The sequence below is a fragment of the Sphaerodactylus townsendi genome, linkage group LG09, assembly GCF_021028975.2.
Source record: "Sphaerodactylus townsendi isolate TG3544 linkage group LG09, MPM_Stown_v2.3, whole genome shotgun sequence".
NCBI lineage: Eukaryota > Metazoa > Chordata > Lepidosauria > Squamata > Sphaerodactylidae > Sphaerodactylus > Sphaerodactylus townsendi.
Genome location: NC_059433.1, coordinates 59742883 through 59812187, shown reverse-complemented (window position 1 = coordinate 59812187; position 69305 = coordinate 59742883). Strand labels below are relative to the sequence as shown.

Sequence of the window (69305 nt, the reverse complement as noted above, 5' to 3'; positions counted from 1 at the left end):
TAAGTAGCTACCATGGTATTTTTCTTGCATTTTTGCGTGTGCAAAGGCTGTAGGGCAAGAGTTTGGATGGTGCTGGAAGGGACTAATGCTCTGATGAAGAGGTTTTTGACAGTACCAGCCACTGGAATAACAAGAAACTAAACAACATAGTGTCCCCAATGGCAGAAAGGGAAAAAAATTATGCATATAGGGCAGGGGTAGGGAACCTGCGGCTCGAGAGCCGCATGCGGCTCTTCTGCCCTTGCACTGTGGCTCCACGAGCCGAGCTGCCGACCCCATCCTTGCCCGCCCTGCAGGCAGCAGAGCGGGCGCACCAACTGCCCACGGTCGGCTGAGCCGCGCCGCGGGCTTCCCCTCTCGCCCGCCCCGCAGGCAGCAGGGCGGGCGCATCCATGTGCTTCTCAGAATGAGCGGAGTAAAAGGTAAAAAAAAAACCCTATATATATAGTGTTATCTTTATTTTAAATGTCAAAAATTATTTGCGGCTCCAAGTGTTTTCTTTTCCCGTGGAAAACGGGTCCAAATGGCTCTTTGAGTGTTAAAGGTTCCCTACCCCTGATATAGGGGAAAGGAGGCATAGGTTTGAATCCCAGAAAGGGATCATTTACAGGAAAGCAAATCTCACCTTTCGGTCATCAATAAGGCTAACAGCAGCAACAGAGGAGGAAGTAGGAGAATTAGAATTCACATTTCACACACAGTAGACCAATCCTGTAAGCATACATTTTAGTAAGTACATTTGAGTGAGGAAAAAGCGCATACCTCATGGGTCATTTGGAATCCTATTTGGCACTAATGTCAAAAACAGTGATAAATAAAAGGGGAGGGGAACCCTACAAAAAGGTTGAACTGCTATAAAGCATCACAGTTTTAGTACATCTAAGATCCCTACGTCAAACTCTGATTGTAGTTAGCTACCTGGAGGGAATCTCAGTCACTGCATAGATTTTTCACAGTTAAGAGTTAGTCACTGGGGATTGTCTGCTTGTGCTGATTGATTGCCTCGGGGTCTAATCATTTTGCTTTGTATTTTCCCACATACAACTCATCTTTCTGTTGGATTCATTAAGTTAATGACTGCTGCCTGCTTCTGTCCATCCTAGGAACCCTTCCTTGCTATTTTCCCTTCCCATTATACAGGCTGTATGGTTTCTGACACTAGTAGTGATCAGGGCATTGTAAACCTAGAAGAGCTTTCTTCTGCCCCTGGCCAGAGCACAACTATGCAGATCCTGGAGGACCTTCCTTCTGCCGGTGTGAGTGCACTGCTAAAAACAGTTAAGATCAGTAACATACAAAACAGATCCTGGTTTACCAAACTACTGTATAGAGTTTGCTCAACAACAGCAAGTTTTCAAAGCAGGTCTCAACAATGGAGAAAGAAGGTCTTTTGGTTTGTGCAAAATTATTTTCCTCTCATCAAAGTGCTCAAAATTATTTCACAAAATTATTTTCCTGTCATCAGAGTTCCCAATGTATGATCTTTTGCTTGTGATTCATTTTGAACAAATAGGTTAATTGAAACTACCCACATAACATTTACAGAATCAGAACTGGCTAGCAACGTAAGGCACATTATTTTGTACACATTATTGATCATGGTAGTGCTAACACATGCTTTAATAAAATAATTAACATTTTAATTTATTTGTGATGGGACAGTGCTTTTTTGGGACCTCTGTAAAACCCCACATTGGGGATTGCCTATCGCAGTGGTGGCACTCAGAGCCCTCTCTGTGGGCACTCGGGCACAGAGTTCGTCATGTGTTCACAAAAACACATCTAGGCTGACCTGGGTCCCTGGGCATGACAGGCGCGCACCATGGCAAACAGGGAGGACTCGGTTGGCGGGCCTGGTGCCTGTACTCTGGGTGGCTGCTGCCCGAGGGGGGGGCAGAGACAGAGGAGGTGGAGATGCTAGAGAGGCACAGAGCAAGGGGTTGAACAAACAAAACATGTGCCTTTCCAAACACCGGGGAAACACTCAGACCCAAGTTTTTTGCCGATTGCCTGGGCAGATCAAGCCTAGGGAGGAGGAACCAAGATGAATTTAGGAATTTTTAAAAAAGCACACCAAGGTTTTTGCTAGAACTGCTTTTATTTTTCTGTTCCGGTTGCATTTTTGTGGGAAGTCAAGTGCTATGATGACATGTGAAGGAAAAACTGCAGATCAGATGGCTGCTCCACCAATTTAGCTTTCCTGAAGTTATCCCACCCCTGGCACAGCATTCTTGCTCAGGATTGCCTTCCTTGACTGCCTTTTTACTTCTATTTTGTGGTTTATTGGGTTTCGGAAAGTGAAAGTTTTACTTCCCTCTCTCCCCACATCCCTTCCTCTTCCCCCACCAGACCCCAGTATGATAATAGTGTAATTATTTCAGGGAGATTATTAGAATTAAACCTAAGACCTAGTTTTGGGGAAGCAGTGTAGGTAACCCTGTTAAGTGCTGTTAAACCCCACTAATTTTCATGGGAAGAACTAAAGTGTGATCCTTTACCTGGGAGTAAGCTTGGTTGCTGGCAATGGGTCTTTTTCTGAGTAAACGCTCCTTGGGTCGTGATTCACCCATTTGAAACGTTGCACGGTTGCCTCAAAGCCAAGCCACTGACTACCACCAAGCTTACTCCTGAGTAACGCGCACCTTGAAGCCAACCATTTTTTCTAAACTGAAACCTCAGAAACTGAAAACTCAGTATGCCGTGTTGGCACTTTGCGATAAATAAGTGGGTTTGGGGTTGCAGTTTGGGCACTCGGTCTCAAAAAGGTTCGCCATCACTGACCTATTGGATTATCAACTATGAAGCATTCTAGAATTTATCTCAAGAGACTATACTTCTTTTTGGATAGAGACATTTCCCACCCTCCTCCTTCAGTGGGGTATGTGTGCCATGCTCTTGATTGCATAATCTTTTGCCAAGACTTCTCAGCAGATAGCAGTCCTAACAAATTGTTTCCCCTAAAACTTCCTGTCAAGATTCTGTGTGATTTTTTTAATTGATGTGGATACTGTCTTAATCTCACCCTGTTTATCTAGAAAGCTTATCCAGAAGCTGATTGTGTGACTCACAGGGGGACTATTTATGGCCTCTGATCTTTAAGCCCTTGAAAGGGGCAAAGTCCTCCCTTCCTGTTCTGTGCTCCAAGGACTCAAAGAACGCTGTCCAAGAAAAGTATTTGGTTTACGGATAAAATTGTCATATAGTGGCCAGCCATGCATGAATTGTTTGAGAGAAGGATATAATCTGGCCAACTGAACAATCAGCCAATAATTTGCCTCCAAGTGGACAAAGGACTGAGCCGAGTTATATATGACTGGGGATCCATGCTTCTATTTATGTATTCACCCATTAATGTGTCAAGTGTGTCTTTTAAAAAAATAATCACATTCTATATGGAGAAGATTCCATGTTGTACACTTATTGTCTCATGTCCAGCCCTTCCTTGGACAACTTGAGGACTTTTTGCCTGTTTTTTTTAATGACACTATAGCAATGTAGCTGCCACTGATTTTTTTTTTAAAAAGCTGGCTGGTGGTATTGGTGAAGAAACAGCAGCTGCAAGGGGAACTGGTGCTAAGGCGATCAGGAGATGTGGAAATCTGCATCTTCCTGTCCATATGGTGGGCAAATACACTTTAAAAACACCTGGATTCAAATCCCCATTCAGCCATAAAACACAATGAAGCCAGTCATATTTTCTTAGTCCGCTTTGCAAAGTTATTATAAGAATAAAATGGAGGGGGCAATGCTCCTGAGTGGGATAAGATTGAAATGGGATAGACAGATAAACACACACACGAGCCCATCTGCAGCTTTGCACCTTCTGGTCTTCTTCAGAACCCCGAGGCAGCTGTAATATGCCTAGACAGATTAAGACCTGAAAGGGCAGAGTGAGGCTTTCACATCAAGGGCTACCTTGAAACCCATGTTTATATAGCCAGTGGTTTCCAAGACAAGGATAAGCACAGTAGCTGTCAAAAAAGAAGCCACCATTGTGAATCACCATGCCCATCACCAAGGCCATGACCATCAGTTCAGAATGCAGCAGACAAAGCTGTTCTGGAGAAAATAGTAAGACCTGATTCAAGTTTCCAGAACTCTTGGGAATGAGAGGGTTGCTGAAGGAACCAGAATAAAAGTTCTCATTGCAGGCAACAGCTACCTATGATTGAAAGTGTTATTTTCTCTCACAAAAATCAAGGTGCTGAATTGTTTCAGATCTGAAGAATGATGATTCATTTTAACGTGCAGAAATAATTGCTAATGATTTTAATTGTAGATATAACCTTTAAAAATGACTTGAACACTGAAGTATTTGTCCCTTGAAGGGATTTCAAGCAAATGGAGCCTCTCTACCCACAGGTTTTCTCCATTCATTTCAGTGCAGAGAAATGGTACACTAAAATTGATCTTTTATAATTTCACTATAGGAATTCACAATATGTGAAGTAATTCTTAGGAAAAGGATATGATTGAAATTCTCTGAATTTCCTTAGTATTATAGAAAAGGTGTACACCTAGCAATCTAATCAAACAGCAAACTAAACAAGTCCTGTATGTGAAAACAAGTCCTGTGGTATTGTTAGCAAATATAAGTGTGTCTATCTATAGCTACATCTATATATACAGAAACAACCCAAGTATTTCTCCTGGCATTTCCCCAAGGGACTGTTAATGTTTCAACAATTGATAACTCTGTATTAGTTGATTATGTGACCATGGTGAAATAGCTTGATATAATTAACACTTTCATCTTATTTGTCTTACACTTCATTTTGGAAGTACCTATTTTGAACATGAACTCTGCTTTGCTGATAACTGACTTCTTCACTCATTTCAGTGCAATAAAGGCATTACACTGAACAGATTTTGTGATAAGAGGCTTAATTCTGTATAGAAATTTTGTAACATAATATACAGCATTCTCAAGCCTTAACCAGAGGAACACAGAGTAGAAATATTGTAAAAAAAATGGGGAGGGGGATTATCACTCTTTCTCAACAACAGTTCAGTTAAAGGTACTATTTTCTTACTGTCCATCAGCCTCACTGTGTGTGAACTGTCATTACAATAGACCCTTCAACTCGATAGTCATCTCTGAATACTTGATGCCTTTTTCAAATACTTTGTTTGAGGACCCTTGTGGACTTACAAGAATTGATCTGGTAGGGCCCTCTCTCACAATGGTCATCTCAAAATTCAAGCATTCCACAACATGCCTTGGAACTGGAAGTTTATGTGTAAATGCATGTAATATTTCTCTGATTAAAAACAAAATACCTGAAACAGTCTCACAGGATTATGTTACAATGAAAGAATGGCATGAGGGGAGGGAGGAGCTGTTGACTTCCCCCTGTTTTTCTGTTCAAAATCACAAACTGCCTTCCACAGGAAAATATGCAGGTAGCCATGACAATTGTCTGTGTCATCCTGTCAAGCCATGAAGAGACTTTTGTTACCCTTTGTGTACAGATCTGTGTGGTAAAAATGGTTGTCTGAATCCATCTACAGTTGTGCGTATGGTTGTCTGAATCCATCTACAGTTGTACAGTTGGAACCGAACACAATTTGCTGTTGAAATTATGCTGATTGGCAGGAAGACTCTGAGGTAGCTCTTGACATCTTTAACTATGAGAAGACACTAGAAGGAATTAAGAGGGTTTCTCCACCATAGTTCTCTTCTGTACACTACCATAAGACAACAGCAGGTTGCTACAGCTAAAACAGCTACTGATCAGTGAACAAAGGAAGTGTATCTTTCCCCACAAAACAGCATATACTACTGAGAAAACTTTTGCCCGTCCCCCACACTTTTAATTATTGCTACTGCAAATGCCCGATTATTTCACTCAGACCAAAAGATACTGGGAGCCTAGGCAGCTTTCAGTTCCTTGCCTTATGCTGAAGGGAAAAGAGAGGACACAGGATGAAGAGTGTCAAACTGTCCCACAACTGGGCACCTCCAACATAGTGGGGCCAAATTAAAATCTGATTGGCATCTACTTCTGGCTATGACTAGGCGGGTGGCACTGGCTTGAAGTTCTTACTGACAACTGTTTGGCTGGCAAAGGGAAAGCTTTCACTTCAGCTGAAAAAAGTGAGGTATCAAAGATATAACATTTACCTCAAATCACTTTATTTTAAGAGTCACACGCTTACTAACCACTAAGATTTCTGTAATCCTTAGAATCATAGAATAATAGAGTTGGAAATGGACATATAGGCCATCTAATCTAAACTGGGCCATAAAGTAGATGGGATATCAATAGAACTTTTATAGGCCACAGAAACTGAGTTCATCAAAATCTTAATAAGATTATGCTAAGAAATACAGGAATAAAACTATGGCCCATACTGGAAATGCTTAATTTACACTCTAACTCTGATGAAAGGAAATGTCAATGCAGCAACTATCAGACCACTGCATTAATTTCTCACATGAAGAAAGAGAAGCTCAAAATCTTACAAAGTGTGCTACTATCTATGGTATGAGGAATGGCAGATGTTCAAGGTAAATTCAGAAAAGGAAAAGGCACTAGAGATCATATTGCAAATTTGGTTACTGGAACATACAAGTAAATTTTAGAAGGAAGTCAGGCTTATGGTTGATGAAGGAGGCCGAGGTTTACTCCCAGTATTTCCAGTTAAAGGATCTCAGGTAGCAGGTGTTGCAGTGACCTTCTGGAAAGCTGCTGTCAATCAGAGGAGACAACTAAACTGATTTGGTGTAAGGCAGCTTCAAGTATTCCAAGATAAACAAAGTAAATAATGATTATTTACAGGAGCAAAGCAGTAGGAAAAACAGATTCAATACTCACAAAAAACAACCTTTTTAAAGCATTTGCTTTTCATCATATAGTTTGCTTAAACTAAAGTAACTTTGTGCAATTAAAAAGATTGTTAAATATCCAAATAATATTTTATTGCAATATCGCAAGAATATGCCTACATTACTAGTCTACCTAAAGTTTTACTAGCCTACCTTCAATGCAGACCAACATAAATCATCTGTGATATAGCAACAACCTGTGGGTAAAAGGAAAAAAACCTAATCTCCCCCAAACCCCCAGAACCTAATCTCCCCCAAACCCCCAGAAAGGCCTCCAGTACAAAATCTACTCATTTGAAGGCAATATGTATTTACCATATATGAGTGCAAAGGACCACCTCAAAAATGGCTATTTTCCTACACAGACAGCAAACTATTCACCTGCAAACTGTCATATGAAACCATCAGACTGTTTTAGTGCATATGTGCACATTGGGAAGCCATGTATAGCACTGGCACTAAAGCCTAAACATTAAATTATGTGGGTGATCCACAACTGAATCAACTAACATTTTTAAATATTAAAAAGGTCCACAGAAGGTAGATCAGGATCATTGTAAGAAGGGAATGTATTTTATTGAATAAAATTTAAACCCCACCTTTCCACCTCATAAGGGCCACCAAGCAGCTAACAAACTAAAAACATACCCATACAAATTAAATATCTTGCACCATTATGCTAGTAGGAAGTTCTTCACCCCAGACATTAATACTAGGAAGGAAAAAAGGTTAAAGGTAATATAGGTACACAGTGTGTGTCCAATAAAGGCCTAGGAGAGTGATGAATAATACTAATGAATAATCTACCTGTTGTAAACTTCGTTCCTGGCTTCATGAAAATCCTCTTATTCCTATTCTTTGCCTTATATAGCTTTGAAGAAAAAGGTTTTGTTTTTCAACAAATGGGTTTCTGTTCTTCCAGACTGCAGGTAGCTACATTGGTCCAAATCAAAATCCAAAACCAGAAGCCACACAATAACATATATTAGGATCAACCAAATGACAGAAAACTGTGTGCAAGCTTATGAGTTCTCCAGAATTCATTCAGGCTGGATGTTTTTAAAAAGGGGAGGGGGAGAAAAAATAGGGATTTTCCAGGTCCAGGTCTTAAGGCCCTGTCTTGACAGCATCCTTGTGTGAAATATTGAGCAGATATCCAGATTTTAAATAGTTTTGGTGTCTAGTTCATCCCTGGTCTTCTCGAAGCAAAATATGGAGATCTGCCCTAGATCCCCTCCCCCAAATAACAACAAAAATAATGTTCAAATGTCCTTATATCACCAGGCAGAATACACAGCTTCCTTTTAACGTTGAGAGCAGTGGGGAAAAAAACCCATAGCAGTCAATTAATTAATGCTGGAGATTAATTTTAGGTGGTGAGCAACAGAGAAGGAGAAAAGTCTACTGTGACCATAGTATGCACTATGAGTATTGTTGCACTCGTGGAATGGAACTATCCGACAACCCCTCCTAATTGCAGCCTACTGAGCTCCCTAAAATCCAGGGATCCTTGTGAATAAGGCAGACGATCTATAGAGGACCAGAAGAGGTAGAAGGGAATAAGTGAAATTCTCATCCAAGGCAGCAAGCAGCACAATATATAGGATCCAGCCCAAGGGATTATTTGCTTCAGGTAGCAAATTAATTGTTGTCTCATGCCCTCCTCAATGTGGTGTAGTGGTTATGAGCAGGTGCATTCTAATCTGGAGAACCAGTTTTGATTCCCCACTTTGCCACTTGATCTGTGGAGGCTTATCTGGTGAACCAGATTAGCTTGTGCATTCCAACACATGCCAGTTGGGTGACCTTGGGCTAGTCACAGTTCTTCGGAGCTCTCTCGGCCCCACCCACTTGACAGGGTGTTTGTTGTGTGGGGTGGGGGAGGGAAAGGATATTGTAAGCCCCTTTGAGTCTCCTTACAGGAGAAAAAGCGGGAATATAAATCCAACTCTTCTTCTTCTTTCCCTTTATATCCCCACTAAATGTTACAGATTATCTCCATCTATATTTTTACAAAATTGCAGATGGATTGCAGTAGGTTTTCCCAGCTATATATGAATAGAAATCAAAATACAGACTAGAAGAAAAAATGGATTTTAATACAATCACATTGCAATATATTAGTATTCCAAATACAAGTTAATTTCTTCTTTTACAAATGCAGTAGTTTTTCTATCATCTGTTTCTTTGGGGGAAATAATCATTTAGCTTCTTCTACAAGAAGAGAAAAGTTATAGTCATTATGAGATGAGTCATTATGAATAAGTCTTTAAGGCTCATTTGTTCTAACCCAGAGAGCACATTTCTATGCTTTATAATTGGAATTAATCAAAGTACTTCAATAGAAAAGTGCTGATGGCTTTAATTCTGGGCACAGCACGATTGGCCTTAAAGTGAATAGTTTCATACAGAAACAAAACAAAACAAAAATTAAAGGAAAGTGTTGGCAGTGAATCAACTTGCCTTAAAAAACAAACACAATTGTACTGCGTAAATGTATCTTTTTAAAACAAGTGATATACAAAAACAATTGCATAGAAACATTTCAAGCACAGAGTCACATAGTTGGTTAACCAAGGCATTTAAATGTGCTGAAGTGTGCTGCTTTTAAAGACAGCCAGTTCTGGAGATGTTAATGTTGTAAACTGGAGGAAAAACAGTCACAAACTGGAGAAAAAACAGTCAGTGTCTTGCTTTGAAAGAGTCTCTCCTTTAGGAACAGCTAACAAAAGCTATTTGTTCTCTAAAAAGTATTTCATGTGGCAGCTGTAACAGTCTATAGAAAGTAGTTCAAAATGCCCAGTTTCTCAAATTACAGCAGATAATGTTTGTTCATAAGCATCACGTCAACATAGGCACATATTTTAGGATCTGTTCACAATCCAGACATTTTGGTCCATTTAAGATGTGATGTATTAATTGGCTCCACAAAACTTAGTGAAATAAGTCTTCTGAAGGTGGGGCATAAGAAAATCCAATGAATGCATCATCTGCTTCCAACACACTGGCATTGATGATATTATAGTCAGAAGAAATACAGACTGAATAGGGCACCATCTCTTCTGTAAATGCCAAGTCAAAATTCCTAATATCATCTGGACCAGCCTAGGAAAATAATAAAAGAGTATATATACATTATAAATATAAAAAATGTTGATCTTTATCCTATTTCTAATTCTGGGGTTCCTTTATTTGGTCGAACTTGAAAAGATCTGTCCTTCCGGCAAAACAAATGAATATCTTTGGTCATTACTACTACTATTTAATTTTACTTTATTAGTAGCTCTGTATGAAACCCTTCTAGAGTCCCTCCAATGTCCTTTCTGTAGTTTTCCTTCTTGATGTATCACTTTCATATCCTGTAGTATCCTCAAACTATGAATAAATAAAATGTCATTTTTGCATTCTGCAGTTTTAAAACAATGGGCAGCCCCATCTGGGGGGGAGAACTGAATCCCCCTCTGGAACTGGTGTGCCCCTGTTGGTGGAAGTACCTGTTCTGCTGACACAAGGGCAAATGTGCTGGTGGAAGGGGCAGGTACTTGGGTGGGTGGGCGTTGCGCAGCTGCACAGCAGCCACCCTAAAGCAGTATCCGTTGCTCAGTCCCGCAGGTGCAAAACACTCTGTCAGCCTGGCCAAAAGCAGCATCTACACAGGAGGCAGTGCTTGGAGGTGCGTGAGGCTGACCGTAGATCCCACCTCCAGGGCCCTGTTCAAGTCTCTCGCTCTGCCTACGGATGACCCCAGCCAGCTCAAGATCTGCCATGATTTTGGCAGCATATCTCTATTCTGTGCTATGGGGGAGTGTGAGGCGAGTCCTCTCTCTCTCTTTTTAAACTGTTCAGACTTCCTGTGTTGCGGGAAAGCCCTTTGGAGCGGGCAGAGCGGCACCGAAGCTGCACCACCCCTGTCTGCCCAACAGTTCTGGATGGGGCTGCTGAGCTTAATTTTTTTGGAAAAATGATTGTAATACAATTTCTGAAGATGCTATGAAGTATTATACCTACCACATTAGGGTTAAATGGTGGTGAGATCTTTTTCTGAAGGAGGTCAGTCCAGCCGAGAGATTCAAAGAAGGGATGCCTTTGAATTTCAAGCTGAAATATAAAATAAACATTTATCGGTCATTTTATATGTACTGTATACCGTTGTCTGCAAAGCATCAGAAAGTTGTTTCACTGTCCACTGGAACTGAAAACTTTAACTTGTTTCAGAGGGCAAAGGTCTGAGAGGCTCAAATTCATAGTCTGAGTACACTTTTTTATAAAAGCATTGTAGTCTGTGTTGCAATACTTAACTACACTCTCTTTCACATATAGATGATAACAGAGTTGTATAGTTCTCTGCCACATGCCGGACCTTCTTTCTTGAAGAATGATCCGCCTGGGCCCTAGTGCCTATACCTAGCCCTGCTCCCCCCCTCCATTTGAAAGGAAAAATACATTTGTCATTCAGTTTAATTATACAACATTAAACAATACTAGAACCCAGTTACACACCTTTACTCCTGGCTGGCCTTCCTTGTGCGTCATGCTGATGGTGCCCGCCCGCAGTGAGATAGTCTCTCTGCTGGTGCCGGCTGGCCACCTGCAAGTGGGCTGCAAGCCTTCCTTACCCAGATCTGGTTTGCCGGCCATGAGCAGCTGCCAGACAGACCCATGACCCATCAGCCTCAGAAAAGGAGGCCTGCCTGTCTGCCCACCAGCATGTGTAGAGGTTAAGAGCAGGTGTACTCTAATCTGGGGAACCGGGTTTGATTCCCCGCTCTGCCACTTGAGCTGTGGAGCTTATCTGGTGAACTAGATTAGCCTGTGCACTCCAACACATGTCACTGGGTGACCTTGGGCTAGTCACAGTTCTTCGGAGCTCTCTCAGCCCCACCTACTTCACAGGATGTTTGTTGTGAGGGAGAGAGGGAAAGAAAATTGTAAGACCCTTTGAGTCTCCTTACAGAAGAGAAAGGGGGACTATAAATTCAAACTCTTCTCTTCCTTCTTTGTGGTGATTGCAGAATAGCCCAGGAAAAGGCATAAAAAGTAACATACAAAGTAATGCTGCCCTTTGTGACTGGATTTAAAATAACAGTGAGGAGATTTCTCTCCAGAAGCAGACATGCCTGCTTCCGCTCTGTCAGCCATTTTGCCAAGAAAAAGTATGATGCAGTTTGCAAAAGGCAAGTATTAGTCATCATCATTCAATGAACTATAAATGCTCTTGTATCAAAGTACCAAGTTCACTGATGCACAAAATAATGGTTTTGACAAAGGCAGCACATAAAAATGAATTATAATTCTCATATTCATTCAGGACTATATTCTAATACCATTTTCTTAACCGCTGCACCTCAACTGACCATACTAACATCTTAATGTGAATCAGAGTATACCTGTAGTGGCATGAAAACACAAGAAATATTGACCCCACTTGATCAATTTTTATTGACGTCAAGTTATAGCTGACTTATGGTGACCCCATAGAACAGTGGTGGAGAACCTATGGCACTCCAGTTGTTCATGGACTACAATTCCCATCAGCCCCTCCCAGCATGGCCAATTGGCCATGCTGGCTGGGGCTGATAGGAATTGTAGTCCATGAACATCTGGAGTGCCATAGGTTCACCACAACGGCCATAGGATTTTTAAGGCAAAACACATTCAGAGGCTGTTTGCCACTGTCTACCTCTGCATCACGCCTCTGGTATTCCTTTGAGGTCTCTTAACCAAATACTTGCCAGGGTGAAAGGCTGTGAGTGTGTGACTGGCCCAAGGTCATCCAGCAAGTTCTCATAGCAGAGCAGGGATTCAAAACTAGGTTTCCCAGGTCCTAGCCTGGCACTTCCACCACTACATGATTGAAGGATGTGAGCTGCCCTGAGCCTGTCTCGATGGGAAACGGTGACCAAAAATTCCAATAAATAATAATAATATACCACACTGGCTCTGGGGAATTCAGATTAGCCTGTGCACTCCAACACATGCCAGCTCGGTGACCTTGAACTAGTCACAGTTCTTCTGAGCTCTCTCAGCCCCACCTACCTCACAGGGTATTTGTTGGGCAGGGGGAGGGAAAGGAGTTTGTAAGCCCCTTTGAATCTCCTTACAGGAAAGAGGGGATATAAATCCAATTCTTCTGCTTCTTCTCTCTGTTCTGTTCAGTACTTAGTACTATTTTAAGAACTAAAATCGAAAAGTCACAGCATCCTATTGATTGAGCTGTGAACCCTGACACCCTCAGGTGAAATACTGGACCTACCGCAAGCTCATTAAGCTGATCTCTCTTGATCTCTCAGCTCATCATTTGCAACGAGACTAGTAACAGACTAGCCTAAAAAAAATCACTGAGACAATGTATGCTAAGTGCTTTGAAAATGCTGTGCTCTGTATAAACAAATACTGTGCACGATCCATTGTACCAATTATGAACTAAACTGCCTTTTACCCATCTGTCTTTATAGCAATCCTTCAAACTGTCTGTAATCTACACAAAAGGACAGCAACAAGTTTCCTGGCTGAGGAAATCAATCCCAGATTCATAGAAATTAGCTTTGCTTACTGAACATTTAGATCAATGGAATTTAGGCATAGGCCTACCTGTCTTTCCAATTGATGACAATATGAGTTGTATGATTTCCTCAGGATTTTTGTCAGTGTTGATTATTTACTTTATGCAAAATATTTTTCTTAACACCAACAAACCTACAATTTGAACAGCAACAGCTCGGCATTTTTTATTTACCCTATTATTTGAACAGCAACAGCATGAATTATATTATACAACTGGAACAATTCGCATTTGGGAAACATATTTTATTTTCTGGAAGGAAGAGCAGAAGACAAACTCATATTGTTTTAAAACATTTCCTATCAAGCAGATCCCATATCTTTTAATAGTATCATGGCAATTGATATTTTTAAAAGATATGCTGACATGTAGAATTAAATATTCTCATCTAGTAGGGTTATGAGACTGAACGGTCATATTTATTTGTGAACTACTTGGCTTCACAGCAGATACATTACATACAAAGTCTTCTTTAGCTCCAAGTCTCTTTTGCCGGTTTTTCTCCAAAAGTTCTTCTAGAATGGACCATGCTGTAAGACTGATGCCTGGCCTTAAATGGAGAGGTTTGTGAAGAATGTTTTCATACATTTCAGAGACATCACGGCAGTAAAAAGGAGGCTAGAGAGAAAAATACAATTAGAAAGCTAATTAAGATTGAGAACTTATTTGAGGTACATAGATATACATTAGATATGGTAAGAAACAGGGGCATCAAACATGTTGTCCGGGGCCTGGATCTGGCCCCTTGAGAGGGCTTATCAGGCCTGCGGGCCATCTGAGGCAACTCCCCTCCCAATTAGGCCTGGCGAGCCCTATGCAGGTTCACCAGTCTAAACACCCCCTCTCCTTGTTTGCTCTGGCAAGCCCACAGTCCAGACAGCCACCCCATTCAGTTGTGGACTTACCAGTCCAGGCAGCCATCCTATCTGCCTTCCCCTCCGGTGCTGACCACCTCCCCCGGTGCTGTTGTGGGCTGGTGAGCACACTATGGGCTCGCCAGCCAAAACAGCCATATCACAGCTAAGGTAGGCTCGCCAGCTGAGACAACCTCCACAGTGTGGATCTGGGCCAGTAAGCCTGCTGCAGGCTTGCCAACTGAGGAGCCACACACTCACACATCTCTCAGTGCTGACCACTGGACCTAGTGCTGTTCTGGGCTGGCAAGTTTGCTATAGGCTCACCAGCTGAGGCAGCCACCACCCTTCCTGTGTTCTGATCTGCAAGCCTGCTGCAAGGTCACCAGCTGAGGCAGCCCTCCCCCAGTGCCAAACTAGGACAGCAAGCCTGTGGCAGGCTTGCCAACTGAGACCACCCCCCACTGTTGACCATCTCTCCTCGTGCCATTCTGGGCTGGCAGGCCTGCCTTGGGATTGCCAGCTGTGGCAGCCACTCCTCCCAGTATCAACCACTTCCCCCCTCTAAGTTAGCCACTCTTCACAATTGAGGTAGCCACCCCCAAATTGAATGCAGTCTCTACAGCTGAGGCAGCCACCCCCAATACTGATCTGGGCTGGCAAGCCTGCTGTGGCTTCTCCAGCTGAAGCAGCCACCCCCCAGTGCTATTATGGGCTGGGGAATCCACACTTGGGCTGATAGCCAAGGTTGCCATTCCACAGGCCAATCTGGGTGGGCAGGTGTGCATGCTGCGGGCTAATCAGCCGAGACAGGCTCCTCACCCCCGGCCTCATCAAGTCACATTTATGTCATATCCAGCCCTTATAAATATGTTCAGTTCAACACCTCTGGTATAAAAGGTCTAAATCTGAAGTGATCCTTCATGCAACATTCAAGAAAGCTCACTTTAGAGATCATCTTAAAGAACATGAGCAGCCATTGGACTGCACTATCCATACAGTGTAGCAATTTTATGCCAAGAGAGGCTTGTTCCATGAGTATCTGCTCTTTCCATAGAAAGCTTAGCTCTATTTCACAGTGAAATTTAGCTCTATTTTACAAAGTACTTTCAGATCTTCTTGTTGGGGACTAATGATTTGGGATTAAACACATGGTTCTCTTACCGATTTTTCTAACTGAATTGTAGTTTTTGAACTGCAACCCATCCTAAGGATGTTCTAGGATAGTAGATTATTAGTCATATTTAAGTAAGCAAGGTCACATGGCACAACACTTTCAGCCAAGAGGCCCTTTCTGGGGTATATTTGACTTCTAGAAAGTAACCCTAACCGAAGTGCTCCAAAATACAATCCAGGCAATAGTAGGAAGTCTCCAACTCATAACGGGGTTCTATCTGTTTTATATTACTGTTTTATTACTAATAACTTTTATTTCAGCCAGCATATTCTCATTGTCTCACAATTTTAAACAAAAAATGTGTGTTACATGATTAACAAGTACTTTCATCAGCATGAATGTAAGAAAAATATACTACAAGTGAAAAGAAAAGATGGAGATGGAAGGAGGCAAACGATGGGAGTGGAACGAGGTGAGCACCTCCTTCAAAAGTGATGCAAAGGCAGCTGGATGAAAGCTGAGTACATGCAGCTTCAGGCTGTGCTGTGAAGAGCCAGCAGTTTCTCCCTCACCACTGCTGCTTTTCCAAAACATCGGCCCACCGGGAAAACTGCTGATGATATAAATGGTCAGCTCATCCCTGACAAGGGAAAACAAGAATGTATTGCTAATGTCCTGGACACTGATACTGGCAGTCTCTTCTAGTTTATTCCGTTCTATTCAGCAATGAATAGCATCATTGCTGCTTCAGTTGTCTGTTTCCCCTGTGCTATGTGACATCATTGTTTCCACTAGAAAGTCAGTAAAGGTCATGTTAGTTTTGGAGCAATGAAGTACCCAAAAGCAACACAAGACAAAGCCATATGACCTGCAGCTTGTTCACAAATATGTGAAACCTTTGATGTCATATTCTTACTAATACTGCAGATAGGAGCTGTCCTGTTGGATCAAACATCTAGTCTGTCGCATCCAGCATCCTGTTTACAACACTCACCGTTCATATGCTTCAAATGCTTCCAGGAAACCATCAGCCCTCCCTGCTGTTGCCTGTCAGCAACTGGCATTTGTGAAATTGCTTTAGATATATTGTACGAAAAACATTAAATACCTACCAGACCATAAAGCATTTCATACAAAACAGCACCAAGGCACCACCAGTCTACTGTGTTATCATACGGTTGCTTTCTAATCACCTCGGGGGCCAGGTACTATAGGAGGAAAAGAAAGAGCAAGCAATTATGTTAAAAAGCAAGTATTGTATAAACCATTTCCGGATGCCCACAGTCTCATTTAGAACAGGGGATCACTGTAGGTGTTTTATCCAGTAATCTACTTCATGAACATTAATGAAAAGGAATCTTTTTGCATCTTAGAAGCTAATAGATATGTTGAAGCCTAAGTGTTCATGGACTAGAGTCTATTTAATGGATCTAAAGAAGTGAGCTCTAGTCCATGAAACTTATGCTTCAATAAATTGAGATCTATGACACTTTTCCACTTTAACTGATTAATATGGCTATCTCACTGGAATTTATAAATAGATTTTTATCACTTTAAGAAGAAGAAAAATTGGTCAAGAAAAATTTATGCAATCCTAAAAATGCTTTTTTGGGAGTAAGCCCCACCGGATAAACCTGAGTAGAATTCTGACATTAGGATAGCTCTCCTATACAGTGGAACCTCGGTTTTTGTCGATAATCTGTCTGGGAAACTTCGGTGAAATCCGAAACCGACGAAAACCGAGGCAAACACTGGAAAATAATGGAAATGCATGGGTATCAATTTGTTGTCGCAAAATTAGTGCATGCGCGCCGACGAAAACCGAAGCAAATGACGAAAACCGAGACAAAATTTTCAGGGAAAGAATAGATGAAAACCAAAACCGACGAAAACCGACAACAAAAAACGAGGTTCCACTATACTCACATTTCAACCCTCAACCCCATGGAAAGAAGTCTTAAATTCCCAATAGTCAGGTAATTGTACTGATCCTGTTATTATGTTCTAACTATGTAATGTCACATTTTGATCTTATGGAGATACTAATGCAATAAAAAATTAACCCACTTTCTTGAAATCACAAACTATGATACAAGAAAATATGTAGTCTAAACTCATTCCTTTACAGAGCTTAATTTGTTTTCACTTAGTTGAAAAGGAGAGCTGTTGGTTTTCAGCTAAATTATTTCATTTTGCCAACTGAAAAGATGCCAAATTACTGTCCCACTGCAAGAAACAACCCGACAACTTTTGCAAGGTTTGGAGGGTGGGGTGGGGACTGTCATACCAAAACACCAGCTTTTGGTTTGGTTTCAACTTATGTTTATATCTTTTATATCATTTAAAATTTATCTCCAGCACAATTAATTCAAGGACTATCAAATTTGCCCTCAACCTTTAAGTGATCTGTGTATTTCAGGTGATTTCAAGATATGCTTGGACTAATGCTGGGATTTGTTGCTATAATGGGAGGACTCCATTTTTTACATCTTCCTACCAGTATGCAATAAGTACAACCAGATACCGTTCCACATGGGCAGCCCAATCCAGATGCTGGGAGATCCGCAGCAGCTGGAGATGGCATGGAGGAGGGGCGTCACATCACCTCCAATGAAACTCTGGGCGGGGCAACAAGCAGCGGTGGAAAAAAACCTTGCTGCCACTGGAAAACTCCACTGAAAAAAGTAACTTACGTCACATGTTTTTGTGGAGTAAGTTACTGGCCTGTGCCAAGGACATTCCTGGGCTGACTACTGTCAGCTCCACTCTTAGGAATACCCCTAGCCCTCCCCCAACTGCACTGGTGTTCTCCCTCTGAGAATGCCCTTACCTGCCGGCAGCTCTGTTTGCCTTCCCCACTAGCAGAGATGCCACTTTCACTGATGGGGAGGACAACCATGTTGGTGCGGGCCCATAATTCTCCCACAGTCCATTCTACTCCCCCATTTGAATTGGGCTGTAAATCTGTATGCTTGTTCAGCATTGACAAAGGATGCTGACTAGAAAAGGCATTAATATCATAGCTTGAAAAATCTGCTCCCCATCCCCCTATTTTTTCTAACTGCCTGCCCAAGAAAGAGTTCTGGAGAATGTGAAAACTTGCAGAGTTGGATAACATTTAAATGTGTCCTAATAAAAGTTATTACGTGGCTTTTGGTTCCTGCATTTGAATTTTACTCTGGACCAATCCAGCTGTCTCCAACTCTTACCCCCTTGTTTGGATTCTGATGGCAGCCATTCTGATGGCAGCCATTAAGTACAAAGCAAGATAACCAGAGTAAAAAACATACAACTGCACATAATGAACAATTTGACTCTCTATAGGTGTCCCTCCCCCATACAAACACATTGTGAAATAAAGCAAATCTCTTTTCAAGGAACAACTTACTTCTGGTGTCCCACAAAAGGTTGCTGTGGTGTCAGAATTAGCCATTCCTTCTTTACAAAGCCCAAAGTCTGTTAGCACAATATGTCCCTGCATAGAAAACAGAGATTATACTGTAAAAGTGTGTACGCTGGTAATTGCAGAGCTCTGGCAAAATAGGAGAGATGTAATGCTTACCACTGAATCTAGAAGAATGTTCTCTGGTTTCAGATCCCTGGTTATGAAAATAATAACCTTAAGTTAATGTCTTGCTATAGTCACAACCAAGATTAATACTCTGTTGTATAAATCTTTTTAAAAGAAATAAGCCCTCTTGGTAAAAGAGGAGACTATTAGTTGTAAGAGTCAGAAGTAGATGCATATTGCATTAGTAAAATGTTTATGCTAAGTTTGTGGCCATCTGTATCATCTAAATCGTTACCTGTATACAATATTTATGGAGTGTAAGTAACCCAGTGCACTGGCTATTTCAGCAGCATAAAACCTGGCCCTGTGTTCAGGAAAGGATCGTTCTCTTTGCAAATGAAAGAAGAGCTGTAAATATGCAAAGTACAGATTCAGTTAATACGGGTACTTAAAATAACAGTTGATAGCATCTCTCTCAGCAATATGCTGTATGTTGCTAAGTTTCCTATGAACAGCTATCAACACAGCGAGAATAGATTATGTGCATAGTAATTCACATCCTTCCTATAGCTGTTTCCTCCTTTTGTCACCTCTGTAATCCTGCATGTTTTAGCTACAGCTGATTGATAAACTAGTGAACTGGAGTCTGTATTTAAAATCTATTTGGGGGGGAGGGCTAAGAAAAAGTGCTATGAGATGACTAAAACTGGTTGCATCACATGCTAGGAATCTAACCTCTCACTCCTCCCCAAGAATCACAGCAACAGACTAGCTAATACATGTATATGGTGCAACAATACAGTGGTCTTTACAAAGGTCAACAGTCTTGCATTCACTTGCTAGAATTTATTATCACAACTTCTGTCTTAAGTGTCAAAAACTGTTTCTGCCAATTTAGTAGGCATGATTCTTCCACCAGAGAGAGAAACCCAAATATATACCTACCTCCCCTCCATTAACAAAATCCAGAACAAAGTAAAGTTTCTCTGTAGTTTGGAATGAATAATGCAATCCCACTAAAAATGGATGTTTCACATTTTTCAACAGCACATTACGTTCAGCCATAATGTGTTTTTGCTGCAAGGAAGTGAAAGGTCAATAAGTAAAAAGGAACCATTTTGGAATTGGAGAGAAAGATAAAATATCTAATTTCCTTTCACCTCTTTCCTGTTGAGAACAATTTTCTTTTGCAATACTTTAACAGCATAGAATTTCCCATCCAGTTTTCTTTTTGCAAGAAGAACCTAAAGAGTTTGTATACAGAATGACAGTCAGTTCTGGTACTAAAACATTAAACTACAGGAAGAGCATTATTTGGCCAACAAACACTATTTCACAGTCTTTTCATGTAGTTCACATTCTCTCTGCATCACCAGCAGAAAGGAAAATTTCCCCAAACAATTAAAGCTTGAATGGAATGGAATAAAAACAAATAAATAAAGAATGAAGCATACCTTGCCAAAGCTTCCCTTCCCAATAACTTTCAGGAAGTCAAAATCTGTTGGTTTAGCACTAGGAGGAATTCAGGATAAAGGAGGTCATTTACGGTAGTCGAGAGGATGATCTTATTTTATATCCAACAGCGAAATAGTCAGACCAGTACCCACTATTCTAGATTTTATTATATTTCTGTAATATATAATTTAAATAATAAAACATATTTCTGATGTCTCTCTCACTTCTTGATTCTTGGTGCTTACTCACAATCACAATTTATATTTACTAGTCTGGCATCACTTATTCTAGCCTTTTTTTTGTCCCATTCAATATTAAACGTTCCACCCCACACTTTTTGTATATTTCTCTTCACTGTGTGATTACAATAGTTTTGCTCAGTATTTATTGCACTAACTTGTAAGAGATTCAACTTTTCACTATAGTTTTCCACTAAGATGACACAGAGATTTTCTTGTTATTAAAGTAGAAAATGTTCTCTTTCTCAGACTACTCAAAATGGCAAATAAGTAGCTGTTTAATGACTTCATGGTTAACAATTAAAGTCAATCTTACATTTGGTTTATATTTAACTAAAACCTACTGAGGATTTCCAGATGGTCCCAAGTTGATATTCTGTGAGGTAGAATTTAGCTGTTGAAAGGAAGAGGAGAAAAAAAGTCATATCAAAGTTTTACATATATTATTTGTTAGAACTTTCCTGTAGATTTTAGGTGGTCTCCAAAAAAATCAATGTAATTATTATTAATAATGCTCCCTCTCATGTTAATTAATGAAGGGTGTTGTGTGGTTTCCGGGCTGTATGGCCATGTTCTAGTAGCATTTTCTACTGTTTTGCCTGCATCTGTGGCTGGCAGCTTTACCATCATCAGATCCGGTCCCTGGGCAGCCATCCTGTGTGGCCCCGAGCGGCGTGAAGGCGCCACTTTCCACCTCCCTTCCCAAGGGAGGTTTTTGGAAAGTGGCGGCCTCCCATCGGCGCAGTGCAAAACGCACTGTGCCGAAGGAGCCGCTTTCCCGTCCCCCCCCCCCCACTCACCTCGTTTTCCAGCATCGGTCTAGAGGGCTGCTGAGACCCGCCCACACTGCCCTCCGACCCCTGGAGGTCGGAGGGCAGCATGGGCGGGTCCCTGCAGCCCTCCAGACCGACGCTGGAGGACGAGGTGAGTGGGGGGACGCAGAAGAGGCAGCGGTCTCTGCGGGGGCCGCTCGCACGCTCCCGTGCGAACGGCCCTCTCCCCTCCACCGGCATAATTCCTGCCAGTGGAGGAGCACCCTTTCCGCTGTGCGGAAAGGGCCTTAGCTTTCTGTGGTGACCACCAGAAAAGTTAACATCATCACATCAAAACAAGCCATGACAGACAAAGGAAAAGTTACTCTTAAAACAAACACCGATAAGGATTTGGAAATAACTTCAGCAAACATTAACTATACATTTAAATATATTGAGTACTCTATTCATTTACGCTTCAAAGGTTACATATAAAAATCCCATACTGTTTTAAGCTCCCATAAACTGACTGATTAGTAAACTACAGAAATCTCTTCAGCAAATTTAGTGAAAACTGTCTGATCCAAGTCTCTCTAGTCTATTTTTGTTGTAATATTTACTGACAGTCACAGCTCTCAACAATATATTCAGCTAAATGTAGATAAGATACTAAAATGCTGAGGCAAGAGAGGAAAACAAATACCAACTGCATGTTACCATTCAGCATTTCTTTAGAAGAAGTTTGCCAGTTGGCTTTGTTGATACAGAAGTGTGTAACTTTCACTTAAAAAAAAAAAGCCCTGATATATGTTTATTTGACACATGAAGCTGCCTTATACTGAACTGTTCTGTCAAGGTCAGTTTGTCCACTAAGCCTGGCCTCAAATAGAAAAGTTTCACTTAACTGACTACTTGATCTTTTTAAATGAAAATGCCAATGATTCTGGGACCTTACCACTGAGCCACAGCCACAGCTCTTCCCAGTAACAATACCTATGTGATGTTGGAGCAAGTAACTCACACAAGATTATGGTTCCTTTTTAATTAATTAGAAAATTGCAATTTCAGATCATATCTGCCTCTCTGATATTACATTGAAAAGACCACCAAGCAAGTGATCCCCTCCCCCTTTCCCACCAAAAAAGTCTGAAACTGGTATATCATTATTATAGACTGAAGGATTCATGGAACTTTCACTATATGACTTTTCTGAGCAGGTCTCTTAATTGATTTTTAAGAAGTACATCTTTGAATCTATTGATGTACTCATTTAACCTAATACTTGTAGATTACAGCTGGTTCCACACTAGAAGACTTTTCCATAATCAGCTGCAGGTAGAATTAAAATTGGGGATGGGGATCTACTAAGCACTCAGGGTACAATGCTATTGTATAAGAACATAAGAACATAAGAAGGGCAACAAGGATGGGGCTCTACTAAGCACTCAGGGTACAATGCTATTGTATAAGAACATAAGAAGGGCAACAAGGATGATTGAGGGACTGGAGCACCTTCCCTATGAGGAGAGGCTGCAGCGTTTGGGACTCTTTAGTTTGGAGAGGAGGCGGCTGAGGGGGGATATGATTGAAGTCTACAAAATTATGCATGGGGTAGAAAATGTTGACAGAGAGAAATTTTTCTCTCTTTCTCACAATACTAGAACCAGGGGGCATTCATTGAAAATGCTGGGGGGAAGAATTAGGACTAATAAAAGGAAACACTTCTTCACGCAACGTGTGATTGGTGTTTGGAATATGCTGCCACAGGAGGTGGTGATGGCCACTAACCTGGATAGCTTTAAAAGGGGCTTGGACAGATTTATGGAGGAGAAGTCGATTTATGGCTACCAATCTTGATCCTCTTTGATCTGAGATTGCAAATGCCTTAACAGACCAGGTGATCGGGAGCAACAGCCGCAGAAGGCCATTGCGTTCACATCCTACATGTGAGCTCCCAAAGGCACCTGGTGGGCCACTGCGAGTAGCAGAGAGCTGGACTAGATGGACTCTGGTCTGATCCAGCTGGCTTGTTCTTATGTTCTTATGTTCTTATTTTCCATTTCAAAAAAATCTAGCAATCCCCCTCCCCATGGACAAAATCTTGTCATATGTTTCCTTTAAAATACATGCTACTTCCTCTTTTAACTGTCTACTCAAGCTGGGAAGAAGTAATCCCCCCCAAAAGGAGAAAACTTAATTAGTCCCTGTTTGCTGGCAGTGGCCATGACAACTCTAAACTGATTCTTAATCAGTTCTTGTCCAGGATGTATGTCTGTGTATGAATGACTGCTTTTCATTTTGCAGTCCAACCAATTGCCCCTTTATTGTTAGAGTGCAATTACCAACGTGAGAAAAGACATCAATGAGCAATCACTTGGCTGCATAAAAGCAGTAATTAAAATATCTCTGCTTCCCAAAAAATAACAAAATAATGATCATGACCACTGTAAGTGAACATGAAATAATGAGTAAAACTGAGAAGCACTATCAAATTAGGAAAGCAACCTTTGAATGGATAGCAGTGGTCGGAAGACTGAGTTTCTCTTTGTGAATCTACACTATATTGACTGCAATTAACTTTTAAATTCAAAAAATGATGTCGAAAAAGGAAAAGGGGGGAAGGAAAGCCACCGAAAACACTGGAATTCAATTGGGTGGCAAGGGCATCATATGGATCGCTATAAAAACTGAGTCTACTTCCACATGGCATGAATTCTCTATGATGCTCAGTAGCACAGTAGGATGATTATTCCAGGACTGTAGATAGATTATGCATGGCTCTTGATCTTCAGTCAGTTACTCAACAGTTTAAGAATAATGCATCACAATTAGGAGACAGTATGTATCTGTAGTTATATAATTCACTGAAAGTGAGGAAGTTACTACAAATATATTTAAGAAACATTTTGTTCCTGGAACTGTTTTATCTTAAGATATATTTTGTAACTATTACCCTGGTTGCCCTCAAGATAACATATTTTTTGCAATTATGAAGTAATAAGATCTTTTCTTGGCAGATGAGCTCAGAGTCATTTGTAAGTCTAAATTTATTTTCTGGTATGTGGCAAAATCCACATTACTGAAGAAACGAACAAGCTTTCTTCTATCATCATCTCATTAAGTAGAGCTATCAGATGTTAAGGTAACTAGAGAGACTAAAAGCAACTCTCAGTCCTTTAACAACCTTGGAAGGGAAGCAAAAGATCATGACATGCTGCACAGAACTGTATCATTCTGTATCGCACACTTATGTAAGAGCACAGGTAAGATGGTGGTGGCAGAAACGTAGTAATAATCTTCTCCCAAGGGATGAATCTCCAAACCTAGACATCAGGGGAACTATTATTTATTTATTTATTTATTATTCAGATTTATATACCGCCCTATCCGCTGAGGGCTCTGGGCGGTGTACAACAGAAGAATTCCCCCACAAAATATAGCCAAAATCAAACCCAAAAAAACAGGTGGAGCAAATAAAACAAGTGAATAAATTACAAATAAATAGCACGGGTTCCACGAACTATAGCTATAAAAACATAAGATCCATTAAAACAGCAATTAATACAATAAAACGGCGTCCAGCAAAAAAACCCGTAATTTAAAACCCTCCCAAGGGGGAGGAACGGTGGGTCCCATTGATGTTGAGGGACCCCTGATGTGAAAAACACTGGGAGAGTGATGAACGCACCTGTGGCATCTATGATGAAAAAGTAGCAATGTAACAGCAACTGTCTCTGTAACCAACTATTTGTAGGTACTGTCTTCTGGGGAAAGTACTTGGGAGCAGTTGAGTAGATTTGGAGAAACCAGTTCAGTGGTGTGCTATGTTGTTTGGAATCCCAGTGTTCCATTCAAGGAGTGGAGTCATGAAGGAGCTACGTCCCTCCCCCAAAAACAGGATCACAAGTTTCCTGTCTGCTGTGCTTATGATTTTACTGACTGGTGTGGAGTTGTTGAACTCTAGTCTTGCTGCCCCCCTTTTTCATCCAAAGTTTTACCAGCAGTATCCTAAATAATGGCTGCTACTGTTGTCATATTAGCTCTTTTTTTCATTGTGAAGATAATTTTACCAGAGCTGTTTATGGGGCATAGGAGCTCTAGTGCACGGGACACAGATCTCCATTAGACAAAGGGAAACATTTAAAAAATTGGTCCATAATGGATTCTGAATGATCAAAAGATGGAGATTATGTGAAATACAGCCTTAAAACTGCAAGACAATTACAGATGAGATAAAGCAGGGGCTTGCTTCACTTTCTTGAGTAACATAACACAATTAACAATGGGGTAGAAGGACAATTTCATTAGGTCCCCTCTTGTGGGGATTTGAATTGCAATCAAGTCCACTGTCTATAGAATGATGTGACAGAAGCAGCCCTGTCACACTTCAAATCCAATTTGCATGTTACCTGCTTAGTGACTTCATAAGTTCATTAAATTGGTGCTTCAAAGAAAGACACAATCTTTGCCCTACTTCTGAGGCTGCACCAGTGACATATGCCCCTTGGCAGGCACATATGGTGCATGTTGAGGGAGTCAGTCTGTTCTAGCACTGGAAACTGCCATATGGAAGCCTGCCCTTGCTGAGACTGAAAACAGCTTTGCCTAAATTTACTTGTAACATGCCTTGAAGACCTAAGTGGCAGAAAAGTGGGGCATAAATAAAGACAGGCTCTCTTACAATGCAGAAAGTATTTGTATAATTCACTCTTTTCTTAAAACAGACAACTATTATCCTTCTAGCAGATGCCATCTGATCAGTTACCTTTTGACTGTTCCTTTCATCCTCATCTTCAGATGGATCAGACTGGTGCTTTGGATTATCCATCTGAAGAAATGCTCTGACATCTGAGCTAAAAATAACAATGAAACCCATAAATTATAAAGAGTGATATAATTATGCCACTTCTTCAGCCTCTCTATTTTGCTATAAATTCTTACAGACATAAATCTTATAAATCAAAAATCATATTAAAACAGATAGTTGTTCAGTTAGCTCTACCAGCTCTTAAATAATGTTTCCCCTTCTACCTGTATGGCATAGATTAATCTGCAACCTCCACCAGAAAAAGCAATTTCCTTTCTACCAGTTTCAACATTATTGTTATGATTTGTTCTAATTAATTGTTAAAATTAAACCAAAAAATCCTGCACCAACCAAATTGCATATAACTGAATGAAAATTAATGAACCACAACAGCAAAAGCATTATTAAAAATCTTCTGAAATAACTGTTTTGATGAGCTGCAGGAAAACTAGCAGTACAGACAAAGTTGTTAGGGTCATCGGCACATTCCATAGAATGAATCATGAAGGCAGATGAATTTGAATGATTCGAATAATCAACCATCTGAAAATAAGGGTGATGAACCTTCTTTGGAAAAATCTCAGGGTTCGGTACAAGGTATAAATTTAATATATTCCAGTAATAGGCATGGCTATGAAATGAGAAGCTTGGATGGTCCTTTTTGGGTTCCATCTTCTACAGGAGACTGCCCCTCTTCAGACATACTTCCGTCTTTTGATCCACTTACTCATACTTAGACCCAAGGAACTGAATTTGGGTTGTAACTGCTTCCAGTTTCTGACCTCTGTATGGATCATCTCAATGAACTCATATTCATGTCAGGTTTAGGGTCAAGTGTGACTATATGATTGTGTGTGGTTTATTGCTCCCCCTGGTTAAAAAAAAATTCAGATTATACCTTATTTGGAAGGGGATTGTTTCCCCATTTTGATACAAATCTCTGTTCCTTTGTGGTTATCCTATTTGAAGTCCCATCATGTAATATGGTAACAAGTGCATCAAGTAGGCCACTGAGTAGGCCACTGAGTCAAATGGTTTCCGTGGCTTGATGAAACAGTAAAGAAAGCTTTGGCATGGAAAAAATAGTTTAAGGTATCGCTAAGTATTTATATAATCTAATGCGAAGCAAGGTCCCTTAACCTCTTATCAAAGTTTACTACAGAGTCTGAAGCCCTTACTGATATAAGATGTTGGTTCAAGTTGAAAGAGATTGGGGAGGTCATCAAAGCAATGGTTTGATAAAGATGCCATTGTTCTTTCTAGGACCCTGGTTGGGCTGAGAAAAGAATTAAGGGTGTTGACTGAATACTATAGGGAAGACCATTTAACAATTAATTATCAAAAAATGAAAATAATGGCCTTTGGCAAGAAATCAAAACAGAGGGCCTGGAGCCTGGATGGCTATCCGATCGAACAAGTATCTCTGCTTAAGTACTTCCAAGCTCCTGGTTTAAAGAAAGCCCACAATATTTATGCAGCTGATGCTGAGCAAAAGTCTGCATTAAATATTATTAAATTTTGTGGGCAAAGGGTGAACACTTTATTCCAGCAGCCCTAAAACTTTTTTCAAGTTAAATCAAATGACCCAATTGTTATATGGGGCCAAATCAGGGCCATCTTCAACTTCTATACCCCCCCACCCCTGCAAGTACACTCAGGCAATATTCTTAAGAGCTGCCTGGAAAGTCCTTCACTGTATTTCAAATGCAATTGAGGACAGGAATTATCAGAATGGAAGTTCGAGTATGCCTTGTTTCACTCAACTTTTAGCTAAAGCTAAATTTCCTACCTCAAGATTTAACCCCCTTAATTTTAATAGATGATTTCCACTCTGCATGGCTGAAGGCTGTCGGCAGTAAGGTAACTTGGCTGGATTTTACTCCATCTGCTCTTCCGGGAAAGGGCCATGATCAGGCAAAGCAGATAATAAAACAAAAGGTGTTAGATATAGAATGACAATCAGACACAGGAAGAGTTCCATTCTTCCTATATCCTGCTATCAGTAGATAAGTAGTTACTGCTGCTCTCTACCTAGCTCAGTTGGAGCTTCATAGCTACAGGAAGGTCTTTAGTCTAATACATTTTTACCACTGTATGAACTAGAAACCAATTGTTTTATTTTCAGAATTTAGATAATGTTCTAATACCATAACATAACCTTACATCTAATAAAGTTTAAACAACACTCAACACGTGTAGGCATGATTTGTTTATTTAAAACATTTTTATGCCATCTATTCCCACAATCAGGGTCCCCAAAGCGGCACAAACACACAAAATTAACACATATTTAGGGTACTAAAAAAATAATTTCAGCAGCAATTCAAGTGCTTACTCTAGAAGGGTATGGTAATGATTAGCTAGCTACTGTTTTTGTGCATTATCTGGCAATAAATACACTATTGGACTCTCCTATTTGGATCACTTGGAAGCAATTTGTGGATTAAGAGTTCTATTATAAGATATGTCACATATCCGCTTAACCAAAATGTCCCTTATGAAAAAAAAATTAAGTATACTTACTGATTGCATAGCTCTGGCTGACGTACTAAATTTTGAATGAATTCATTCAGCCCTGCTCTTCTTTGTTTAATGAAGTCTGAAAGGAATATAAATATTAGTAAAAGAAAAATAGAGTTTGTTTCTTCCAACCCTCTTTTTAGAAATATCACCCAGAAATCAGAAGAACAACAAAACCATGCACTAGCCTGAGAACAGGAAAGCTTATTCCTGATTGCAGACACTTCATAGTTCTATCCAAGTCATTGAAAAGTACATATTGTAATTGAAGTATTACTGTTCACACACCAGGGGACTTTGGGCTTTTGTGAAGTACTATGAAAAACACAAAGTGTTTTAACCTCAGTTGTGGAGGAAACATGACCACATTATTAGAAAGGAAGGAATATCCAACCCACCTTTTGATTAATGCTATGCCATATTATCTACCTAGCAAATCTTGGGAGAGATCATCAGAGTTTGTATGACTGTCAACACAAATGCAGACAATAGGGCAAGTTTTTCCAGCCAATCAAGCCAGAAGAAGATGGAGAATGGTTTCCCATCTAAGCAGAGTACCGATCAAACAGCAGAGGGAAGAGAAGGAATACTAGACGGAAGGAGCTACAAGGTTTAAATGACACATGACTCATTCTTGGTCAGCAGGTATGGTGAGCTCTGCTGTCATCTGAGACCTGAATACATGAGAAATTAGGGCACTCTTCATCAGTAATCATGTAATACTCTGGAAGTCTTCTTCCTTGCTATTTAAACAAAACTTTTTTTGGGGGGTGTAGGGAACTGATCAGTACATTTTGCTGGGCCATTTGAACCATTCTAATGTTTAGTATGGTTCTTCCACCCAATTCTTAAACTGGCCACTCGTCTGCATGAACAGGGGAGAAGTTTCAACAAACTGGAGGGGGCGGAGGAGTCTGCAGAAAAATCTCAAAAAATTAAAACAGGGGGAGAAATTTAACCCTCTCCCGCCCCCGCCCCCCAACAGAGAATGCCAACTGAGAACTCAGGAAACCATGCAAGATCACAGAGGAATTCTGGAGTTGCTTAGAAACCCTAGCACCACACCTTGAAGAAAGGAGAGAAACAAATGATGGAGGAATAGGAAAGGGAAAGGGGGGAAGAGCAGAAAAAAACAAAAGAAACCAAGAGTCCCCAAGAATCTCACAGGTTATAGCTCCCTTACCACCAGGTGGAAGCTCCCGTGTGATTCCACCTGGTATAAACTAATTTTATTTATTAATTACCACCTTGTATAAACTAATTTCAAACTGAAAAAAAAACTCCAAATGACTTTGGGAAGAAAGTGAAACACAGTCCATGGCATTTATACATACTTTGTATTTATTTACAAATGACAGTGGCAGTCAAATATTGCTTTTCACAGTCACCATTCATAATTCTATTGTATTCTGTAGGAGAATAATAGCATGAGTGGCTGGCTGCAAAGTTAGAAAAAACAGTATTTCAGCCCTCTCATTCTCCTGTAAACAACTGTAAACTATCAGTTCTTGTTTGGATGCAGAAAGAACACCAAGAGAAAACAGATGGTATCACAAAACAGGAAGCAATTAAGCAAGCTGGAAGGATACGGAAGGGAGAACACATGAAAGGACCGTAGCTCAGTATGATTTTGTTTGGCCATACGGTATAGCTTGCTCTGACCTGGATAGCGCAGGTAAGCCCCATCTTGTCAGATCTAAGAAGCTAAACAAGGTCAGCCCTGATCAGTATTTAGAAGAGATCAGCAAGGAATAGCAGGGTTGTGATAGAGAAGAAGGTAATGGCAAACCACCTCTAACGTCTCTTGCTTGAAAACCTCAAGGGATCGTCATAAGTCATTTGTGACTTGATAAAAAAAAGAGTTTAGCCTGGTAATACAATTGTGTTTAAGATTTTTGCAATTACCACATAGATAGATAAACCTTTATTAGGCATAGAACAATTACCACATATTAGACAAGAGGAAAAAGCGAAGCACAAAAAATTATGGAACACAAGGAGCTGCCAACTGTGACTAATCTCTCTGTTAAACCATGTGAGGAAATGGCTCCTTCCTTCCCTCCCCCACTTTTTTCCCTCTCCTTCTCCAAGCAGGTATCACAAATTTGGAGAACTTGAAAACGCCAGAGGGACATTAAGAAGAGATATTTGACCTAGGGGGAAAAGATAACTCAGACTGACCCTGAGAGCGGGGTGGGGCCTGGGAACTGATAAAACTGCTGGGAACAGAGGGGTGAGCTCTCTTTCTGCTGGGCCACTGAAGGGAGTAGACCTCTTGCCACTGAAGAGAGCAGCCATTTTTGGACCATGTGCTCACTTAGGGAGCTGACTTGGCCTTCCAGGTAATGGGAACTCTGTGAGAATTGTAACCTTCTAAGCTTAAGAGCCCACCATCTTGTAACAACTGCTAGGGTACGTTTAGAATAAGGGATAGAGGATTTGCGTTTATATCTCATTTGTTTTGGAAACCCCTGCTCAATCTGGTGCAGTGCTAAAACATACTTGTGACTATTTTATTTTTAATAAATACTTCGGAGCCTTAGATGTTGGGAACAGTTCTCTGTACCACCTGGGCCTCCACTGTTGTGGATGCGCTATCAGAATAGGAGGGGATTAGGAGAAAGGCTGGCAGTTGGCAAGCAGCTACTCCTGTGGGGTCTCCAATCTGCCCTGTGGAACCCGGGGAAACCGAGGGTAGGCTTCAGTGTTGGAAAAGGAGGCTGGGGAGCCCTGACCCACCCCAGAGGGCAGTTCCTCAAACGGTCAGGTGGTGCAGTAGTTTACCCAGAGAAAGAAAGCAAGACCTTTCCAGGAAAAGGTGGGAACCCCTGGTAGAGGCTTGGGGTGGAATAGGGCCTGCCGAGAAAGCAAGCCCATTCTGCCACAAAACAGAGAGTACACATGGCAATTTTAGACTAAACTACAAGCATTAAATCTCCCATACTGTTGTCTGTGCAATCCAACAGCGTATTTTCTAATAAATGTATTGATTCGCAATTTAACTTACCTGGATCAAAATTGTCTCCAAATATTCTTTTAGCAGGAATCTTCAAGTTCATCGTGGGAAACTGTTTCTTTAGCTGTAATAAACAACACACAATTAAGCCTGACTACTGAATATAGGTGCCGTAGATGTCATAGTGAACTATCAACAGTTGAGCGGCAGAGGGACATCAAAAGTTCTCAACAATGGGAGCATAGCTGCGTTTACTTACTGTATTATATAGTTTATCAAACTCAGCATATCGCCTGAAGACAAACCACTCATTACTGCCAACTGAGACCAAAACTTTGTAAACCTGTAGTGACAAAAAAAAAATTATTTAGAACATTTATATCGTTCCTTCCAGGCACTTGCTTGAGGCAGCAAATCCGGATATTTTTAAAAACAACTCTCCTTCCTAACTTTCACTGGTGTGAATGTTCAGTAATCTCTGCTTACTGAGATGATACTCTGGTCGTCTCACAGGTGCTTGGTTTGAATTATTCTCTTGTGTATTAGCCTGGCCTAGTCTTAATTCTTTCTCTCATTGGCTCAAAGTAAGCTAATCTTTAATCTTTTAAAATTTTTCTCTTTTGCTACTTCAAGGAGAAGGAAGTTGGCATTTGGTTTAGCTTGGAACCCTCTGGTGTGCCTATGACAATCCACTCAGCATGGCCATTTCCACATGGTTTTGCTCTAGGCTCAAGCTGTTGGGACGTGGTCCTGCCCTCCTCCCCACAGCATCATAATGCATTTGTGCATCTCCAGGGGTTTCCCCACTTTTCTCTAATCTTTTTCAAACTTGCTTTGCTGAAAAGTTTTGGGAAAGATTACAGTGAAGCCTGGGTGGCTGCCATGTGGATGAGAAAGTTTGTCCCATCATCAGCCAATTCCTCCCTTTTGCACCAAAATACTATTTAGTTTTTGTTTTGAATCAGCACTAGAATATCAATATACCATTGTAATAATATGTACAGCAGGTGCTCTGAATTCCCAGCTTTCATTTTTAAAAAGTAAGACTCAAGCTCCTTCCTTTGTGAAGATATGCCTTTTTTCCTTCCTGCAAGGGAAGGAGATGGAGATCATTTTTAACAAAATGAAAGCTGGAAAATCTATTGTTAACAACGGCCAATTACGCACAAGGTGTTTGCTGCATGGTAGAGGGGAATGTCTGCCACAGCAAGCTTTCTTGTACGGGCTTATTTTCTCTAGCCCTGCTTTCACTTTCCATTCTCTCCACAGCAAGCAAATCCACTTATAGTATGATTTTAATTTTGCTTCGCTGCCAGAGAGGGACAGATGTGCCAGTGGGCATAACTCTACTCTGGACGTCTTCTCTCTGGCCACAGCCAACTCATCTAGTATTACCCTCCACTTCCTCCTTTGCAAGCTTTCCCCTCGCCCTAATCCCTGTTGCCGACCACTTCCTGCTTCTTGTCCTGCCATATCATTGCTATTGCCCATGGCCACCTTCTGCATATCTTTAGATTTTAAAAAAAATAAATAACCATATCAACAAATCGATAAATCGATACTAACGCTGAAAAAATAAGACTAGTCAATTAATCCAAACACCACACTGAGAAAAGCCCATCGGTCTTGATGCTTGGGTTTACAGCAAATTGAGAGATGGATGATCGTGAACCTGGGGAGCTTAGCAAACGGTAGTTCATGATGTCCTTTTGCAGTGTGTATGCCACCATTATTCCCCCCTTGCTTTCCGCCATAAAAGGCAATCAGTGTTCAGACAAAGTGTACAGATTCTGTATTCAAAGACTTTTATTTATGTCAATATATCAGTCTATTGATAGATTGTTAGATAAATCCATTGATAAGTTTAAAGATAAACACAATAGAGAACCTGTGAAACATCCCCCACCCCCACCCCCCGCAGACGAAAGCAAAAAACCGGCTGATGGGTAATGCCTGCCCTGCCACAAACAATGCTAAACATGCTCCAAAACAAAGTCTCCTGGTCAACACTCTTTGAATCGCGGGAACCTTGCCATATGTATTTGGCCAATAATATATTATTGCAATATTATAATACCGATTTTTTAAAAAGCAAAAGCTTCACTTGTTGCCCAGGGAATGCAGATGGCCACTGCTGGGATCTGATGCAGATAAACTGCAGGGAAACCTGCCATGTGAAGAAGAGGAGGTTGGAATTTGGATTTATATCCCCCCTTTCTCTCCTTTAGGAGACTCAAAGGGGCTTACATTCTCTTTGCCCTTCCCCCCCTCACAACAAACACCCTGTGAGGTGGGTGGGGCTGAGAGAGCTCCGAAAACCTGTGACTATGATATGTCCTGCCATATCATGTGGAAGATTCATTGCTGCTGCGCTTTATCAGTAATTACACAAGGAATGGGGAAACTACACACTGGCAATGGGGAAACTACATAAATCACTCATGGCTGAACTTCCCATCACTTCTCAATCTGAAGTCATCTTGGAAAGACAAAACACTATGCATATAGTACATGCAAACTGTGTATCTTAACCTGATGTATATGTAGTATCAGTCAGTATAGAAGAAAAAGAAGAAGAGTTTGGATTTATATCCCCCTTTTCTCTCCTGTAGGAGACTCAAAGGGGCTCACAATCTCCTTGTCCTTCCCCCCCCCCCCCACAACAAACACCCTGTATTTACATTCTACTCATGTTTAAAGACTTATTGTAAATCTCTTTTTCTTCACTCTTTTCTTCTTTTTCTTCACATCAGAGCTAGGGATGCTAACACTGGGGCAACTTTCCTTGAAATCCATTGGGTGTTTTCTTTGGGCAAAGAACCCAGTATAGCAAAATGAAGCTGAGCTTCATTTGGAGCTGAGAGAGCTCCCAGAAGCTGTGACTAGCCCAAAGTCACCCAGCTGGCGTGTGTTGGAGTGTATAGGCTAATCTGAATTCCCCAGATAAGCCTCCACAGCTCAGGTGGCAGAGCTGGGAATCAAACCTGGTTCCTCCAGATTAGTTACACGAGCTCTTAACCTCCTACGCCACTGCTAGAAACGTTTGTATTTTAAAAATATATTTTGCCATTTTTTCGGTCCAGAGCAAACCTATGCCCACTAGCAAATCTGTCCACTCTGGTTGTGAAGCACAATTAAATCATACTAGAAGTGGTCTCACTTGCGGCAGGGAGAACAGAAAGTGAAAGCAGGGCTTGAGGAAATACATCCATACAAGAAACCTTGCGGCGAAGCACATTTGCCCCCAATGTGCAGCAGATGCCTTGCGTGTATTCAGCAATTGACTTTTGGTTGGGTCCAAGATTTATGACAGCCTGCCTAAGCAAGCAAAAATGTGTTCTGGAAAGCATACTGCATACTCTCAGGCTGGGATCTCCATCACACTGCACATGCTAGACTTAGGAATTTATAAGCCAGTTGGGCACCTTTCATGTCAAGGCACTTGCCAACACCTTTTATGTATGTATGTAAAGGACTTCAGGCCATTTTAAGTATAACATCTGCTACGGCTGCTATCAGGTACTGTTCTATCCCTTTCAGAGATTACAAAGGAGGACTTCTTCCCACTGCCACTAAGAACAGATGTAAACCTTGAGCTCAGTCCAAAGGTATTTACATTCTACTCATGAAAACAAAACCCAGCATCGTGACAAATGTCCCCTAGAGTGTAGTTTAATGTGATTTTTAAAAGATGTGTCTATGTTGTAACTTTCTGATTTCAAACTGTACATAATAGCCACATACTTGATCTCAAATGCTGACATGAAATTTTAATGATATAAAATGTGATAAAATTGTCTAGTTGGTTGCATATTTTTATTCTGCTGTGTATAAAGACTCAACAACAAACACCTTAGCTTTGGCAACCGGTTCCATGCAAAGTACAATAGCAACACACTATGAAAGGATACAAACATGTTTATGTTTAAAGACTTACTGTAAATCTCTTTTTCTTCACTCTATGTTCATCAGAGCTAGGGATGCTAACACTGGGGCAACTTTCCTTGAAATCCATTGGGTGTTTTCTTTGGGCAAAGAACCCAGTATAGCAAAATGAAGAAAGTGTCAGCAGTATAGATCCAAAATGTGCAGCCTTGCTTGGGTCAATTTAAATTCCATCATGCATGCCTTAAGTAAAAAATGAAGACAGTTCAGAACATGATCCTTTTTATTTGGTTTACCACCTAAGTTAAGCTCTGCTAAATAAAGCTGATCCTATCTCTGCATAAGGCAGATGAGGAAAAAAAGAAGAAAACTGAAGAGCACTCAAAGGTAAAAAACAATACAAGTAAAATTTGGAGACTGCATATGCAGGACATACAATGTGTTTTAATAAAATGCGTGTTAATATCAAAATAGCTTTTATCATCATAATATGTCTAGAAGAGATAAAATTTTACAAATTCTTGGCATTTATACATACAACAGGTTCAGACTGATGCCTGTATCCATCTCTCAATAACCCTTACAACAGACATGTAAGTTATGCCAGCATAATGGTCCCCTTCTTTGCAGGAAAGGAACCGAGGAAAACAGTGGCATGTCTAAAACCACCAAGTGAATGTGTGACTAAGATGAGAGGACCATGCAGTGCCTCTGAACATTTATTCAGAAGTCAGCTACATGAGTTTCAATGGAGCTTGCCCATTAGTATGCATGCATACATAGGACTGCAGCAATTATGAGTCCCCGGACAGACTGTCAGACACACTATAATTGGAAAGCCTGGGTTCAAATCCCCACTCTGCCATCATGTTCACTGAGTGACTTTAGGTCAGTCATTGCTTTTCACCTAACCTACCTCACAGAGTTGTTCTGACGATAAACAGGAAGAGTGGAGAACAGGTGGGCCACTGCGAGTAGCAGAGTGCTGGACTAGATGGACTGTGGTCTGATCCAGCAGGCTAGTTCTTATGTTCTTTCTTATGTTCAGTATATGCCACTCTAAACCACTGAGAGAAAAGGATGCATCCATGCAACAGTCACCTCCAGATTAGACTTCTGCAACACACTCTAAACAGGGCTACCCTTGCATCAGCTCTGGAAGCTCCAGCTGGTCCAGAATGCAGCAGCAAGAATCCTTACCGGGACCCCATGGTGGGTACATCTCTAACCAGTGCTCCACCAGCTACATTGGCTCTAGGTGAAGCACTGGATCAGGTCCAAGGTACTTGTACTTACATACAAAGCCCTTAAAGGTCTGGGGCCCGCTTACCATAGGGATCATCTCTACTGGTACATTCCCCAAAGAGCACTGAGATCAGGAAATAGCAAAATACTGGTGGTCCCTGGTCCCAGAGAAGTGTTATTAACTTCAACCAGGTACAGGGTATTTTTGGCTCTAGCCTCAGCCTGGTACAGTGGTGGCGAACCTATGGCACTCCAAATGTTCATGGACTACAATTCCCATCAACCTCTGCCAGCATGACCAATTGATCATGCTGGCAGGGGCTGATGGGAATTGTAGTCCATGAACATCTGGAGTGCCATAGGTTCACCACCATGGGCCTGGTAGAACACTCTGTCCAGTGAGACCAGGGCCCTGCAGGATCTTATGCAATTCTGCAGGGCCTGTAAGACAGAGACGTTCCACCAGCCTCATGGTTGAGGCAGCTGTGGTACCGACTGGCCTGCCCGCTCCTCTCCCCTTTCACTTTCCCCCCTTTCCTTTTTTCTTTTGTTCCCTTCCCCTTTTTTTATTGTTTTCCCTTTTTTTTCTTAATTCCTTCTGTACCCTCACTTATTGGGACCTTGATGTGTAACACCCCGAAGGATGCGACAACTACCTCATGAATCTACTGGAACTGCTCAATTGCTAGAATGTTTTAATGTTGATAGATGTTTATTTATTGTATTTAAATCATGTTGTAAACCACCCCGAGCCCGAATGGGGAGAGGCAGTCTATTAAGTCTAATAAATAAAATAATAGATGAATAAATAAAATAAAATATAAATAAATAAATAAATGAAATGTAGACAATAATTAGAAAAACTTCACACCAACTCTGCAAGGAAAACCAAGACACTTCCATAAAAATTTTAAGCAAAAGCACACAGCTTTATTTGAACACAGTGCATCTTCATGAGGTGGGGTGGGGCAGGAAAAAACACTAGATTTAAATGACTGGAGGACCTTTTTATACTAGCCTGCCAATATTAGGATAATTAAAGAAAGAGAATATTGTTATCCACACATATAAGAGGCTGTTTACTAACCAAAATGTTTGTTTAATAACAAAGTTAAAGGTGGCTGATTTTCCTATTTCATTTGAGGTTCAGACAGCCATTATATATATTACTCATATGGAAATCATCAAGAGCCCTGTACTTGAATAGCCTCAACCAGGTATAGGGTATTTTTGGCCCTGGCCTCAGCCAGATTAACACAGCAGTATAAATGCTATAATTTAATAAAAGTATTAAATTAGTATGTGAACATACAATTCTGTGAACTCCAGAGTAACCACAAGATATAAAATATACAGGCAACCTTGTTGGTTCATTAGATGAATAGAAACAAGACCAGTATTAGTATGTCTTTATCAGAACTGACAATTATAAACTAGTAAAGTGGTTTCTGAGGTAAATAGAGCTCTTCAGGTTCAATTTTAAACAGAGAGAAAGGGAGAAGGCAAAATGCAGTGAAAATAATGGTGCTTTGTTAATGCCACATCATTTTCACTTGAAACTGTAAGAAACTGAAGGACCTCTCTGCAGAGGCATAAGACCTGCTATACAGTAAGCATGCAGTCACATGACAGGGAGAAAGGGAGCTGGTGGAGTTGAGACTTCATCACTGTCAAAGATGGGACTCTGGGCAACATAGCCAGGGACTAGAAACACAAGCTGAGACCAGAAGATACACCATAGTGAGGAATGAGTCATGGGTAAGAGCCAAGGAGGAACTAGTGAATCACCTCACCTTGCAGTTAAACTGCTCTTTTCAACATGTTCATAAAGAGAACTACTCAGTGTTACACTCTTGATCCTTTTATGCATGCACACTATCAGCAGATCCTCCCAAAAATCAGCCATAAAAAGCAACACGTTTCTATGATCTTGCAAATGGGGTTCTGCGACCCACCTGAGAGTTCTAATGTACAAATTGAAGATCACCGTTGTGGCTGTTGCCTATAATTATAGGTCAATCACTATCCCTCAGCTTAACCTACATTAACAGACTGTTATGAAAATAAAAATAGGGAAGTGTCACTCTGAACTCTTTGGAGAAAACACAAGATAAACATATCAGACAGACAGACCTACTGAGGCCTCCAGATGCTGGATTAAGACTGAAACAGCTACACTCTAGTGCACAATTAAGCCAACGCAGAGCTGGGTGCCATCAACATAAGGGTGGGGTGAAAGTAAAAAGTCACGTGCCAATAGCAAATACCAGCAACATCACAGCAATTACTACTTGCACCATCATGTTGCATTCCATGCATACTTGTTGCTTTCTAAGCTCAGTTAGGATCATGTGGTGAGAAGGGAGATTTTCTCAAGGGAAATTTTCTCCAGCGGCCAGCAATGTCACCACAACAGTAGTGTTTCCCTGTGGATGGCTACGTCAGTATAAGGCTCTGGTAAAGAAGAGAATCTAAAGAATTATGACAAAAACCTTCAGCCCTTCAACAAATGAGCAATAAGGTACATTTATTATGCTATGAATGGATTGTCCTGGCAATTCAAGGCCAGACAGAGGTCATGTTTGAAACCAAGCAACTCAGATCCAGTTCCAGTTTTCTGTTTTCTGTACCACATAAGGGAAAAAAAAGAGATTTATGTTTCTGGGATTCATTTAAAGACCCTGAAACATAGCTAAGAGCATAGGATGGAAATCTTTGGAGCACTGTAACGGTACTTACAAATGGAATGAACAGTTAGATCACAGCAGTTCTTTCAAGTTCATAGTCACATTAAGGTATATTCCCTGCTGGCTTTAAAGCACTTGACTGTATGAATAATATAGCTAGTGTTTGAGCTGTGAAACTCCCAGTGGCTAGAAACTGCTCAAAGATCTGGAAATAGTAAGAGGAAACCATGCTGTAAGGAAGAGACAAGGCAAGAATGAAAGCCACTTAAATCACTGGTGGGCAGAGGCGTATCTAGGAAAAATACAGCCCGGAAACAAAATCTGAATTTTCTGCCTCCCCACCCCACCGGCGCCCAGGTCTATCTCCCAGAGCCCAGGTCTACCCTGTTTCCCCAAATATAAGACATCCCCTGAAAATAAGACGTAGGTTTTTCTAAAGAGCGAAATATAAGGCATCCCCCGAAAGTAAGATGTAGCAAAGTTTTTGTTTGGAAGCATGCCCAACAAACAGAACACAGAAAAATAAGACATTCCCTGAAAATAAGACATAGCGCATCTTTGGGAGCAAAAATTAATATAAGACACTGCCTTATTTTTGGGGAAACACAGTATCACCTGGAGCCCGTGCTGGCATCCAGGTTTACTGCCTGAAGCCTGCACCGGCGTCCAGGTCTACTGCCTGGAGCTTGCATTGGCATCCAGGTCTACCACCTGGAGTCGATGCCAGCGCCCAGGTCTACCGCCTGGAGCTGGTGCTGGCGCCCAGGTCTATGTGCGCCCGGGGACATGGGTTACCCCATGTCCCCATAAGCGGTACGTCACTGCTGGGGGGAAATACCACAGCACTTTGGTAAACAATGATCAAATGTCAAAAAATATTAATCAGACTTCAGAACATGGAAAGGAATAATAAAGCTCCTCTTAAATTATCTGTAACTATAGCAAATGTTCAGGTACCAGCCCACCTTTTCCAGCACAGACTAGTAATAAATTTAGTACCAAAGCATAAACTAATGAGATCAATATCATCTCTACAACATTCTCAATATTCAACCCATAAAACTGTAGCCATAAAATATTATCAGTCCGGTCTGCCCTTAATTCCAATACAGCTACTCACGCTGTCCCAAATGCCTTCCTGAACAACTCAGTTATATGATCCAGGCAGCTGCTATCTCCTTCATCTCCTGCAAAGGCTGCTCCAGATTAGAGGGTGGCTACTACAAAGCCTATGCACAAGTAACAGCAAGGATCCGGGAGTAGATGACAAAACCATCCTATTGGGAACAGCAGAGCTACACATGTGTGGAAAAGAAGAGTTTGGATTTATACTGTGCTTTTCTCAACCACAAAGAGTATCAAAGTAGCTTACAAACTCCCATCCTCTCCCCACAATGAACACCTTGTGAGGCAGGTGGAGCTGAGAAAGTTCTCAGACAATTGTGACTTGTCCAAGGTCACCCAGCAGGCTTCATGTGAAGAAATGGAAAAACAAACCTGGTTCACAAGATTAGTCTGCTGTTTACGTGGAGGTGACGTGGGAATCAAACCAGGCTCTCCAGATTAGAGCCTACCACCCTTAACCACTATACCACGCTTTAAAAGATAAATACCAGCACACTGAATTCAACCTAAAAGTAAAACAGGAAGCCAGGAAAGAAGCCAAGATTGGCCTACTATCTTCCTGGTTGTTAGTATTCCAAGATCAAGCAGGCTCCTGTATTTTGCACCAGCTCAAGTTTACAGGCAGTGGTCATGAACAGTCCCACACAACATGAGTAACAATAACAAAGTCTTGAGGTTACTATGGGACACATCAGAGTGGCCAGGTCAGGTGCCTTCAAGAAAGGAGAAAGCTTCTTTGCAATGTGTAGTTGAAATAATGCTTTTTGCCTTACTCCTGTTTCTCTAAGGCCCCTTCTGCACATGCAAAATAATGCATTTTCAAACCACTTTCACAACTGTTTGCAAGTGGATTTTGCTATTCCACACAGCTTCAAAGAGCACTGAAAGCAGTTTGAAGTGCATTATTCTGCAGGTGCGGAATGAGCCTAGCAGATCAGGATCCAACAGGCCTTCCAAGAAGTCCCTGAAAGAAAGCTATTTAAAGGACACACATTTTTCCTAACAACAAAACAAGGAGTCTATCTTTTAATATTGAAAGCCAATGGAAGGTGAAAGGCTAAACACTATTTCTTCTGGCCCACAGGCAAGCCGCAAGTACAGGAACTTGCCATTTGTTATGGATGGAACAGAAACACATGAAAACACAATAACAATCTTCTGCTGTCCATCTCAACCAATGGACATGGTGAAGAAAGAAAGCAAAAAAGGCAAACCAGGACCTAGACTAACCTGCTCTTCCACTTTATGTTCCACAGTCCAAGCCAATGCCAACACAACAGGTTAGTTTATTCTGACTTTTGGGATTTCTTGAACCTGCCAGGTAAAATGGGTGGGGCAGTATAGGCGTGGAAATGGGAAATACAGATATGGGCTGGGATCAGCAGACCTAAAAGGAGTTTTCAAAAATAGTGCGAGCTGATCTTTTGTAGGTTTTTCCATATATGCTTCATTTGCATGCTATTTAGATGGCTATTTTAAGGAAGCTTATTTGGAAACAGAGGTTTTTACTTCCAAGTAAACTATTTTGGTATGGGAGGAGGGCAAGATATAATGCCAACATGTAGGAGACTAGACACAATCACTTTCCTCTCCCAACTGGATTAACAAAAAAACAAGAAAGTGAGAGAAAATACAGTACCCCAATATTCAAATATACTACTAGTTTTAGATCCATGGCTTTAGATCCAAAGGAAAATGTAGTCACCTTTAGTTATATGGCTGTTTTAATATTCACGTGAGACAAGCAGTATCATCTTTCACCAGGGCTTACAAATCAATAGCAGCAAAAAGGTAAAGGGTAGTCATTACTGACCCACGGTGACCCATCACATCACAACATATACTATGCAGACTGTGTTTTAAGGGTGGCTTGCCACTGCCTTCCCCAGTCATCTACACTGGATACTCATTTTACTGACCTCAGAAGGATGGAAGGCTGAGTCAACCTTGAGCTGGCTACCTGAAACCAACATCCACCAGGATCAAACTCAGGTTGGGAACAGAACATTGACTGCAGTACTGCAGCTTACCACTCTGTGCCACGGGGATCTATTCTATATATCTTATTGTTACTATACCAAATTTGGTTCAGGTGTAAATGTGTATATATGGAACTAAAGGTTGGTATCTGGGCTCTTGCCCAGCAACTTCACAAGCTGTTGTCTGGAGAAGTGGCAGAACACTGAAAAATCTTTTCTGATAATATGCTGAGGACTGTCTCAGTTTCACAGAAGGGGAACTATGAACTTGCATAATTAAAATGTTTGACAAGTAAATCACAAATGTGGGCAGCATTTCCCCTCAAGTTGTCCCTACCACACTGGCAACTGAGTTACCCATACTCAGCCCTGCCACGAAATTGCTATTCCAGGGAAAGAACAATTATACCCAGTTTAACTCTGAGATATAAATAAATATGCATCATCTCCTTTTCTTTTTCTGTATTATGGGACAGCTCCTACTTTCCTTTTCCACTGAAGACCAAATGAAATGCTTTATGAGGGTGGGGGCAGGGAATGGAAATAATTCTTCCAACAGTTTATTAGAGTCTATAATAAGACAAGTAACAGTGCTTCTTCAATAACACCTTCATTGGCATTTAGACAGATTCTGATAGAAACACGGGCTCAATATTTAGATTCTCACAGTCTTATACCCAACAGTAGAAACTTTGCCACTTGGTTCATTATGACAGGATTTTGACTGGATAGAAGATACCGTTATCTTGCACTCATCAGAAAATCCTTTCCTTTGGTTAAAAATATACTGAGGAGTCTGTCTCTAATGTCAGTGTGAAAGGGGCAAGAAAAATATGATTTATTGTTACTAAACAGTGCTGACTACAGGGGCAATGTCAGTTTATAAAGGGGATTTTCTGGAATCTTCCAGACAGTATGGCTGAAAGTAAGACATTTAGCCTGGCAGTCGAGGCGAGGGAGATTCCGCACTCCGCCGGCTTCAGCTTGAGTGCAACCCGAGTTCAGCAAAAAGTCGTACCTCCCAATCGAGCTCGAAAATTTGACAGTGAGGGGGGGGGGGAGCAGAGACAGACACGAGTCGAATGCTATGGCTGTGCAGAGTACCTGGGTCGGACCTACGTCGAACTAAGGTCGAATCCTACAGTGCGGAGAGGGCCCAGTAATCTCTGGTTAGTTTCCATACATAACACAGCATATGGAACACAATTTGGGACTCCAAGTATCCCATGCAGGAAGATTGAACATTTTCAACTGCATGGTTAAACAATCAGATCCATATTGGAACACAGTATAAGAGTTGAGTGCAGGACTTAGTATTAAAGACTCTTAAGTGCTGCAAGGACATATTGTTTGCTCTTTAAGCAAAAGAAACAACAATCATTGCACTTCTTAACACTTTCCCCTCCTGCTCCGGTTCTGCTCAAAATTACCCCTTGCAGTGGCTTTTCTTCTTCCGACTTCCCCAAGAAGAAAACCTTTTCTCATTGAGAGAAAAGCAGCTAGGTAGGAAGAATGATTTGGAACAGAACAATGGTAAGAGGGGAAATGATAAAGCAGCCTCTAGGCATTCCTTTACTTCCAGTTATAACCTTTGAGTCAGCTTTTCATTTTAAAAACTATTGATGGATGTACATGTGCCCTCAGGGTTAAAGACAGTTAAATCCCACCTTTCTGGTTTATATACCCAAGGTATTTTCACATCAGTTTGTGAGGGGAAAATGAACACTAAGACCAAACATTCTCTCCTTCTGAAAATTCTTGCACAGAAAGAAGATGCTTGAATGAAGATGTCTCCATCCTTGCTCAGAAAAGTGAATATTCCATATAGTTTTTTGTCAGGCAACAACAACACCTGACTGTGAGGGTATCTCCTCTATGGTGGAAAAATCGAATGCAGTTAAAAAATAGTACACGTTTAATAGTTTAATACAGCCAAAGGCCAGGAAAAAAAGGGGGGGACAACACATACCCATGACAGAAGATTACAACAATTATTAAATAATTAGTTAATTAAATAAATGATTAACTTTCAGTTCATTCCCTGACTAAGTAGGAGCTTGCATTTATTGTAGGTTAATTCACAAAACTTTGCTACCTGCTGAGAGATAGTCACAACCTTGTCTTCTAACAAAATGTTCCTAATCTCTTGATTAGGATCCTTTGCAATTTTCAAGTTGTGCTGAACGAGTAGAGGTAAACAAAAAGCTCTCTTTCTGGCTTATGCAGTATGCAGTGTAGCAAAATATGTATCACAGAATCCACGTCCTCAGCATTACAAACCCATTTCCTCAAATGCCATGAAAAAATAGTACATGGTAAAACAGAAAATATGGTGAAAACAGGGGTTTGTGGTGGATTATTTCCTGCCCCAACCTTGTATGGCAACATTTCCCTTCACTTTGATGGAGTCTCAGGCTCCTTGTAAAAAAAGAAAAAAGAAACAACCATGGGACCTTCATGTTCAAAGGCCAGCATGCCTCTGGAAACTAACACCCAGGAGACAAAACAATAGAGGCGAACCAGGGTCTTCATGCCCTTTGTGGGCTTCCCAGCATTCACTTGGCTATTGTTGAGAACTGAATGCTAGACAATGAACCTGTCATTTGAACCACTGCAGCTTAAGGAACACTGATTGCAGCATAAACAACTCAGCATCAAGAATCACTAAGGTGGCTGCAAAATCTGGGTCTTTCACGGATTGTTCAAAATCTGAACTGACAGACACTATCAAAGCAGAGAAAAACACACTAATGAGCGGATGCACACAATTGGAAGAGCATGTCCATATAAGACTGGCACTGGTAATTACCAGTTACTTTACAGGCAATACCAAGTCAACACTTGTGACAGTTCACTGGTGCACTACTTTGGGGAAAGTGTGGTACTCCCCAAGACCAAATAAACAGCAAATACAGTGGTAAAGGAAAGTATGTATTTATTCATTTACTTCATTTATGCCCTGCCTTTCTCCCCAGTGGGGGTCCAAAGTGGCTTGCATTTTTTTCTCCCCTCCAATTTATCCTGCCTCCAATTTATCCTCACAACAACCCTATGAGGTAGGTTAAGCTGACAGTGTGTGACTGGCCCAAGGCCATCCAGTACGCTTCCACAGCACAGGTAGGCACTGAGGTATTCATACAAGAGCAGTTCATACAAAAGGAACAAAATGCAAACCACACATGATAAACACTGCAAAAAGAGCACTACTACAATAAAAGCTGCTAAAGCAGGATGATAAAATATATTAAATATAATTAAAATTCTAGACAAGACCTTCCCCAAGTGTAAGCACAGATGCTTGGCACACAAGGTTGTTGTGGGGAATAGCAGGCCTGTGTACTCTTGCCACATACCTTTCTAGCTTCCCAGTGTACTTTGTCAAGGAACCAAAGACTATTCAATTGATAACAGAATTATGAACTCATCAGGGATATCACTAGCTTTCCAGTCTGGATCCAGCCATAATACATTTTTTTAAATTGCCACGTCTTTTTCAATTATATAGGTATCTTTGATTTCATTGTCAAGAGAAGATAGCAGCAAATGCATTTTGGGGAGCCATGCTACATACAATATGTGGGCTACAACTCCCCCAAAGACTAATTTAACATTTCAAAAAGCAGTTACAGGGGAAGTACACCAATTAGAAATTATTAGGAAAGGGGCTGAAAATAAAACTGACAATACCTTTGTACAGGGCAGCCTCATTTGGAATACTGTGAGCAATTCAGTTTATCATATCATATCTCAAAAAGGATATTGCAGAGCTGGAAAAAGTACAACGGAGGGCAATCGTGATAATTATGGTGTTTGCTTTCTGATGAGGAAAAGTCAGAGTATCTGGGACTTTCCAATCTAGAAAAAAAAAACATGCATGGACTGCAGAAAGTGGATACAGAATTTTTTTTCCTGCCTCTCCCATACTGGAACTTGGGAGTACCCTATGAAATTGTTGGAAAATTGGTTTTGGACAAGCAAAAGGAAATACTTTACTTAACGAGTAATTAAAACTGTGGAATTCACTGCCAGTGGATGTAGTAAGGGTCAAGTGTACAGATAACTTTAAAAAGGGGGGTTAAGCAGATACATGAAGGAGAGATCCATGAATAGTTAATAGCTTTGATGACTGAAGGAAGATTCTGTCAATAGAAACAGCAGACCTCTGAGGCAGAAGGGGAAAGCCTTGGCCTCCAAGCCCTGTTTGTTGGTCACCAAGGGCAGATTTGATCTAGCAGGCGCTTATATTATCTCCACTGTACCAAATTCCAAAAACACTATGGGAAAATCTTTTGCTTTAACTAATTACCATCAGAATATACAGCAAATTATTATGCAATCTTGTGTTGCTTTTTAACAACATTAAGCCTTTGCTTTTACAGCATTTGGGATTTTCCATAACTAGACATCATCTAGGAAATGGAGTCAACACTAGCTTATTAGTGTCCATACAGAGATATCAGTTTATAAAATTCAGTTGCCACAGTTCCTGCCAACATTACATTCAATAGTAGACAGCCATTCCTCCCCCCCTCCCCATGTTTAACTTCAAAGAGAAACAGACATGCAACATTAATTATAAACATTAACCAAAACACCGATCTAGAGGCACTCAAACACATACTACACCTAAGTAGGCAGGCAAGATTTTCCCTTGCTATATTTATTTTTTGATTGTGTGTTTGTAGGTCTAGACAAATATTTAAAGTACATCTTATTTGCACTCTACAAAACATTTGTTTTTGTCAATTCACAATGAAGTGTTTATAGAACCCACACTTATCCCATGAAAATAATTTTGTTACAAAACTGGATGGTCATAAAAAGCAAATTAGATTAGATTACATGATGAAGCACTACTTGTGAATTTATTATTATTATTATTATTATTATTATTATTATTATTAATTAGATTTAATATACCGCCCTATCAGTACAGTATAAAATATCATATAAAAGCATACATACAGTTTAAAACAGCAATTATATCCTAAAACAGCGACCCACAAAACCCTTACACAACCCTCCCGAAAAAGAATAGAGGGTCCCGATGGTATTTGGGACCCATGGAGCAAAGGGGGGAGGGGGCACCCTCAGCGGCTGGTCTCTCCAAAGGCCCAGTGGAACAGCTCGTTCTTACAGCCCCTGCGGAATTCTCCAAGGTCCCGCAGGGCCCGAATGGTAGATGGTAGAGTGTTCCACCAGGCCAGTGCCAGAGCCGTAAAGGCCCTGGCCCGAGTGGAGGCCAGCCTGGGTCTTTCTGGGTCTTTCATGGATAATTGAATCTGATTGATATAATTTAATCTGGGTCGAGGGGCCAGGGACCTCCAGTAAATTGGCCTCTGCTGAACGCAGAGGTCGAGCTAGGACATATGGGGTAATGCGGTCCTGAAGGTACGAGGGTCCCAGGCCGCATAAGGCCTTAAAGGTCAACACCCACACCTTGAAGATTGTGATTTACCAATCACAAGTGCCCATTAAACACCAGGAATACCATGGAAGGAGCCTTTTCTCCAGTTTCCCCCTACAATATCCCTGTAACATTCAAAGGCTCACAGTCGTGTGGGCAAGGCTGATCTGTCCAATGGAATCTGTGGCCTGTGGGGGATGACCTTCCTGCATACTGTAGTTCTTTAAGTATTCTAACAGAAGCGTAGGCAAAACCACAGAAAAGCACAAACATAATACTAGACATCAGAGACAACCAGGACATTTGAGACAGGATAAGAAGCCTTGGGGCCAAGGTTTCTATAGCCATCATTTTAAAGTGACAAATAAAGGGAAGCAGATTGAAAGGTTTCGCCAAAATGCTAACAATGGCTTCATAGGTACATCTTTTGGCATATCATGAAATTAGTTGTTGAGTAATAAATGTTGGAATTCTATTCCTTTCTGTTTTTATGAAGGATGGGCCTGTATTTTCCAGAGCCAATGTGGTTTGTAAGCCATAACTTGTGGACAGCATGTGGGCAGCTGATGTTTGCTTAGGGACCACCCTGCCTAGCGGCTCTCACTACATGTATTCATGTTACAGAGCTGTATTCATGTTACAAAAGATGGGTATATGTGCATTCTACCCACCATGAAGATGCCATACAAATTAGCATCCCTGAAGCGATTTCTCTTTTTCCTGGGAACATTTGCCATTTAACACAGAACAATTATGCTGTGAGTAATCCTATCTGTTCCACATTACTTTCAACATGACACTGCTGTATTATATGGTGAATACTCCTATATATTATGCCAACACAAAGATGAAATCACCCATTTTGGGTGGCATTCCCAGGACAAGCATGCATGTAACCCTGTTGTTATTTCTATGTAGATAAAATATCATCTGCAAACTTGACCTCACTGTCATAGAATCATACAGTTGGAAGAGACCTCAAGGGCCATCGTCCAACCCCCTGCAATGCAGGAACAAAGCACTCCTGACTGATGGCCATCCAGCCTCTGTTTAAAAACCTCCAAAGGAGGAGACTCCACCAAACAGTTAATTCCACTGTCGAACAGGAAGTTTTTCCTGATGTTTAGGTAGAATCTATTTTCCTTCACCTTGAACCCATTACTCCTGGTGTTTTGGAATCTCAGAAAAGGGATAATGCAAGTACGGTGAACTGATGCAAGATATAAAACTGATCTCTCTCAAGAGACGAATATGCATGTTTAAATCCTATTCTCCATGCTGGCAGGGGCTGATGGGATTTGTAGTCCATGAACATCTGGAGAGCCGCAGGTTGCAGACCCCTGTCCTAGACTGATCAACAACAACAAGGACAGAGCTCGACTTGTGGCCTCTTTTCCTTGTTATGCAAGTGTTCCATTTGGTTTTGTTTTAGATATTGCAATATTTATGTAAAACCTCACTACATTTTAATGAGGTAGTCTGAAGACATTCTGTCCCCTTTGTAGATGACAGACCCTTAGCATAATTTTGAAAGAGAGTAAGCTAATTTGAACATTAACTTTGTTTTTGCCAAAAGAAACAAACAAACAAAAATAATCCTGGCAGATCAAGAGGGGGAAAAACATATCAGTCAAAGATAACATTCTCATTTTTACTGATATAGTGATACTGATACTTTTGAGATTTTACCTGCAATAGAAGAGACATGCTTGACATTCCTTTACTTTATGCCAACACTAACAATTTAATACTGGGGCAAGATACTCTCTAGACTGTTTTTCTAAAGATGAAAAAGGCTGTTCACAAAGGAGTTTAATCTCCCTGCCCTACCTAGACTAAAATTACTCATTCACACAACAAAATGGTTGCAGCAAGAATGTGGGTTAAGGATACGGTACTCAAATGACAGTGGGCTAGAAAGACAGACTGACCATTGTTTTTTTTTAGATGAATGAAAGCAAAATAACAGAGGCATTGTTTCCCAGTTGTGTACATACTCAGTTCTTTGCCCCACTGTTACCTCAGGCCAAACAGATTTGCAGTTTTCTGTAGCAATATATCCACATTAAAACAATCCTATTAAACGTCACCCCCCAAACAAAATACCTGGTAAGTAATCCTGTAAAACATTTATGCTTGAGTCCCTGAGAGAGAATAGAATGAAAATTTTTTTTCCAGAACACAGAGGCAGCCAAGAAATCTTTGTCCTGTAGAAATTATGAACACAGGGACACAAAGGCACAGTCAAAAAGTAGTTCTCAGCATTAACCATTCAGAGCAACTATGGGATGCAGCACAGCTGGAACTGTTGTAACACTAAAGAGAGTACGGTGAAGTGGATAAGATGCTGGACTGGGTGGGGAAGTCTTGTGTTCAAATCCCCAGTCAGCCATGAAGTTTACTGGATGACCCTGGGCAAATCACAATTTTCTAGTCTAACCTGCTACATTAGACTGTTGAGAGGCTAAAGTAGAGCAAGAAGGAACAAAAAAGGTTTATGCTGCCCCGCATTCCTTGGAATAAGTGTGTGAAAAAAAATTCAACAGACAGATAGGCAAAACTGCAGGTGAGAGGCTGCATGTTAAAATGTTCCCCCGTGTAAAGTTAAAACCTCCCTATATTTCAATAACCAGCATTATAGGAAGAGCAGCTCATTCATTGTTTCTACAAGCAGGGAAGTCGACTGCAGTTGGAATAGTTTGGCTATTTGCAGCATTTAAATGCCAAAAAATAATGAAAAGCCTTGAACATTTTATATGACAAGCATTAAATAGGACAATTTTATGAAGTGCTACAGAGAAAAGCAGCTTGTAGCCCCAAGTCAAAAATGAAACTGCACCAGCCATCTGCACAGTGGAGGAAAGCACAGAAGTTATAGAATTGTTATATGAAAGGCATATCCCCAGAAGAGTGCTTAAGAAATGTACTTGTAGATTGCAAATTGTGGCACTTGTGGAAATTTTTCATGCAAAGTTGAAAAAAAATATATATATTTTATATTTCACACAGCGGCGTTTTTCATACGGACCAAATATCCTGGGATGGGAAGGTGAAATATCCTGGTCTGTGCATGATTTACGCATGGCTTCCGGCCCTAAATTGGGCCTGCCTTACGAGATTTCCCTTATCCCAGGATTTTCAAAAATCGCTAAATTGCCATGCAAACACCACGGGAGACGGGCCGGTTTATGTTTCCTGCCTCATCACCTGCTCTCTTTGCCCCACAGCTACACCCAATCAGAACGTTGGGAAAACAGGAATGCTCGCACATGCGTGGAAACGTTTGCGTGGAAAATTAAACTAAACCGGGGGGCTTGTGCATAATTACCTGGAGTACTTCATCCCAGTCTTAATACTATAACAGGCAGCCATGCGAAGGGAGAAACCGAGATACAAACAATCTGGTATGTATGATCTTGGTTTTCCCCCAGGGTAATTATGGTGTGTGGAAAATGCCAGTAACACAGAGCCAGTGCGGTAAAGCAGTATGAGAATTCTTGGATCTAGCAGACCCAGGTTTGAATCCCTGCTCTGTCATGGAAGCTTGCTGTGTGGTCTTGGGCCAATCACACATGTCAGCCTAACCTACCTTACATGGTTGTTGTAAGGATAAAATGGAGGAGAGGAGAACAATGTAAGTACCAGTGGGTCCTCCCTGGAGAGAAATCATATATAATACTAAAAAAAATTAACAAAACTGGTAGTAATTTATTGAAGCCATGAAGCACTTTTGGTGTTTACTTTTGGAATATCAGAAAAGGGATAATGCAAGTACGGTGCACTGATGAAAGATATAAAACTGATCTCTCTCAAGACGAATATGCATGTTTAAATCCTATTCTCCAACCTAAAAACATGGCTTATTTTGTTTATCTGATTTCATTTATCTCACCAATGGGAACCCAAAGCAGCTTACAATATTATTTCCACCACTTTATCTTCAACCATCCAGGAATGTTTTATGTTGTAAACACCTTTCCCCTTCCCAGAACTCTTCCAGGCCAAAAAAATAGCAGATTTGCTGGGAATACTGTCATGATGCTTTTGCATTACCACTTTTTAAAAAGTGTTACATCTGTTTTCACTAGGGTCCAAGAAAAATGTCCTGTCCCTTTAATAGAAGCTGGGCTGAGGGCACACCTCCAAATACTTGGTCACCTTAAGTTGCTGTTAAACTGCAGAGGGGTGCGTGTGTGTGGCACATTGTCCCTCAGGAGTCTTCACATCCTCCTCACTGTTTTTCTCACTTGCTTACCTTGTCTGCAATCTGAAAGGTTAAAAATAAATTTCGATACATGAACAAAGCAGTAGACACTATGAACTTTTACTTTCCATGTTTAGACACGTATTTTATCAAAGGCTTCTTAATAGAAAGCAAGCTCTGAAACATGAAAAGTATTTTTATGCAAGAGCTTCTATTAGTTTCAGAACAGTGCTGCAACAGACAACAGGAACAGGGAGTTCTGCTCCTTAAAAAAACCTAGACTTAATTTTTATCCAAACATGGATAGGACACAAAATCTTCAACTATTTGACACTTTTTTACTTTGAACTCCCAATTTATGCCTGAGGACAATAATTTTAATGCAAAGTTTATTATACAATTATGTGGAAGTGATAACACAATCCAAGTGACTTTTAACAATTACTAGACAACTGTGGAGCACTTCTAGCAACGCTGTTACTATATTCAGCATAACATAAAGCAAAATTAGCTCATCTTGCAGCTTTGCCCCCAAGTATAGAGACCAACTTTAGATTTGCCTAAGGATTTCTCAGTGACCAGTGAATGTCCACCTTTTCTTGGAGCATCTGTACTCTTCAACCTCACCCCAGCAATGCCGTTCCACTAAAATTTTGGCACATCCCAATTTTTCAAAAAGTACTTTCCAGAAAGGGTGGAGAACTGCTGGTTTGGGAGAAAAGTGAGAATTCCCTCCAAGTCTGCCTAATTTATCATGCTGTACTCAGGACTATGACCTATTTCAACTATTTGATTTATTAACTTCATTTATACCCCAACTTTTTAAACGATGGGGACCCAAAGCAGCTTCTACTGGTTTCCTCTGTTTTATCCTCACAGTAACCTTGTGAGATAGGTAAGGCTGAGACTGGGCAATTGGCACAAGATCACCCCTCAAACTTCTGAGGCAGAGTGCAGATTCAAACCTGGGACTTTCAAGATCCTAATCAAATTATCTAGGCACTACACCACACTGGTTATACAGAATACTATATATCATATCAATACATGTTTGTGTGTGTCTAAAGTGCCATCAAGTCACAGATCAGGAGCAGCAGTGGCATAGTGGTTAAAAGCAGGTGTACTCTAATCTGGAGGACCCGGATTTGATTCCCCGCTCTGCCGCCTGAGCTGTGGAGGCTTATCTGGGGGATTCAGATTAGCCTGTACACCCCAACACACGCCAGCTATGTGACCTTGGGAAAGTCACAGTTCTTTTGAGCTCTCTCAGCCCCACTTCCCTCACAGGGTGTTTGTTGTGAGGGGGGAAGGGAAAGGAGATTGTAAGCCCCTTTGAGTCTCCTATGGGAGAGAAAGGGGGGATGTAAATCCAACACTTCTTCTTATCTTAGTTTATTAAAGGGCTCATTCTGAGATACATAAGGAAGACTATTAAGAAAATAGGATTTGGAATCCTGGTGGACTCAGGAATTAAAGAGATATGGGGATGGGAAAAGCAAGAATTGACTGCTCAGATAGATTTCTTTTCTCCGTGTGAGAGGGAAGTTTCATATTAACTTACTAAAAAAAGGTAACTGGCATTTTTTTTAAAAAAATGAAAACATTTCAAGTCTATAGAGAAGGAATAAATTGAAGACTCTCAAACAAGCACATAATTATCTCCCATATAATCTTCTCTTACGGAATTCTGACACAGCCATTGTACCAGAGGAGATTCAAAACAATTGTCAAGTCTTGATTTGCCCAGACAATTACTGAATTGAAAAGAACATAGATGCAAGTAGGAAATCGTGCACTTAAACTAGTGTTGTAGCATTTCTCAACAAAACAGATGCATCTCTATAAGTTATCTATGCTTGTCTGATAATTTGAATACAAAAAGAGGCCCTTGAAAAACTTTTCCCTAGAATAAGGGTTAGCTACATTTATCATTACATCCTTTTTTATAAGGTGTACTGTACAATTAGTCTGGCAAATAGGTCTGCAATAGCTTAATACTGTGCTTTAAACAGTTTGTTTAGAAGTCATAAAGTTAGAAAAGAACATCACAGGTCCTTTAATAGTTCATGTTACCGTTTTGGCTTGGTAATTCAGGCACCACAAACTGAAGATTCCAGCCATACTGTTAAAACATTTTCTGCACTGATCAAGGGAAGACCTCCATTCTACCTAACCCCTGCTCAAAAGAGAGACACTCCTGAATGTAAGAACTCTCCCTTCAAAGTTATACACCCCCCAAAAAAAATTTTAGTGTCTATAATTGTGACATAACTGGGGGTGGGAAACTAGTCTTGCATTGGAGTAAATATTGTTATTCATATGCCAAAGGTTTTCAGAAGTGGTGAGTTACATGGCCAAGACCCAACCACTCAGCCAGAAAACTAAACAAAACAGTCCAAGGCTTTTATCACATCATAGGGGTCATACAGATCAACTTGAAATTAGGATACTTAACACATCAAGGGAGAAGGCTGGCTTCCCTGGGTTTCTGTGGCTTAGTGTACTTTAGAATGCATGAACCATGCTGATGATTAACTATCAGGTTTTTCTGCAATGTAGCTACTACTACTTATCTCATATATTTAAGGTTTCCCATTGTCTATCCCTCATCTACAGGGTCGGTTATACAACTTACTTGGATATATGCTTAAACCACACTTTTTTCCACACTCAAGGAGGCAAATTATTTTAAAAAGCACACTATCCAACAACATGAGGATCCCAGTCCAATATAGGCTCCAAATCCTGCAACTATGAACATGACCGACTGTGCAATTTTGAGCCAATTTTCAATGGGCATATCACTGGATACCTCTTCATAGAACTGCAATGACAGTGGCTTTGATAGCAGCAAAAGGTAACCAACTTAAAATTTCTATTACTGATTCAAGAAGTGTACAACACAGACACAGTTTAGTTTTCAAACTTGACTCAGTAGCAGCTAAAAACAGAAGATTTGGGAGCAAGATGAGATAGAGTTGCTTAACAGAGTTTGCATTAGGGACTAGCAGCTTTCTAGCACTCTAGGAACACAAATGAACCCTGTTTTCCTCCAAATGCAGAATAATTCTGGGATTCATAGCCATGCCAGCCTAAACTTTGCTCAAAGAAAATCTTTGTCTTCAGCAACATCAGTATTTGGCAGTAAACTACTGTATGAAGAATTGTATTCATCTAGAATGCAATGCACCAATAACCCTTAGGAGAGAAATGCCTCAGGTTTTTTTTAACACACACACACACACATACACACACAACTTAGTTGTAATGCTGTGCAGGCTGTCCTTACAGCTTGTTTTTATGTCTCTCTGGTGAGTTAGAAACGAAGCAGCAACATGCTTATATTTCCCTTTACTTCAGTGTTAATGTTGTCCTCAGGTGTCTGAATAACTGAATATTTATATCTTCATATTCATTCTCCTTCACCTAACCAAGCACAGTATCCTCAAAGTGGATGGTGGACACAAGACACAGCAACACATTGCTCATAAAATCCCTCTCATTACTCCAACTTTCAGTGTCATTCTTCTCTGTGTATATTTTAGAATACTCTGAAAAATAAATTTAGATACATATATAATCCACAGTAGCTTCTAGGTCTAAAAATAATAGTAACCCTAATCGCACACTAACAGGAGCCTTTCAACTGGTAGAGGAAATTTTTACAATTATGGCAACTTCTGTCATTACAAATAGAAGTCATATCTACTACTTATTTTCAGTACTCACTTAAAAAACCCCCACAAAACTTCCCAGCATTCATCTCCAAACAAGTCTCAACACCCATCACTTGTGAAGCTGTAAGTGGTGGCATTTTTAGCCACTGGCACAGGATGATCCCACCCTTGTGCTATGGAAGCAGCCAAGAAAATAAGAGTTTGGATTTATACCCCACCTTTCTCTCCTGTAAGAAGACTCAAGGTGGCATACAAGCTCCTTTCCCTTCCACTCCCCACAACAGAGACCTTGTGGGGCTTGGAGAGTTCCGAAGAACTGTGACTTGCCCAAGGTCACCCAGCAGGAATGTAGGAGTGCGGAAACACTTCTGGTTCACCAGTTAAGCCTCAGCCACTCAGGTGGCAGAGTGGGGAATCAAATCAGGTTCTCCAGATTAGAATCCACCTGCTCTTAATCACTATACCACGCTGTCTCTCAGAGTGTGATATCCCTCAAGTTTCTAAAACAGTGTGATATCCTTCAAGTTTCTGAAAGGAATTTATTTATTTGCAAAGGAATGGGAAGAAATTTATACCCCACCTCTTTAGCAAAACTCAATGAACATATATATTTCTCCAGCATCTAATCAAACTGCTCATATGATCTAGCAGGCCCTGCCCTCTAAATTGCCTGAGCAGTAATTCCTGGAAACGCCTGGAATAGAAAGCAAAATCTTCGGGTCTCTGGGGAAGTTGCAATCCAGTAGCCATAGAAACTTGAAGAAGTCAGTACTTCTATACCTGTGCAGTAAGAGACAGAACTGTGTACATGCCACTGACAGGCAGTTGCTCATTACATTGATTTGTGTTATGAGATAACCACTTCATGGTATCAGCAGGCTTAATAAAAAGAGAAAAAAGTAGGCTACCCCGGCATGGTGCAGGGCCAACTTTATTGCACAACCAACCTGAACAAATTACCCAGGGCAGGAGGGCATCTGTAAAAGGAATAGGTAACTGGAATTGGTCAGGAGATCACTTCCATAAAGGTTGTAGTTTGTTGTATAATGATCTTGTTTATACTGCTTTGTTGTCTAATGTTGCATTGTTTATGGTATATCTTATTTTCCTTTTTGCATTGCAAAATTAGACAAAACCTCTACCTTGAGTCCCAGAGAGAAAGGTGGACTATGAATACAATACATACCTAATTTTTTTAGGGACACCATTGAAAGCCACGTACTATTTTGATCCTGTGTATTTTTATGCAATACAACATGAATCCCTGCTTGTTGATGATGATGATTTTAATACAGCAATAAGCCAGCTAACAACAAACTATATACAATATAGATTACAAATGTAAACATATTACAAAATATATATAAAATATTTGCAAATTGAAATATTGCGTTACAAATGAATAAATCTTATAACAGTTAGGGCACATTAATACTTAATCAGTTCCCTATTTTAACAAATTCTTACACTTTTTGTACACTATCATGCAGAATCTTGCTTCCTTGTTGGGAGACATAAGAGTCTTTATCTTCTAGCAGAAATTCCCTGACCACCTGCATATGATCTTTAATTGCTGGATTACAGTATTGCAGCAGTAAAGGTTGAATTAGCAGATACCTCCCTGTTTTAAGCAGCTCTAGAAAAAGTCCATTGAAACTTGGCAATGGTTATGTTTTGAAAATAGGATGCCATTGCCAACCCAAGATTTCAAAGGCCTGTACATGACAGGGAGAACAGCATTGTCTAATTGAGAATCAATATCATCAAGGCAGCGATAGACAACTGATGGCCTGTTCCGCACACCGGCATACATGATGCCAGTGAAGCCCCAGGACCGTTCACATGCTTCTGTGCAGGCGGCCCCAGAGCTGTTGTGGCCCATGGAGGCACCTCCACACAGAGGTGCCTCCTGTTTTTTTTAAAAAAACCTACCTTCTCTCCTGCAGAGCTCTGCAGGGACAAGGGGACACGCCCCTGCAGCCATGGTGATGCCCCAGGGATTGGAGGGCAGTGTGGGTGTGCCTCCTCGTCCCCGCCGAGCTGCGCAGGTAGAGAAGGTAGGTTTTTTAAAAAACAGGAGGCACCTCTGTGTGGAGGTGCCTCCATGGGCCAGATCTCCATAGGCAGATCTTATTTCTTTGCAGATCTTATTTCTTTGCAGAGTAAGATTCTATGTCTGCCAGTAATTTCTGAATGTAGCGCCTTCTGTTTTGTTCCATTTTTGAGTATTAATAGGTAACGACTTGTTTAAAGAAACCGGTCTATTTTTTTTTTTGCATCGTCAGTTAACTCAGTTAATTAGAAACCAGATCTAATTTTGAAATGAGCGATTTTAACATCCTTTGAATATTTCTTGTAGAATCTAAAATCAGAGAAATTGAGTCAGCTGCAAACTCTGCGTATCTGCTCAGTAGCAACATGGGGAAAATATCCCAGGATTCTCACCTTAAAAACCCCAGTTTCTGTGAGGACTCCCCATGGCTCCTGGCCCCAAATCAAGTCTGTTCTGGCCCTGCCTCGCGCTATCCCCCTCATCCCGGGATTTTCAAAAATCGCCAGAAAGGTGGATCTTTTTGAGAATCCCGGGCTGAGGCTGGTATTGTGGGGAGATTAATCAGGTTTATTTTTCCTGCCCTACTTGCCCAACTGTTCATTCAAGCTGCCACTGAAAACAGAACAGCCAATCAAACAAGTGCTCGTGCAGCGTGGTTTGCACCTCCTCAAGCAGAGCGGAGGGGACCAATTCTATGCAGCTACAAAAAACAGTACTTCCTTAATAGCAGGATGCTTGGCCTGTTTTCTTGGTTTCTGAGGTGGGGGTCCCGGCTTGGGGGGGGGGTGAGAATGATGCCTGGAAGAGGTTTTCTCCCTCTGTTTGAATTCTCAGTGGGAAGACAGCCTCAAGTGGGGAAACATCCCCTTGGGGTCCTTTTCTAACTGACCCTCTCCTCCTCCCTCTCTATTAATCCATCAGCCTGCATTAAAGTCGGCTGCTGCTCCCCACTCCTGCCCTTCCATTCAAATGGCAGTCCCAGGAGTATAGGAGGAGAGGAAGCATCCGAGGGAGATGGAGACAAGCCTTTCCAAACCACCCAATTTAGAGGGAGAGCAGGCAAAGAAAAAAAAGTGCTTGCACGGCTTGCATCTCAGGGGAGAGGACGTTCAATTCTATGCAGCTACGCAGCTGCGCAGCCATAACAGTTAAAAAAAATTGCTTCCTCAAGCAGAGGGAAGGGGACGCTCATTCACATTCCCGCCCCAAAGCAACAGCCAATCGGGAAGTAGGAGCAAAACAGCCGCAGAGCAGATCGCAGGCTCATGGAAAGGGAAGTCAGGTTTTGATCCTGGGATTAACTCGACCCTTCCACAGACGTGGGCTGCGGTAGGGAGGGAGAGGCTGAGATAAAAAGGTACAGGATTTTATGGAACTGAGCCAAACCAGGTATATTTTCAACGTGGGGAAACACCCAAGGTTAAACACAACTCATTAATTTTGGCGGAAAAGAGCCAAATACTGATAAAAGGAGACCAGCCCCACCAGCAGAAAATTAATGAAGGTCTTTAAAAGCTAGCAAAGTCAAGAGCGGGAAAGTAACATTACCTCCCAAGTTCCAGTCCACGCAAAATGCCCCTGCTTGTTTGATTCAATACTGCAAGGATCCTGGGATGTACCTATTAAACAGAATTATACAATATGGCAGGGGCAATATGACACCTTTTGGGCTAGGTCTACATCTGGCAGTCAAACCTGAAGGACACCCCCACCCCCCCGGCTTCGGACAAACTACAGGCTCTCCTTGCAGTTCACAACACAAAAGCTAAATAATGTTGTGTGTTTTTTTTTCTGTTCAGTGGTTGAAGCATGCTTTCTTCTCAAGTTCTGCCAATTTGGTGATTTCATTTCTTTTTCACTTCCCAGAAATGTCACAGTAACAATTACAAACAGAAAAGTGCTACAGTTATGCCTAAGTAGTAGAATAGGTTGAGTAAGACTGTGGGAAACTTGTCATTTACATGTAAATCCTCCTTTCTCCTGAGTGACTATGGAGGACCACTGCAAAATGCTACCCCATCTAGCTAAACCTATTTTCTGACTTTCCTGCCAATACAGAGGTGTCCGCTCTCTTTTAGTTAAAAGAGAAAGAGAGAAAGAGAGATCAAGGCTGCTAGATCCATTTCTGTTTTGCCCTAACCTGGACAGCCCCATCCCGTTAGATCTTGGATTTATGGAAGGGAGACCATCAAGGAATACAGGGTTGCTCTGCCGAAGAAGGCAATGGCAAAACACCTCTGTTAGTCATTTGCTTAGAAAACCCAACAGGGTTGCCATAAGCTGGTTGTGACTTGACAGCACTATCCTCCACTAATTAATAACGTCATTTGAAATCTCAGTAAGTTGCGATGTGGAAAAAAAAACAGACAGGCAAGGTGTAGAACGAATTCTTCAACTCTATTTAAACCAGCTTGTATGCGTTAACAGAGGTTTCACATTCAAGGATCTAGTAAGGCTGGAAACCACTTTAGGTGATTAACCACTCAATCTGCATTGCATTCAAGGACTCTGACTCCCGGTATTTCTCATGCTGGCAAACTGAATGCAAAGGTCATATTGAACAGAATGCATGTTTTAAAATGACTCTCTCTCACTGTTAATTTTATGCCAGTTCAGGAAAGCATGAACATAATTCATAAGTAATGCCCTGGGGACTAAAAGACAAACTTGGAATCATGTTTAAAAAACACACCCTTCTATTATTTCAAACAAATGAAGAAATATTAGCGTCAATTTTTCCCCCAGATTAAAAACAAAAACTGTTTTACACCCACAGCAGTTACAGCTACAATCTGTGGCAGAAATTTATACTAGGATTGGGAAGAGTGCTTCACTCTTTCCCTGTGTTTCTTAAGAATCAGCACCACCCAAACTGGAGAGTAAAGTTTGTCCTCTCTCACATAAAGGTGCAGTGGAAGTTACTAGTAATTACTCATGATGCTCCTTTTATCCTCTGTGTATGGGTGCCTATTATGGTAATTCACTGTAGAAAGGGATGAGAAGGGGCTAACTCTACTGAAAGATATTATCTTCAGTATTACTTCATGTGTTTGAATGCTGAACTCTAGCATTTAAACCAGATTCTAATGCTAAACTTTGGCTCAGGTTAAGCCAGTAGAAGAAAGATGCATTCCACAGCATTTACCATTTATTTATTTCAGAACTTGCTTCTTTTATGACACTCATGGTGTGCATATAATCCCCAGGAGGTCTCTAATCCATGCAGTGAAAAGACTACATCTGCTCAGCTTCAGCAAGGTTACTGTAATATGTTTCTTCAAACCGTATCATGTGATTATTTGTGAGATGTATACCAAAGTTGACACTTTCTCTAAGAAGCTCAAAATAGTGTTTTAACTTAACAACCCTGGTAAATAGAAAAACAGTGATCCATTAATATTAAATTAAGTAAATGCGATGGTTTTTTACAACATACATATTTCAGTTTTTGCTTGGTATTTACCACTGTGAGTTTTGTTTCCCCTCACTAGGAAAATCTGTCTTTGTTTGGTACAGCAACTGCTTTAAAAGCTGGTCTTTTCTCCCCTTCAATTGATTTCAGCCAGCAGGTCTGGCAAAAAATTTACAGTGCAATCCTATGGGCAGTTAGTCCAGTCTAAACAGATTTAAATAAATGGGATTAGACCACAGCAACTCTACACACAATTATATTATGATTAACTTTTGAGAGCCAGCCAAAGTAGACAGTACTGGACTAGACAGACCAGTGTTTTGACTAAAGCCGGCTCACATATATTATTATTGCAAGTTTAATTAAATAGAAGATTGGAACAGATTTACAGTGCATATTTACTCCGCTCTAAAATCAGTAGGTTTAAACTGTAGTAAATCTGCACAAGGGTGAAGTGTTAAACTTATCTACATTTAGATTAATTCTCAAACTGAATTTGCCTAAAGATGAAAAATTCAGAAATATATGCACAGTTGCCAAATAATAAAATAAGCTTGGTGGATCATAATAACACAAAAACCACTATAGTCCAGTGGATTAAAACGTGGGTTTGAATCTAGATAATTTGGGGTCAAGATTCACAGCCATTCTAGACTCACTGTAAAATTTTGAGCAAGTTCACTTACAATGCGTTGGTAAACAAAGTACACCATTTTAAATCCATTTAAGTCAATAGAAGGGTGCAAATCTGCCTAGAATGCTGCAGTTTATTCCTAATTTGTAAAACGGGAATAATAACATCAGATAAATTATGGATACAAAATACTTGTAGTTTACAATATAAATCAGAAGCAATATGTAAGTTAATATGCAATATGTAAGTTAATAACTATAAATATACACATTTTGGTATCTCATATTACTAACTTTCCAAAGGCGTTACACAGAATATTCGGTCTTTTATGTTAAATTCAAACATGAACTCAATCCAACCCTAACAATGTGGACCTTTACTACTGAAACATATGTCAAGTACAAAGACAACAGGATAACAACCATGTCAAAAAAGCCACACAATTTTCCACAATAGGTCATAAATGTCAATCTATCATGGGAAATAAAAAGATCCTATGCTAAATCTAAACCTGACTCTGTTTAGTTTAAATTGGGCTCTTTAGCTAGGTGTGGGCCAAAACCCACACCATGATTCTGACTTTCCACATTCAGAATTTGAAACTATTCTTTCTATGCTTGTTGAACTAGTTGGATGCTGACAGATTGTAATTACATCACAAATTCTATTCAGTATCATGTTTTTATTTTTAAAGCCACATATTTAACATTTCCTTGGAAACTGCCAGCTTTTAACTACAGGCAGATGCTCTAGAGGCAGTATAGGTATTTTCTCAATAAATAAACAATAATTTTCCAAATAAACAGGCCTCGGAAGATATAGGAAAGAACACGCTTTATTTACTCCGGAGAGCTACATGTTTGCTTCATCCTCTCAGAAGCAGCTGAAGGGTTAATCTAATGACAGTTAACAAATAATCTAATGACAGTAATTTCATCCTACTTGTGCCATCTGGTTGCTATGCATCACTCTCTCTCTCTCTGTATATGTTTACATACAGGGTTCTAATGTAAGAGATATGAGGGTGTGAACACCACACACACACTGAATGCAGAAACACATAAAACCTTGTTTATTTTGAGGAAAGCATTTAATTATTGGGTTCAAGGAAGCTGAGTATCTTTGATCCCAAATATTCAACATATTGGAGTGCAAGGCACTTCAACCTCTCTTAAGCTAAAATCCTAAGAACGCTTCCCTGGAGTAAAATGGGACTAAAACGGGGCTTACTTCCAAGCAGAACTGTTTTAAGAGTTGTGGTGGGTTTTCCGGGCTGCGTGGCTGTGGTCTGGTAGATTTTGTTCCTAACGTTTCGCCTGCATCTGCGTGACAGACTTCTCTGTGACACACCTCTGAAGATGCCAGCCACAGATGCAGGCGAAACATTAGGAACAAGATCTACCAGACCATGGCCACACAGCCCGGAAAACCCACCACAACCAGTTGAATCCGGCTGTGAAAGCCTTTGACAATACATTGTTTTAAGAGTGTTTCCTTAAGTACCATCACAGTGTAACGTCTGTGATACTAAACATATGTAGCAGCTAAGGAACATCCTCCTTAACATATGCATGCCAACTCAATTTTAAATCATCAGCGCTTTCCAGACAGAAATGAATAGGAAAACATGGAGCTGGGCACAATTCTCTCAATATAAGCATTTTTCTCAGTTTCTCTGAACTTGACATAAATAAGGATGATTTTTAGCTCTCGGCTCCACGGGGGGGGGGGGGGGGGAATTTAAAATGCAATCATGGGAATAGCTCCTGTAAATTGAACCTTAGAGTCTGTGAGCGGGTAAACATTTTTGATCTGTAAATATAGAAAGATTGCTAGTATCTGGGGAGGAGTATGACAACTCACTACCTCATCTGCATTCATGCTTGTAAATATCAATGGAACCAAAGCAATGACCTCCATTCACTTCAACTGACACAAGACAGATTTTGGACCATGCCTTTACAGTAACTAAGTGCAGCTCACCAAAAATGTAAGGATTTTGCCACGCAATGCCCTGGAGGCTCAAGATTTTATCAAATGGATCCTGATAACAAGAAGTGGGAAATAGGATGGGCACTAAAAAGAGAAAGACCAAGAAGCTTTATAATTTAGACTGGAAGCATTAACTGGATTCAGTTATCAAGATGGAGACCTGCATGTAAAATTTTAATGCCTTTTTTTGCATCTATTTTCCATTGCAAAATCCTTGAAAGAATTTTGGAACAAATCTTCATTTTGCTTTGTGGTTTCCCTTTTGCTCAGCTTTTGATATTACTTTATTTTCCCCATGCTTCCTTTTGTATACTGTTTAATCCCCATTTGTGGGGACAAATGCCATCAAATCACAGGTGACATGTGGTTACCTCTTGGGATTTATAATATAGATATATGGGGAAATGTGCAGCATAGAAACACAATAGAATGTGTACATAAAGTCATTTGACTAGTCAATATCTTTCTTTTGACAACTAATTCAATAATAGAAAAATGCAACAGTTCTCTGCTGTATACCACTGGTCACATAATTCCGCTACATAAACATTTCAGCCTCTGGAATTAATGGTTTACACTAAACTAGATTGCAGCCCTTCTCTATGCTAAAGACAGTATTACCTTCAAAAAGCAGTCAGGCAACAGAACCCGTGGTCATTAATCCCAAAATGTGTGGGACAGCTGAGAGAAAAAAATACCCTGCATTTGCACAGCGTCACTCTATTCTACAGTATAAACCAACTGAGTCCAAATGAGCACCACCTCAAACTAAAACTTACAGAAATCTCACCTTAGTTGGGATAGATTTGCAGAAAAATAACAGATAGCTATCTGAGTACAGCAGAGAACTACATCCTGTTCATACTGAACACCCCACTTGTAGTGGTTTTCAGGACCAGGGCCACCCAGCAACCAGCAAAAAAAGAAGAGCAAAGCTCCTTTAAGTCAATAACCAGACCAGCTTGCAGAGCAGACATCTGCAAAGTGATCTAGAAAGCTCTCAGCCTGATCCCGTTTCCTTCCCCCAGATCTCAACCGAACCGTACACTTACCCAGGAGAGCCGAACTCCGGGGCGGTCTGTTATTTTCCCTCGCCCGAGTCTTTCCTGGGCTGCCTGGCTGACTTCCTTACTGACGTGTCAACGAGATCCAGCGGCAGGCGAGAAAAGACCCCGACGGATACAACCCGCCGCAGCAGCCGCCGACCTCCCAGCCCGCCCGCTCGCCTGCCTCCCCGCCTCCCCAAACCGCACCCCGCGCCTGGTGGTACCGCTCGCTGCACCCAGGTGCTCCTCCGTTAGTTTGTTGTTGGAGCGGCCACACAACCGCTCCGCCGCCTGTGCCTGAGCAGGGTGGAGCCTCCTCCCTCCACCCTCCGGGCGCCTTCCCGGCAGCCGCTCTCCCGCCCAGCGCATTTCGCGCTTCGCAACAGGCGCGGCCGCAACCCGGTTCAAAAGCTCTCCGAGACGCCCACCTCTGCTGCTCGCGAGCCGGTCGGAGGCGCCATAAAGCTCCGCTCTCCGGAATCGATAGCGGCGGGATCCTGCCTGGCGGGGTCATCCCAGGACACGTTTGAGCGCTGAAGTGACACAGAACGGGCGGGATGTTTCGCCACCCGGTGGCAAGACCAGCAACTGTAGGCCCCTGCTCTCACTCAGCAGATAGGTTGCAAGGCTGCGCTTTCCCTCCAACGCACCCCGACGCAGCTTGAGGGACAAATATAAATTCAGCGGGTATCCACAAACACCACCACCTTCAGAAGAAAAAGAGGTTGGATTCATCCCCCCCCCCTTCTGTAAGGAGACTCAAAGGGGCTTGCAAACTCTTTTCCCTTCCTCTTCCCTGGACAGACACCTTGTGAGGTTGTTGGAGTTGAGAGAGTTCGGGGAGAACTATTACTAGCCCAAAGGCACCCAAGCAGGCTTCATGTGTAGGAGCTGGGAAACAAACCTGGTTCACCAGATTAGAGTCTGCCTGCTCTTGACCACTCTTCATGCCAGGAGACTCAGGCACTCTAGCGGCTGGTTCGAAAAGAACACCTCTTTTCTGGATAGACGTACATGCAAAGAACAGCACTAGGCAATGTTGCTGACTAATCTCAGGTCATTCACAGGTCAATGTGTTTTCTACTGAATGAGGACTTTGTCCCCAAGGAACAACAGTCCTTCTCCAGGGAAGACTTTAATGAACTCAGAGGCATAATGAGAGTCATTCCATGGGCAAGGACGCTGGAAGGGAAAGGAAGAAGTGAAGAGGGGTGGGGTTCTCTTAGTTCTTGCAATCCCATGCCATCACTATTCCAACAAGTCAGATTAATGGTAGGGTATCCAAGAAGACAATATGAATGAACAGAAAGAACCACAATGAGCTAAGGAAGAAAAAGGAAATGCTCAAGATGCTTCCATCCTGATTCCCTCTACCAGAATAAACTAGTTATTTGTGGCAACAATATGTTGGCCTCTCAGGATAAGCAGCTGCCAGGAGAGTGGCTGAACAGATCACTGGAAAGTCAGTGCCAACAGTCAGAGTGGGGGCCTGACCATTGGAGTCAATATCCCACACCCACAGTGATGGCCACAACAGAGAGCAACCATTCCCTAGCCAATAAGTTGTATGAGGGCGGAGCGAACCCTCCTCTCCTAGATCAAGGCCTGGTCATCTCTTGTATCACATATATGCATCCATATGAAAGGGGGTGCCCTCAAGTGCCTGCCCAGTGCCTTGAGGGAATTTCCCCACTCCCCCCAAAAGCCTCTAATGAACAGCACAGCTCTGACTAAGCAAAGCTTTTGCTCTTTCCCTCTGTTTTTGAGAGTTTGTATTACTCTTTTAAGTTTTCCCATATTTATCATTCTATTAAACTGTCAAAATATTCTTTAGCTGCTCATCAAGGGCACCTTTCAGTTAGGCAAAGGAATTGCTCTAAAGGGACACCAAAATAACCCATTTTCTTTCTGACAAGAAATAATAAACTGGCACCAGAGGCTTATAACGTTGAACAGTAAAATTAAAATATTTTATTTACAGGAACCAAGTGAAACAACTTTACTGGCAAAGGATATATAAATCTGGTTTCTGAGAGGTTACTATTTACAAGTTGTTTCAGTAACTTTGTTTCCAGTTGATACAAGTTTCATAGAGGTCACTATCTTAGTGCCTTCCTGTTGTTACAGTCACAGTATCAACGGAAGCAAAATTTCTACCTGCACTGATGTGACTGAAGCAAGTAAAAAAATAAAAATTACAGAATTTAACATAGGCTTAAGACTTTGTTATTATACATTATATTGAATTTTTTACCAGGTCATTGGCCATTCACACAGGTAATTCCACTATACTGGTCAGGCCACACCTGCAGTACTGTGTGCAGTTCTGGGGGGAGGGGGGGCTCACAAAAGAGAACAATGAGACCAAATCCTACAAGGAAAGGCTGAAGGACTTGGGAATGCTCAATCTGGAAAACAGTAAGTTGAGAGGGAACATGATTGCTATCTTTATGTATTTGAAAGTCTGTCACTTAGAGGAGGGCAGGGAGCTGTTCCTGTTGACAGCAGAGGATAGAGCTTGCAATAATGAATGTAAATTATGGGCAGAAAGGTAACGGTAGGATATTAGGAAATTTATTTTTACTGTACTTATGGTAAGAGTAGTTCTGCAGTGGAATTGGCTGCCTAGGGAAGTGGTGTCATTGCCAGTCTTCAGGCAGTAGTTGGATAAACACTTGTCAGGGATGCATGTGGTCAGCTGATCCTGAGTTGGCCTGTATGGCCCCTTCCCACTCAAGAGCTGCGTTTCTGCCTGGGCGTTAATTGGCACAGGATGCTTAGCTTGCAAAAACGCCGTCATAGGCCATTATTCGCACAGGGGGCGCAGCTGCATCGCGCTGCCCGCCCGGCCCTTCCCAGAACGCTGCCCTCGCGCTGCCCGCCCGGCCCTTCCCAGAACGCAGAGCCGACGTTTTCCCAGAGCGCTGGGAAGCGCTCTTTTTGGGGAAACGCCGCCGTGAAGCCGCTGCCAAGCGAACGGCAGCGGCTTCACGACGCCTCCCCCACCCGGCACTTACCTTGTCCCTGGGCCTCCGGCGCGTCGCTGAGGCCTGGGGACACGCCCCCCTGCCCTGCGCCGCTGGAGAAGGCCCGGGGACATGCCGGGTTGGCAGGGCGCCGGCGCTCCGCGGCGCCAGCTGCCCGGCTGTTTCCAGGACCGTCCAACGCCGACCCGGCCATTTCCGCCTTCGTGCAGAAATGGCCCAACATAGGAGGGTTACTGCCAGTAACTTACTGGAGGCAAAGAGAGAGCTCATCTATCTTTAAGAGAGAAGATATTCTGTAGATTGCCACTTTTCTGTAAGCTGCATAAAGCTCCACTTGCTGAAAGACAGTCCACACAATTATTAAAAGCACCCTGTCTTCCACTGTATCTGGTTACCTGAGAGCTGAATGAAGAGCCCAGGCTTTGCAGAGGGCTCCGTTTGGCCTCTGAATCACCCCTTGAACATGTAAACAAAGCAGAGATTAAAGTTAAAGTACTCATTGTTATCCCAAGTATTTGTGAGAACTGGCCAAACACAACTACTCAAAATCCCACAGACATCATAGGACTTAAATAAAACAATTAGAGAGTTGTGTAAACTGTAGCATTAGAGTTTGTAGCTTTGGATGCAGTCCAAACTTTCAAGGAGGAAAGTACCACTGAACTCAATGAAACATTTCCTGGTAATTGTGTTTACAATGTTAATCTTCCACTTCTCATAGTGATTGTACTCTAGTGGTAATTTTTAATGATAAGTCCTTTTCTGAAGTAATGGGCTGGCCATAAATACAGTTATGTGGCGATTTAACCATGGAATGTTTTCCTCTGCTTTGCCCCAGTGTGTGCTTCATGTTAATACAAATTATTATGATTACTAAGAACTCTCAATAAGTGATGAAGTATGGAAAGGATGTTGCATTTTGATACTCAACTAGTTCTGGGGTCTAGTCTAGCTTTGTTCTGAATCCCAGAATGTGATCAACATAAGTTGTTTGAAATAGTCACTAGATTGTCTGCTGGGGGCAACAGATTGAGGAAGTACAAGATGGGAGGTAGTGATTTTAAGTATGAATGACAGTCCCTAAAAATATAACTAAGATAAATGGGAACTGATGTGTGTAGTGAGATGGTACAGGGTGCACATTGTATTTTACTTCCTTTTAAGGAGAGTGTGCACAGTTTATGAAACAAGACTCTGACTATTTACGTGTTTATCAAGAAAATGTTATTGATACTGTTACGTTTCCAAGCGTATTACTTTCTCATATAAAATATATTTTAGGAACACATGGAACAATTTCAACAAATAATAGCAACAGGATGACACAGCTCCATTTTGGTTTCCAAACAGCAGTCTTTTTGGAGCTTCTA

The 69305-nt window shown here is 41.2% G+C and overlaps 1 protein-coding gene across 5 annotated transcripts; it reads right to left on the bottom strand.

Annotated features, from left to right (window-relative positions):
- Positions 1 to 8907: 8907 nt before the first annotated feature.
- SGK3 (serum/glucocorticoid regulated kinase family member 3) lies at positions 8908 to 65479 on the bottom strand. Of its 5 annotated transcripts, none has more exons than XM_048508025.1 (18): positions 65377 to 65479; positions 35643 to 35730; positions 34309 to 34423; positions 31862 to 31945; positions 31654 to 31726; positions 28650 to 28725; positions 26085 to 26172; positions 20912 to 20961; positions 20328 to 20385; positions 20034 to 20117; positions 19819 to 19950; positions 19169 to 19281; positions 18925 to 18961; positions 18751 to 18837; positions 16475 to 16570; positions 13854 to 14009; positions 10838 to 10927; positions 8908 to 9934 (listed from the first exon to the last, which is right to left on the bottom strand). In XM_048508025.1, exons 3-18 carry the CDS (start codon positions 34396 to 34398, stop codon positions 9764 to 9766), a joined length of 1485 nt encoding a protein of 494 aa, XP_048363982.1. In that variant the 5' UTR covers positions 34399 to 34423; positions 35643 to 35730; positions 65377 to 65479; the 3' UTR covers positions 8908 to 9763. The 5 variants fall into 5 exon arrangements, with proteins under 5 accessions (XP_048363982.1, XP_048363981.1, XP_048363984.1 ...); XM_048508024.1 differs by lacking the exon at positions 65377 to 65479 and adding an exon at positions 64955 to 65128; XM_048508027.1 differs by lacking the exon at positions 34309 to 34423 and having other exon boundaries at positions 35540 to 35730.
- Positions 65480 to 69305: the final 3826 nt, after the last annotated feature.

What these genes read in the sequence shown, in the direction of transcription:
- SGK3 (XM_048508025.1), bottom strand. Translation starts at nt 34,398, where the DNA reads ATGGATTTCAAGGAAAGTTGCCCCAGTGTTAGCATCCCTAGCTCTGAT. An exon ending in ATTTTGTTAATGGAGGGGAG is followed by an intron (nt 19,282 to 19,818) that starts GTAGGTATATAT and finishes GCATATTTACAG; the next exon opens with CTCTTCTTTCATTTGCAAAG. An exon ending in TTGGAGCTAAAGAAGACTTT is followed by an intron (nt 10,928 to 13,853) that starts GTATGTAATGTA and finishes TTTATATTTCAG; the next exon opens with CTTGAAATTCAAAGGCATCC.